Source organism: Coenobita brevimanus, chromosome 12 (genome assembly GCF_032717465.1).
Source record: "Coenobita brevimanus isolate Jiangsu-jjx chromosome 12, ASM3271746v2, whole genome shotgun sequence".
Taxonomy (NCBI): Eukaryota; Metazoa; Arthropoda; class Malacostraca; order Decapoda; family Coenobitidae; genus Coenobita; species Coenobita brevimanus.
Genome location: NC_136965.1, coordinates 8,079,852 through 8,151,940, shown reverse-complemented (window position 1 = coordinate 8,151,940; position 72,089 = coordinate 8,079,852). Strand labels below are relative to the sequence as shown.

Here is a 72,089-nt window from a genome sequence, read left to right as displayed (position 1 = left end):
TGACGTCTGAAGCATCCATTTGAAGTATTGAACCACCCATCTAAAGCAAATAAATGAACTCGTGCACCCCTGCTAGACTATTATTAACCCGCCCAGTCCCGGCCACTTTTTGACCACTGGTACCCCCCAATCCCGGGCAATTTTTGACCTTTTTTTTTTTTTGCTAAAACTTTCGCTTTTGGTGAGAAACATCGAAATTTCATAGAGAAATCGCTCACCTGAGGTTTAAAATACTCATTACAGGTAGGAGAGCCTCCTTACTTTACTGGGTTTTCTATCAGGCTGGTGCCAAAGAAAACGAGTTCTATGGGAGGATAACTATTTCACACCACTCATAAACGGTATTTATTTATTTACTGTTACGAATTTATATGTAGTACAAAAGTATATTGGTTTTCAAGCAGTAATATAGGCATTATAAGCATTGTTTCACTCGCTAATACCTGACCTTTTTTTGCCACATTACCTGATCATCATTTCTAACTGTTTCTTCCTCTAATGCTATGTAAAGTTTGTCCTCCACATTGGCATTGATTGGGGAATCACTCTGGCCCTGAATTTCGTACCGTGGCATGACATGGCTATACTGGCCAGGTCACTGATAACAGGTGAATTGCTGAGAAAAGGGCATGCAGGGGGGGGGAGGAGGTCATGCTGGGTAAGGCATTGTCTCTGCCTGGCATCTTGTTGAGGCAGGTGTCCCGTGTATACGTACCAAAAATGACTCGCGAAAATTGAAAATTGTGGAAATTATGAACCTTGCAATTGCAGGACGTTGAAGTACGTCCTCGGGATTAGCTGTGACAAAACGTGAGGACGTGGAAGTACGTCCTCGGGACGGCACGGGTTAAACACACAGACACACACAGTCGATGCCTATAGATTTAATACCATTCAAAATAATTTATTTGTTGTGTTCTATAGATAATAACGGTTGAACGCTAGTAAAATAATAAACCTGCCGAATTTCATTCCCCGGCGGGGCGCTTAGGGTAACGCAAACACGTCCTATATATTTCCCCGCCAGGTGGCTCATTCTTGCTCATTATTCCAACTTTTGTAATGGGGTTGTGATATGGCAACACTAGATAGGGGAGGGGCGAACAGCAAGGACCCGCCCACATAGCCCAGCTAACGTTCGTTTAGCATCGAGCAGTCCTGGGGGTAACGATACTTTTTCTTAAGACTGTACTTAGATATGTAGCTGAGTTCATATACAGTATACGTCGTTTCTTTTCTTTCTTTTTTTACATGGGTCAGTCTTCATGTTACTATGTATAATGACAATGATAATATGTGCAGTTCTTCATTATGAATGACTCTGTATTTGAGTAAATTAATTCGCAAAATTATGAGAGAGAGAGAGAGAAATCTGGGTAGGTCAATAGGCCCATGCATGATAATCCGCTTCCAACACCCTGATAATCCTTAAAGAACTTAATACCACGACACTCCCCAGTTATGCTTACAGTACGGTATATAATTCATTGTTATCCGCAAGTGTGTATATCAAGAACTATGATTTATGCAGGTAATATTATTTACTTTAATGCTATGTTTATTTAGCTGGAAACGACGATGTAAGTTTAGAACAGTAGATTCTGTCACCAACTTAGCAAGCTAGCTTCCTTGGGACTTTCCCGCTCCTACTTTCTGTATAAAAATGACAAGTGTATCCCTTCACTTTTCTCTCCCCTGAAGATGTGAAGAAACGAAAGAACTCTGGGTATATTGTGTTTCCTTTTCCTTGTGGATATCAGCATATCTATGAATTACATCTTATTGCATATATGTATATATATATATATATATATATATATATATATATATATACAGTATATCTATCTATCTATATATATATATATATATATATATATATAGATATATATGCATCAGCCGTTTGAGTATCCAGTGCAGTACCGGCCTATCCCGTCCGAAATCGGGACGATACAGCCAATGTATCTCTACCAAGTGGCTTAGGCTGTCTGGTAGAGATTGTATGTAGGGTGAAAAGTGTTAGTAAGTGTAATTGCAGTGTTGGAGTGGCTTTGGATGTGTGTGTAGTCTGTGAACCAAGTGTAATCGGCCCATGCAAGACGACTGGGTGCAAGCATACTTTATAGTATGCGACACTGGTTCAATCACAGCACCCTTCGTGTCCGCCAATGCAGTACGTGGCCGGGTGAACACTCCAGAAGTTTATTATCCAGGCGGAGCGCGAACCCTGGTTCATCCTTGTACGAAACGCACACTCTACCAATGTACCACAGACGTTCCATTATATATATATATATATATATATATATATATATATATATATATATATATATATATATAGATATATATACAGTATATCTATTGTTACATAGCCTATGATTTCATCATCCTTTGTGTAATTCTAACATACAGTATGCTGCATGTTTGATCACGAGCGTGTTCTACCTCACTCCCCCCTTCTACGCTTATAGTAGAATAAGTCGTTCTTTCTGTTGTTCAGAGCAGGAGTGTCAACTCTTTGTCCCCATGGCTTCATTTGCGCGTCCTTCTTACAAGTTGTATCAAGCTCTGCCGGCCCCTATATAATGAGCTCAGTCTCTGCATTATTGCCACTTAGATCTACTCCTCATTTTGCTCACATCTCTGTCCTCCCCTGTACAGTTGTTATTATTGTGAGTGCTCAGGAAGTCTCCAGCCATCTAACTGCTGTGTAATTTGAGTATGAGTGTTATTACATTTTGTTCTTGTACTGTATAGCATAAGGTGTTAATTTGTAGGCCTAGTGGGGTTTTTGTGATTAATGTAAAGTTTGGATGTCAGTCATTATTAATAATATTTTGTATCTGTAATAATATATCTTGCATTCACTGAGTATTATCTGGTATTTTCATTTTATCAGGGCTGACTTAGATAAATTTACTCTTGCTAATTTCGTGTTAATAGAGGCTATTGCAGTTAACCATATATTTAACCTGTTTTTTGCCATTACATTATCCTTATGAGTCCTGAATGTTTAGTTGTTAGTTTGAGCATTAAACTTTAACTTCTAATTTTATCTAACTCTTTTGTTTTGAACCTGGAACTTTACAGTAGTGATTTTTAGTATCCTCACTTAAAGTGTACATTATCTTTCTCTGTTCCGTAACATAAATTTGGCGACCTCTTATCAGGATATTCAGGATATTATCATAAGGATATTGCTTGATATTTTGTGACTGTGATTTATTCATGATGTCTACTATTACTACGCTTGATGAAGCCAAAGATTTTGTGTCAAATGTGCAAACAGTGTGTGATGTAGAAAACAGAACAAAGAATGAACTTAAGCTTGTTGCTCAACAATTGGGAATTGTTGTTCGCTCTCATCATTCTAAAGATCAAATTGTCGACATGATTAATGAAAGCTTGTTTAATGTAACTCCTCCAAATGAGCAAACGCAGACTGAATTAGCTAAGTTACAGCTAGCCCTGCAGGAGGCTCGTGTTAAGGAGGCTGAATTTCAGGCAAATGCTAAGGAGGCTGAGTTTCAGGCACGTGCTAAGGAGACTGAGTCTCAGGCTCGTATTCAGGAGGCACAAATTGAAATTGCTAGGATTCAGGCAGACCATGAGTATCGCATGAAACAAGGTGGAACTGGATCATCTAGCTCTGATGATTTTGATGTGGCTAAAAATGTTAAACTTGTCCCTCCTTTTAATTAATCTGATTTAACAAAGTATTTTCAGTTGTTTGAGAGGGTAGCTACAGGTTTTAGTTGGCCAAAAAAGTATTGGCCAGTACTCCTTCAAACTATTCTCACCGGTAAAGCTCAAGTAACTTATGCATCTTTGCCTCAGGATCAATCTGATAATTATGATGCAGTTAAGAGCTTGATTCTTAAGGCCTATGAGCTTGTTCCTGAAGCCTATAGAGTAAAATTTAGGACAACTTAAAAGCAAGATAAGCAATCCCATGTTGAGTATGCAAAAATCAAAGAAGATCTGTTAGAGCAGTGGTTAAATTCTAAGAATGTGGATTCTGATTTTGGTAAATTTAAGCAGATGATTTTGCTGGAGGACTTCAAAAGGTGTATTAGTAAAGATGTAAGCCTATATCTTGATGAGAGAAGAATAGATAATTTGTCTGATGCAGTTTTAGCTGATGAATATGTTCTCACTCACAAGAGATATTCTAGAGAAAAAGGGAAAGCTGAGAGTAAGTACGTTGCCTCTACTCAGAGTACAGGTAACAGGAATGAGAATAAAGATGATGTTTCTCAGGAAGTAAATACCAGCTTTACCTCTAGATTTCAGAAAAGTAAATGTACTTATTGTAGTAAGCTTGGTCATACTACGGAGAAATGTTTCAGGAGACAGCGTGATGTGAACAAAAAGGAGTCTTTAAATATTCAGTCAATTGGTCTAGTGTCCACCCTTGAGAGTTCCCAGAATTCTTTAACTGAGTTAACTGAACCTGCTTTGAGGGGTAAATTAAATCCTCATGATGGAGCTCCTCTTTTGAGCAGTAACGTGGGTGACACTCTCAAGAGTTCATGTGCTAATTTCCTGTCTGATGGTTTTGTCAGTCCTCTGGACAGTAATAACAGGAAATCAGTTAAAATATATCGTGATACAGGTGCTTGCCAATCCCTTATGTTGACCAGTGTTCTAGGCTCTAATGTTAATTCCTCTGATGAAACTGTAATCCTACAAGGTGTAGGGAATAATTACTTCTCTGTCCCTTTGTGCAGAGTGGTTTTGTTAATGGTTCCGTTATGGTTGGGTTGGTTGAAACACTCCCAATGTCAGGTGTAACTTTCTTACTTGGAAATGATATTGGTGGAAGTCAAGTGTATCCAGCTCCTCAGTTGTCTAGTGTGCCTGTGGCTGCGGCCCAGGATTGTGATGTCCCTGATGTGTTCCCTGCATGTGCTGTCACTAGGGCTAAGTCTAAAGTTACTGGTGACTTGGAGGATAATGATGATGATGATGTTATCCTAGCTGACACTTTTCTTGCTAATTTGGACCACTCACCAGATGAGGCAGTACCCCGTAGTGTTGATAATTTGTCTCGTCAAGAGTTGGTTGAGTTGCAGGTTGCTGACCCTGAGTTGAAAGGTCTAGCTAACTCTGCTTGCAGTGAGGAAGAGTCAGCCGGTGCTTCTACTTGTTATTATATAAAGTCAGGAGTACTTATGAGGAAGTGGAGACCCCCAACAGCATCAGCCGACTGTGAATGGAAGGTTGTACATCAAGTTGTCATCCCTTGTGTTTGTAGGCAGGATATCATTAGAGTGGCTCATGATTCCAGTTTGGCAGGACACCTTGGAGCGAGGAAGACTGTGGCACGCATTTTGAAACACTTCTACTGGCCAGGTATCTTCAGGGATGTTTCCTGGTATTGTAAGTCTTGTCACACCTGTCAAGTTGTGGGGAAGTGTAATCAGACCGAAAAGGTTGCACCTCTAGTTCCCATTCCTCCTTTTGAGGCGCCTTTCACCCGTGTGTTGGTGGATATTGTGGGCCCTCTTCCTAAGACTTCTTCAGGATTTTCTTATGTGTTGACCCTGATTGATATGGCTACTCGTTATCCTTAAGCCATTCCACTTAGAAATATCTCAGCAAAGAACGTGGTTAAGGAAATGCTAGGGTTCTTCACAAAGTTTGGTCTGCCCAAGGAGGTACAGTCAGACCGGGGAAGTTTTTTCATGTCAAATGTTTTCAAGCAGACTCTGAAAGAGTTGGGCATCACTCAGATCACGTCTTCAGCTTACCATCCCCAGACCCAAGGAGCGTTGGAGAGATATCATCAAACACTGAAATCGATGCTCAAGAAATACTGTTTGGAACATCAGAAAGACTGGGATAAAGGTATTCCATTCGTTGTATTTGCCACAAGGGAATCTCCAAATGAATCACTGGGCTTCTCACCTTTTGAACTACTGTTTGGCCATGAAGTAAGAGGACCCCTTAAGCTACTCAAGGAATGCTGGCTGTCGGAGGAAGATGACGTCAACCTGCTGCAGTATGTGATGAAGTTCAAAGAACGGCTGTCCACTGCTTTACAGCTGGCGAGAGAGAATTTAGGAGCTGCTCAGGAGAAGATGAAGACTTGGTATGATAAGAAGTCCAGGTTACGCCACTTTCAGCCAGGAGATCAGGTTTTGATTCTGCTACCGGTGCATGGGCAACCTCTTCAAGCCAAGTTTAGTGGTCCTTATTTCGTGGAGAAGAAACTCAGTGATGTCAACTATGTCATCGCCACACCAGATCGTAGAAAGAACAAGCAAATTTGTCACATCAACATGCTAAAGTTGTATCACAGGCGGGATGAAAATAACCTAGTCTGCACTGTAGCTGTTCCACCCGAGTCTGCAAGTGAAGTTCTCCCATGCAGCATGAGCCTGAGTGATAGTTTGTGGAAGAATCCTGATATCATGAATGATCTCCAGACTAAGTTTTCTCATCTACCTCCCGAGGAAAGGCAGGAGTTTTCGGCATTACTGCAGGAGTACCCGCAAGTGTTCCGTGCTACTCCAGGAAGAACCACTGTGTTGATGCATGATATCGATGTTGGAGACGCAAAGCCAATTAAACTGCCTCCTTACCGCGTGAACCCAGTGAAAGTTCCTCTCATCGAGAAGGAGCTTGGCTACCTGTTGGACCACAAGATGATTGAGCCCTGTCAGAGCGAGTGGAGTTCTCCTGTCACTCTAGTCCCTAAGCCAGGTGGGTCACAGCGGCTTTGCATCGACTACAGACGTGTTAATCAGATAACCAAAACAGACACTTACCCTCTCCCTCGCGTGGAAGATTGCATAGACAAGATCGGAAAGGCTAGGTACATAAGTAAGTTTGATTTGTTAAAGGGATACTGGCAAGTACCTATGACTGAACGTGCTAGGGAGATCTCATGTTTTGTAACACTAGGAAAGACTTTTGCATGTTCTGTAATGCCATATGGTATGAAGAATGCACCAGCCACTTTTCAGAAGCTTATGAATGTTGTAACAGAGGGTTTGGCAGGGTGTGTTGTTTATATTGATGTATTAATCTTCAGTGACAACTGGAAAGATCACCTATGCCATGTCAGTAAATTTCTTGAGCGTTTGGTTCAGGCTAATCTTGTAGCTAATTTATCAAAGTGTGAATTTGGTCAAGCCAAAGTTCAGTACCTTGAGTATGTAATTGGTGATGGACATGTTGCTCCACCAGGAGCTAAGGTTCAGGTTATAAGTGATCTTCCCAGACCTAAAAGTAGGAAAGAGCTACAAAGATTTTTGGGAATGGTAGGTTATTACAGGAGATTTGTTCTTAACTTTTCAATTCATGTATCACCACTTACACACCTACTGAAAAAGGGAGTTAAATTTGTCTGGACCGATAACTGTGAATCCTCTTTCTGCAAACTTAAAGCTATCCTATTAAGTCAGCCAGTGCTCGCTACTCCAAATTTTGCTAAGCCTTTTAAGATGGCTGTTGATGCAAGTGATACAGGAGCTGGGGCTGTTTTGCTGCAAGAGGATGATCAGGGTATTGAACACCCTGTATCTTATTACAGTAAGAAGTTCACTCCACCTCAAAAGAACTACTCAACTAATGAGAAAGAGCTTTTGGCCTTGATTTTGGGTTTACAGCATTTTTCATTTTATTTGTGTTCTGGTTTTGACCCCATAGTCATTTATACCGATCATAACCCACTGAAATTCCTTAGTAAGTTTAAAGATAAAAATCAGAGATTGACAAGATGGAGTCTACTTCTTCAGGAGTATTCATTAGACATACAACATGTCAAGGGGAAAGAAAATGTTATGGCAGATTGCTTATCTAGACTTTAGACAGATTGTTTTAGAGTAATAAGAAATTTCCTTTGTAAATTTTTTTCTTTGTGGGGAGGTGTTACATAGCCTATGATTTCATCATCCTTTGTGTAATTCTTACGTACAGTATGCTGCATGTTTGATCACGAGCGTGTTCTACCTCACCCCCCCCCCCTTCTACGCTTATAGTAGAGTAAGTCGTTCTTTCTGTTGTTCAGAGCAGGAGTGTCAACTCTTTGTCCCCATGGCTTCATTTGCGCGTCCTTCTTACAAGTTGTATCAAGCTCTGCCGGCCCCTATATAATGAGCTCAGTCTCTGCATTATTGCCGCTTAGATCTACTCATTTTGCTCACATCTCTGTCCTCCCCTGTACAGTTGTTATTATTGTGAGTGCTCAGGAAGTCTCCAGCCATCTAACTGCTGTGTAATTTGAGTATGAGTGTTATTACATTTTGTTCTTGTACTGTATAGCATAAGGTGTCAATTTGTAGGCTTAGTGGGGGTTTTGTGATTAATGTAAAGTTTGGATGTCAGTCATTATTAATATTATTTTGTATCTGTAATAATATATCTTGCATTCACTGAGTATTATCTGGTATTTTCATTTTATCAGGGCTGACTTAGATAAATTTACTCTTGCTAATTTCGTGTTAATAGAGGCTATTGCAGTTAACCATATATTTAACCTGTTTTTTGCTATTACATTATCCTTATGAGTCCTGAATGTTTTGTTGTTAGTTTGAGCATTAAACTTTAACTTCTAATTTTACCTAACTCTTTTGTTTTGAACCTGGAACTTTACGGGACAGTAGTGATTTTTAGTATTCTCACTTAAAGTGTACATTTTCTTTCTCTGTTCCGTAACACTATCTATATACATACAGTATCTATCTATATCTATCCATATATATACAGTATATCTATCTATCTATCTATCTATATACATACAGTATCTATCCATCTATCTATCTATACAGTATATCTATCTATATAGAAAGATAGATGTATACATACAGTATCTCTCTATATCTATATATATATATATATATATATATATATATATATATATATATATATATATATACTGTATAATTAATCACAGAACAGAGGAGAGAAAAACAAATATATACATGAATAATAATCCATACACCAGATTACTGGTGTCTTCTAATCATAAAAAATCTGTAACAGTTGGACTTGAACAGCTGTTGGTTGAAGTTTGGGGGGAAACTCCTTTGGGAAGCGAGTTCCAAAGAGATGCAGTTTGGGGAATAAAAGATTTCTGACAGGCGGAAGTTCTGCAATATGGAAGTGTGACATTCCAGTCATGAGTGCTACCAGATGCCCATGTAGAACAGGAGAATCTATGGTGAGGTGGCACAATGGATGCAGCTTCGTCTGAGCATTTGCCATAAGAGTATCTGTAAAATAATGCAAGGGAGGAAATATTTTTTCTTAACTGTACAGGAGGTTGTTAATTTGTTCCAGCTGGGTTGTTAATCTTTCGAACAGCTTTGTTCTGATTTTGTCTAGTTGTGTTAGTTCAACCTCCACACATCCATTCCACAAGGGTGAGCAGTATTAAGGTTGAGAACGCACATGACTCTTTTAAACTATAGCTAACTGCTTGTCAGTGAAGAAGCTATGAACTCTGCAATAATAGACGTTTCTTTGCAGGGGTTTTATCAGGTGTTCTGACATGAGAGAACAAGTACTTTTGGAGATAGGAATATTAGTAGCATTGAAGGTAATATAGGGATCTGGCAATATCTGTCTAATAGTACAATGAATACTTGGATTTACTAGCATTAAATGAGACAAGGTTATTTTGTCCCCATGTAGTGATTCTAGTCATTATTTATGGAGATAGCCGTACTAAGTTGTGAGTTAGAGATATTAAATTCGTAAAAAGGTGTTTAAGTGTGAATGAACTGTGAAGTGTTGAGTCATCTGCATATGAATGGATGGGATTATGGGTGACAGATAAGAGATCATTAATATGAGTTAGGAAAAGTGTTGGAGCCAGAACTGATTCTTGTGGCACGCCGGCATTAATCGAGTGCAAATTGGAATATACATCACCTACTTTTACTCTTATTTTTCTGTTGCTGAGATATAAAGAAAGGAGACGAACAAAAGACGTTAGTCCACAGCAAGGGAGTTTGGACAGCAGGGAACGGTGACATACTTTGTCAAAAGCTTTAGAAATATCAAGGGCTACTGCATGAGTTTCTCCATGTAGGTCAATTACTTGACGGATTATATGAGTCAGGACATTGAGTATATCAATGGTAGACCGTTCGTGGTGAAAACCATATTGTCTCACTAATTATGTTGTTGGACTCAAGATGTTTAACTATGTTCATATTAATTACAGTTTCAAATACTTTACCAAGAGATGACGTGACAGCTCTTAGTCTGTAATTAGAGGTATCAGAGGAACTTCCTTTCTTCGGATTTGGGTGGATATTGGCTTCTTTCCAGGAGTCAAGGAATGAAGAAATATGTATGCATAGAATGAATATTAGCTAGAACAGAAGCAAGTTCTGAGGAGCATTTTTTCAAAACAATTGGGGGAATTCCATCTGGGCTTAGTGTTTTGTTGGTTGGTAAATTGTCTAGGATGGTTGCGTATCTAGTTACAAGTGAGGGTGAAGCCCTCGTGGGTCTCTTGCCAAATTGTGGCATCTTCTAACATATGAACAGCCCAACTTAGTTGGGTGCTTTTCTAACTGCATGAGATTAAACGATTCTGCAAGCAGCTCCCATTCTAGACCAGTATCGTCAGTCCTGGCAGAATGCGATAACCATTCTACATTGTGAATGTTAAAATCACCTAAAACAGTAACTTCAGTGCTAAGGGTGATGTTATGGTTAGTCAACTGTATCAATATGGAGTCAAATACACTGGTTTCCAAATAAGCATTAGGGGAGCAATGGACTATACTGATATATTTTGTAATATTTAAGTAGTTAATACAGTGAAAAATCAAAATTAGTTTAAATGAAGCTCAAAACAGTGTCAACCGCAGATTCAGATCTGATATAACAACAGGTGCCACTCTTGTAATGGAAGTTTGTAAGATGGTAACCAGGAGAACATAATGGGGATACTTCAGTGGAGGATGAGATTTGGGATTTTGTGAGGAACAGGGCTAGAGAGGATACTGACTGAAGAAAAAAGTGAACTGACTTCAATCCAGTACTAAGACCACGGATACTGGTGAAGTATACGGCCGAACCTGTGCGTCTTCACTGATGAGTATGAAATGTTTGCAATAGTCACTGTTGGCACAGTCACTTGATAGTTACTGAGAGGACCTTGTGTCACCAGCCCTGCCCTGCCGGTGGTGGCAATGCGAGATACCATCATGTTTGCTGATATTAATGCAATGGCCATTGCTAAATGGGAATGGAAATAGATGTGATATCTAATGTACAGTCTCGTTCATGAGTCCCAATACACATTTGGGCGTGTTGTCTATCGTAGTGCTCATTGCTGTTGGAATATGGAAGTTTTGCGATTACTGTGTGATGTATTGACCATAATTTGACCAGGTAGGAAGTGAGAGTTCAACATCCTACCAACGGTGGACACAACAACAGACAAAACGACTGCATGTTGTTAACTAATATTGTCCTTACCTAACTGTATCTTTACAAAAATGAGTCAAGCTCGTACTGTCTCACGCATTAAACCATTTTTATCATACATATCTCTATATGTATGAATAGTTTTGGCACACTATTTCATTCAGTAGTGCATTCCACTGATCAATTGCCCCATTTGGGAAACTGAATTTCCTTACGTCTTTATCGCTACTCTTTTTATGTAGTTTTTGCAGTGTCCTCTTGCTGTTGCTTCCCCATAGGTTATATATTCATTTATGTCTATTTTCTCTTTCCCTGAGATGCATTTATATAGCATAATCATGTCTCCTCTTTTTCTTCTCTCCTGCAGCATTGACAGATTCAGTTTTTCTAGTCTTTCTTCGTAACTTAGATCCCTTAAGCTTGGTACCCAGTTTGTAGCTTTCTTTTGTACGTTTTCAATCTTATCTATGTATTTTTTTGAGATGAGGATTCCAGACTACTCATGCATACTCCATGATGGTCTGATGAATGATGTTATCTTTCTCTGCATGTCTTCATTTTTATATGTGAATGCTATTCTCATATTAGCAAGCAGTGTATACATGTTACGTACCTTCTCACTGATGTGGTCAGCCGGAGACAGTCCATTATTGATAATCACTCCTAGGTCCTTCTCCCTTTCTTATATGTGTAGGGTTGATCTTCCTAACATATAATCCCAGTCTAGCCTTTTCTCACTTTTACCAAACTTAATTGCATGACACTTGTCCACATTAAATTCCATTTGCCATTTATTTCTCCTTTCATGAAGCTTATTTAATTCTCCTTGTAGCTCTTTGCAAGAATCTGTGTTAGTAATTTTCCTTTGTATTTTTGCATCATTCGCAAATATATTTAGATAGCTTCCATTTCCAAAGTTACTGTCTATGTCATTAATATATATACTAAAAACATAACTGGTGCCAGCACTTAGCCCTGTGGAACTCTGCTAATCACTTTCCTCGATGATGAGTAATTTCCCTTTAGTACTGTTCTCATTTTCTTTTTTCTGAGAAAATCCTGCATCCAACAGTAGAGGTTGCCTTGGATACCTCCTAGATGGTACAGTTTCCATAAAAGTCTTTTGTGCGGTACTTTGTCAAATGCTTTCTTGAAATCTAAATAGATTAAGTCCACCCGTCCTTCTCTTTTCTGTAATGTTTCTGTAACTCTATCATAGTAGCTTAGTAGATTAGTAATACATGATTTTCCCTTCCTAAAACCGTACTGCCTTTCTGCTATCATACTGTGTTCTTCTAGATGGTTTACCCAAACTTTTCTTATCAGCTTCTCAGGTATCTTACAACACTGATCAGTGATACTGATCGGTAGTATCAGGTCTCATGAACGCGACTGTACATGAAGTGTGTTGTAGACAGTTGAAGGTAGACGAATTATGAGAGTATGCTGGCCTACTCTCTGTGTAGGTGAAAACACCAAAAATCTTCAGCAATGGAAGATTGTCCAGACCAGGTCCAGAGGGCTGGTGAAATGGGAGCTCCAGCTTTCCCTGTCACAAGCTTGCCATCCTTCTTGGGAGTATTGCCCTATTTGACTGATGCTACAGTCTACTTCTTTATGTGGATATATATACATACATACGTATATATATAGATAGACAGATAGATAGATAGATAGATACAAGAAAACCTTACTATAATGGACTAAGTGGCGACCAAGCCATTCCGAAAAATCGAAAGTCCGCAAAAACGAAATCTGGATTTCCCCCTACTCTCCTGGGCTTCTTTCGATACATCTGGCTTTAGTCCGGATCGCACCAAAGGTTTTTCACTACCATTGCATTACTGTACTGTATTATACATTCACAATAATAATCAATTAGTATAATGTATATGATAATACTGTAGTCTGCACTGATAAACATGTCTTTTCTTTATCTTATTGTGGTGAACAAAACTGAAGTGGTCAAGCAGTCTGGACCACTTCTGGTATTATTGGAATTTTCCAATATAAATATAAGAATTTAGTCCAGTCGGCTCCTCGATTCCAGATTAAGCAAAGTCGGGTATATTGTAGTTCATTATATCGAGGTTTGATACTGTATGTATATATATATATATATATATATATATATATATATATATATATATATATATATATATATATATATATATATATATATATATATATATATATATTGTTACATAGCCTATGATTTCATCATCCTTTGTGTAATTTTAACACACAGTATGCTGCATGTTTGATCACGAGCGTGTTCTGCCTCAGTCCCCCCCTTCTACCGTTATAGTAGAGTAAGTCGTCATTTCTGTTGTCCAGAGCGGGATTTTCATCTCTTTGTCCCCATGGCTTCATTTGCGCGTCCTTCTTACAAGTTGTATCAAGCTCTGCCGGCCCCTATATAATGAGCTCAGTCTCTGCATCATTGCCACTTAGATCTGCTCCTCATTTTGTTCACATCTCTGTCCTCCCCTGTACAGTTATTATTATTGTGAGTGCTCAAGAAGTCTCCAACCATCTAGCAGCTGTGTGTAATTTGAGTATAACTGTTGTTGCATTTTTTCTTGTACTGTGTAGCATAAGGTTAATTCTTAGGCCTAGTGAGGTTTTTGATTAATGTTGGGTTTTATGTCAGTCTTTTTTGATAATAGTCTGTATCTGTGATAATTTATCATGCATTAACTGAGCATTACCTGGTGTATTTTCATTTTATCAGGGCTGACTTAGATAAATTTACTCTTGCTAATTTCGTGTTAATAGAGGCTATTGCAGTTAACCATATATTTAACCTGTTTATTTGCCATTACATTATCCTTATGAGTCCTGAATGTTTTATTGTTAGTTTGAGCATTAAACTTTGACTTGTAATTTTACCTAACTCTTTGTTTTGAACCTGGAACTTTACGGGACAGTAGTGATTTTTAGTATTCTCACTTAAAGTGTACATTATCTTTCTCTGTTCCGTAACATAAATTTGGCGACCTCTTATCAGGATATTCAAGATATTATCATAACGATATTGCTTGATACTTTGTGACTGTTACTTATTCATGATGTCAACTGTTACTACACTTGATGAAGCCAAAGATTTTTTGTCAAATGTGCAAACAGTGTGTGATGTAGAAAACAGAACAAAGAATGAACTTAAGCTTGTTGCTCAACAATTGGGAACTGCTGTTCGCTCTCATCATTCTAAAGATCAAATTGTTGACATGATTAATGAAAGCTTGTTTAATGTAACTCCTCCAAATGAGCAAACGCAGATTGAATTAGCTAAGTTACAGCTAGCCCTGCAGGAGTCTCGTGTGAAGGAGGCTGAATTTCAGGCCCGTGCTAAAGAGGCTGAGGCACAAGTTGAAATTGCTAGGATTCAGGCAGACCATGAGTATCGCATGAAACAAGGTGGAACTGGATCATCTAGCTCTGATGATTTTGATGTGGCTAAAAATGTTAAACTTGTCCCTCCTTTTAATGAATCTGATTTAACAAAGTATTTTCAGTTGTTTGAGAGGGTAGCTACAGGATTTAATTGGCCTAAAAAGTATTGGCCAGTACTCCTTCAAACTGTTCTCACCGGTAAAGCTCAAGTAACTTATGCATCTTTGCCTCAGGATCAATCTGATAATTATGATGTAGTTAAGAGCTTGATTCTTAAGGCCTATGAGCTTGTTCCTGAAGCCTATAGAGTAAAATTTAGGACAACTTACAAGCAAGATAAGCAATCCCATGTTGAGTATGCAAAAATCAAAGAAGATCTGTTAGAGCAGTGGTTAAATTCTAAGAATGTGGATTCTGATTTTGACAAATTTAAGCAGATGATTTTGCTGGAGGACTTCCAAAGGTGTATTTATAAAGATGTAAGCCTATATCTTGATGAGAAAAGAATAGATAATTTGTCTGATGCTGCAGTTTTAGCTGATGAGTATGTTCTCACTCACAAGAGATATTCTAGAGAAAAAGGGAAAGCTGAGAGTAAGTACGTTGCCTCTACTCAGAGTACAGGTAACAGGAAAGAGAATAAAGATGATGTTTCTCAGGAAGTAAATACCAGCTTCACCTCTAGATTTCAGAAAAGTAAATGTACTTATTGTAGTAAGCTTGGTCATACTACGGAGAAATGTTTCAGGAGACAGCGTGATGTGAACAAAAGGAGTCTTTAAATATTCAGTCAATTGGTCTAGTGTCCACTCTTGAGAGTTCCCAGAATTCTTTAACTGAGTTAACTGAACCTGCTTTGAGGTGTAACTTAAATTCTCATGATGGAGCTCCTCTTTTGAGCAGTAACGTGGGTGACACTCTCAAGAGTTCATGTGCTAATTTCCTGTCTGATGGTTTTGTCAGTCCTCTGGACAGTAATGACAGGAAATCAGTTAAAATATATCGTGATACAGGTGCTTGCCAATCCCTTATGCTGACCAGTGTTCTAGGCTCTAATGTTAATTCCTCTGATGAAACTGTAATCTTACAAGGTGTAGGGAATAATTACTTCTCTGTCCCTCTGTGCAGAGTGAATTTAGAGTCTGGTTTTGTTAATGGTTCCGTTATGGTTGGGTTGGTTGAGACACTCCCAATGTCAGGTGTAACTTTCTTACTTGGAAATGATATTGGTGGAAGTCAAGTGTGTCCAGCTCCTCAGTTGTCTAGTGAGCCAGTGGCTGCGACCCAGGATTGTGATGTCCCTGATGTGTTCCCTGCATGTGCTGTCACTAGGGCTAAGTCTAAAGTTACTGGTGATTTAGAGGATAATGATGATGATGATGTTATCCTAGCTGACACTTTTCTTGCTAATTTGGACCACTCACCAGATGAGGCAGTACCCCGTAGTGTTAATAATTTGTCTCGTCAAGAGTTGGTTGAGTTGCAGGTTGCTGACCCTGAGTTGAAAGGTCTAGCTAACTCTGCTTACAGTGAAGAAGAGTCAGCCGGTGCTTCTACTTGTTATTATGTAAAGTCAGGAGTACTTATGAGGAAGTGGAGACCCCCAACAGCATCAGCCGACTGTGAATGGGAGGTTGTACATCAAGTTGTCATCCCTCGTGTTTGTAGGCAGGATATCATTAGAGTGGCTCATGATTCCAGTTTGGCAGGACACCTTGGAGTGAGGAAGACTGTGGCACGCATTTTGAAACACTTCTACTGGCCAGGTATCTTCAGGGATGTTTCCTGGTATTATAAGTCTTGTCACACCTGTCAAGTTGTGGGGAGGTGTAATCAGACCGAAAAGGTTGCGCCTCTAGTTCCCATTCCTCCTTTTGAGGCGCCTTTCACCCGTGTGTTGGTGGATATTGTGGGCCCTCTTCCTAAGACTTCTTCAGGATTTTCTTATGTGTTGACCATGATTGATATGGCTACTCGTTATCCTGAAGCCATGCCACTTAGAAATATCTCAGCAAAGAACGTGGTTAAGGAAATGCTAGGGTTCTTCACAAAGTTTGGTCTGCCCAAGGAGGTACAGTCAGACCGGGGAAGTAATTTCATGTCAAACGTTTTCAAGCAGTCTCTGAAAGAGTTGGGCATCACCCAGATCACGTCTTCAGCTTACCATCCCCAGACCCAAGGAGCGTTGGAGAGATATCATCAAACACTCAAATCGATGCTCAAGAAATACTGTTTGGAACATCAGAAAGACTGGGACAAAGGTCTTCCATTTGTTGTATTTGCCGCAAGAGAATCTCCAAATGAATCACTGGGCTTCTCACCTTTTGAACTACTGTTTGGCCATGAAGTAAGAGGACCCCTTAAGTTACTCAAGGAATGCTGGCTGTCGGAGGAAGATGATGTCAACCTGCTGGAGTATGTGATGAAGTTCAAAGAACGGCTGTCCACTGCTTTACAGCTGGCGAGAGAGAATTTAGGAGCTGCTCAGGAGAAGATGAAGACTTGGTATGATAAGAAGTCCAGGTTACGCCACTTTCAGCCAGGAGATCAGGTTTTGATTCTGCTACCAGTTCATGGGCAACCTCTTCAAGCCAAGTTTAGTGGTCCTTATTTCGTGGAGAAGAAACTCAGTGATGTCAACTATGTCATCGCCACACCAGATCGTAGAAAGAGCAAGCAACTATGTCACATCAACATGCTAAAGTTATATCACAGGCGGGACGAAAATAATCCAGTCTGCACTGTAGCTGTTCCACCCGAGTCTGCAAGTGAAGCTCTCCCATGCAGTATGAGCCTGAGTGATAGTTTGGGGAAGAATCCTGATATCATGAATGATCTCCAGACTAAGCTTTCTCATCTACCTCCCGAGGAAGGGCAGGAGTTTTCGGCATTACTGCAGGAGTACCCGCAAGTGTTCCGTGCCACTCCAGGAAGAACTACTGTGTTGATGCATGATGTTGATGTTGGAGACGCAAAGCCAATTAAACTGTCTCCTTACCGTGTGAACCCAGTGAAAGTTCCTCTCATCGAGAAGGAGCTTGGCTACCTGATGGACCACATGATGATTGAGCCCTGTCAGAGCGAGTGGGGTTCTCCTGTCACTCTAGTCCCTAAGCCAGGTGGGTCACAGAGGCTTTGCATCGACTACAGACGTGTTAATCAGATAACTAAAACAGACACTTACCCTCTCCCTCGTGTGGAAGATTGCCTAGACAAGATTGGAAAGGCTAGGTACATAAGTAAGTTTGATTTGTTAAAGGGATACTGGCAAGTACCTATGACTGAACGTGCTAGGGAGATCTCATGTTTTGTAACACTAGGAAAGACTTTTGCATGTTCTGTAATGCCATATACAGATTGTTTTAGAGTAATAAGAAATTTCCTTTGTAAATTTCTTTTTTCTTTGTGGGGAGGTGTTACATAGCCTATGATTTCATCATCCTTTGTGTAATTTTAACGCACAGTATGCTACATGTTTGATCACGAGCGTGTTCTGCCTCAGTTCCCCCCTTCTACCGTTATAGTAGAGTAAGTCGTCATTTCTGTTGTCCAGAGCGGGATTTTCATCTCTTTGTCCCCATGGCTTCATTTGCCCGTCCTTCTTACAAGTTGTATCAAGCTCTGCCGGCCCCTATATAATGAGCTCAGTCTCTGCATCATTGCCACTTAGATCTGCTCCTCATTTTGTTCACATCTCTGTCCTCCCCTGTACAGTTATTATTATTGTGAGTGCTCAAGAAGTCTCCAACCATCTAGCAGCTGTGTGTAATTTGAGTATAACTGTTGTTGCATTTTTTCTTGTACTGTGTAGCATAAGGTTAATTCTTAGGCCTAGTGAGGTTTTTGATTAATGTTGGGTTTTATGTCAGTCATTTTTGTTAATAGTCTGTATCTGTGATAATTTATCTTGCATAAACTGAGCATTACCTGGTGTATTTTCATTTTATCAGAGCTGACTTAGATAAATTTACTCTTGCTAATTTCGTGTTATTACATTAGAGGCTATTGCAGTTAACCATATATTTAACCTGTTTATTTGCCATTACATTATCCTTATGAGTCCTGAATGTTTTATTGTTAGTTTGAGCATTAAACTTTGACTTGTAATTTTACCTAACTCTTTGTTTTGAACCTGGAACTTTACGGGACAGTAGTGATTTTTAGTATTCTCACTTAAAGTGTACATTATCTTTCTCTGTTCCGTAACAATATATATATATATATATATATATATATATATATATATATATATATATATATGTGTGTGTGTGTGTGTGTAATAAGAGGCAACTTTAGTATTCAGTAGGCAATTTGGCTGCTAAACTAATAAGCAATGATGTCGCAGTATATTTCCTGATTCTTCAAGAACTATCCATATCCTTCACTTTTAGTTCTAGGTTAAGCTATTCCACATCTTTTTATTGAGAAGGTATTAAAATTCATGTTATTTGATATCTGCAGCTTAAATATTGTCAGAAGTTAAATTTCAAATCATCATCGTCACACTAGTCTTCCCTTCCACTTAGGATGGGGTGAGGCGGGGTCCATAACAACAAAGGAAATAAGAGTAAGAAATATCAACTGCATGGCCATTGAAATGGGCCGGAACCTTCATTCATACACCAGCCAAGACCAGCAATCCTGGCTCCACCCCATGGGCTTAACCTGTCACGTCCCGAGCTATTTCGCACCTCTGACACCCCCCAATCCTGAGGTATTTTTGATTTTTTTTTTTTTTTTGGCTAAAACCTCCGCTTTTGGTGAGAAATATCGAAATTTCATAGAGAAATCGCTCACCTGAGGTTTAAAATACCCGATCCAGGTAGCAGTACCTCCTTACCTGAATGGGTTTTCTAACAGGCTGGCACCAAAGAAAACGAGTTCTATGGGAGAGTAACTATTTCACACCACTCATAAACGGTATTTATTTATTTACTTGGTACGAATTTATATGTAGTACAAGAGTATATTGGTTTTCAAACAGTAATATAGGCATTATAAGCATTGTTTCACTCACTAACTCATCACCATACCTGACCTTCTTTTGCCACATTACCTGATCATCATTTCTGAGTGTTTCTTCCTCTAATGCTATGTAAACTTTGTCCTCCACATTGTCATCAATTGGGGAATCACTCTGGCCCTGAATGTCTTTATTAGCCAGGTCACTGGTAACAGGTGAATTGCCGAGACAATGGCATGCGGGAGGAGGGGGGGAGGTTATGTGGTGTAAGGCATTGTCCCTGCTTGGCATCTTAAGAGGAATAGAGGAAGGTGTCCCGTGTATACGTACGATAAATCACATGCGAAAATCGAAAATTGTGCAAATTAGGGACCTTGCAATTGCATGACGTACCAGTACCTCGTCGGGACTGGCAAATGCAAAATGTTGCAACGTACCCATACATCATCGGGACGTCTCGGGTTAACCACCTACACATACCTTTTACCTCCACCAATGAGGTTATGTTTTTGCCAGCGTTGGTTCATTTGTTTGTTTGTCTGTTTGTTTGTGTTTCTTTCTGTCTGTCTGTCTGGCTGTTAGCAGGATTAGTCAGTTATGAACAGATTTTGATGAAATTTTGTGGAAGAGTGGGCCACGGGCCAAGGAAGAAAATACCAAATTTTGGGGCGGATCCGGAGTATCCCGCACAATATCTCCAAAGGTTCTCAGTGAATTTCCATGAAACTTTGTGGAAAGGTGGGCCATGGACCAAGAAGGAATTGATTAAATTTTAGGGCGGATCAGGATCAGGATCCTTTTTAATGGAGTGGCATTGGCGGAGGTATGCACTCTCTGAATGTTTTCTAGTTTCTGTTTTGATGCACTTCACATAGAGTCAGTCTGTCAATTGGCAAGATTATAAAAAGGTGCTAAACACATGACATTCACTCCTCTGTACATCAATCATCTAACTCGGTCTCCTGTCAGTTCTCTGTCCTCATCAACTTCCGTATCTAATCTTGCACATTCATACACTATGAATATCCAGTTTCTTGGTCTCCCACGTCTTCTACCTTGCACATTCATACATTATGAACATCCACTTTCTTGGTTTCCCACATCTTCTCCTACCTTCAGATTCCTTTACATACATGATGTTCACCACCCTCGCTACATCAGCTAACTTCCTATGTCGATATCATCCAAGCAAATTTTCTTCTAAATATCGTATTATCAACGTAGAGGTGTATGGTATGTAGGAGGACTGCTGGGCCTTGATAGTAGGCTGTGAAGCCTATGCCCAGAGTCGGACACATAAAAAAAAAAAAAAGTACTTTCTTATTCGTATATTTTGCGAATAATATTATTACGTATCCTGTCCACTCTACGCATCCATTTACATCCTTCAGTACTCACATTTCCAAGGCTCTTACTCCTACCCTTACGCTCTTATGCCACGTCAGTTGCGCACTCACACGGTATTATGGGCACTAACACACCTTGACGACAGAAAATGATTAAAGTGTGAATGTCCTTGTTATCTGTGCAATAATAATAACAACAATAACAATAACAACTAAAAAGCTAACAAGTTTAACCTATACAGTAAACAATTGACGATCATATCATCATCGAAAGCATGTTAATTCGCTGTAGCTTGCTCGTCCTCAACGGTCATAATTCTTCCTGCATCTTACCACGACTCTTCCTGTTGACAGCCGCCTTTCTTCCTACCAGCCTTCCTCACATCCCTCCTTATACAGTCATTCCATCTTAGTTGTGGCATTTTCTCTGATCTTAGTTGTTTCACCTCGTACCTATTCGTTCCCATGCCAGACTTCCCTCCAGCCTCTTCACACGCATTGTCTAGTTGAGTGTTTTCTTACAGTCTTTGCTTCATACAGTGTATTTCCTTACTCCAACTTCCATTCGTACTTCCGACATCTTTTTCCCGTTATTACTCCTCACTCCTGCAGTTCTTCTGACCCAGGGATTCTCCATCACTTGCAGCTCAGAATAATGGTGACAGTTATTCCATGTTATAGCCCAGAGCACACACAACCTGCCCTTTTACTGTCTGAACATATCCCCGCTAGATAATCAATATGCTTTACAAGATTTAATCATAACGATGTAAGTTTATCTGGTTTTGTAGGATTCCATCTCAACTGCTTGTTTGCTAATATGCTGGTTGATTGTGTTTACTGGACTAAGTAGGATGATAAAAAATTCTTGACAGAAATGGTCTTATGCCTAACGTATTGCAGTTCACAGGACAAGATGAAATGTGCATCTGGTTGTTAAAAGTTAATTTTAATGGGTATTACAGTATGATTTCCATTGTCTGCACTTTTCGTGTGACGCATGTGTACATTTTATGTGATATCCATTTATACTAGAATTATTGCTCTCTCTCAAGTTTCATCACACTCAACTGAGTTGTTTTGCTCTGAATCAATTTTAAAGTTACTGTAACACATTCGTAATTAGCGTTTTAATTAACATCATAATTATTCATCGTCGACAATGTCTAAGGCATCCCTTATTTTCTGTGTTCTATTATTTATACGAATTCAGTGGTGAAAGTAGGGTTGCAGGGAATGGTGGACTAGTGATGATGGCGAACCCAAACGAGAACAGGGCGGAAGAGGTGATGGGCAAATTCAACAATGTTCTGGGCGCCATCAGGGCTGGTTACTGCCGTCTGTGTTGCATGGGGTTATTCGTCCCAAGTGTGATCCTTCCAACCCAGATCTATGCTGGTAACTGAAGAGGGCTGGATGATGTCCTCTTCTAAGCCTGGTTAAGTGAACTCTATCAGCTCTAATTAAGGATACCTTTGATGGTGAATGTCAGGAAAGGATCTTCTACCATTGCGATCCGATGGAGATTTTGTATTGCCCTGCACGTGAAATGAGTTTGTATTTCTTCACTGCTGCCGTTGAAGTGCCTGGAGGCGGGCGGTTGTCGAACAAGGTTTGGTAATGTTTGTGTGACGATTGTTTTATGTATGAACTTGCGTTGTGTGCCTTTGTCAGATACTGACAGGGGTGTAGTGTGTTGTCGCAGAATTGTATGCCTATCATATAAATTATTCTACTACAGGGGTAACTTTAGTTTCTAAGTGTATAACGTATGAGCTGCTGGAGTGATTCTGGTCAGCCAGTGATGATATGTAGGGCAATGCGCTGTATGGTGTGCATGGTGGTGAAGAGTAAACAAAGGATATTGTTATGTTATGTCCCCACCCCACACTGACACAGGCTCCAACAGCAGTAGTTCAGTACAGGAAGGACGTTGCCCAGTGAGTTGTTCTTCCTATGGCCAGCCTTCAGGTGTACAGTACACAATTGCAGATGAGACGTTGTAAATAAATACCGGATTCTTAAAGCTAACTGTATTTATTTTCCAATGGTTACACTTAATGCTTTCCAACTTCACTATTCTCACAAGCACTGGAGCTATACACACTTTTCTAACTGCAATTACACTTAATGCTTGACAACACCACAGTTTTTCACAATTACCTAAGATGTACAAACTTCGGTAACACGTCACTGTTTGCCTCTGTTTACACAAATATACAGTCTTCACTGACACTGCATAACACAAACTGAACAAAAACCGACAACTTGTTCTAGTCTCTTATCCATCCTCATATAAGTTTGCATTGTACTAGAATGATCTACTTCTTCAACATTCTAGGAGGTACTGGTCCTGCATCAGACCCTAGCAATAACAGTTACCAACTAGGAGACATCAAAACATGCCAGAGTCTCGTTACATTGCATAACACTCTAAATCATTTACCATACAAACTTAAATACACAACTAACAAGCAATCACATAACTAAAACATTATTGAGAAAAAGAGCACAAAAATTAATACATTACTTACGAAATAACCACGCTCACAAACAGCAGGCAAACTGGTAACTCTGACTCGTACCGAAACCTGCGGTAAACATCGAGAAACATCGAGATGCTCCTCGACTACCTAACTGGCAAATCTCGCTTCTTAACACTACCCCCTCCCTAGTTTTTTGTCGTCCCAACAAAACTACACAGTATATACAAACATAAATTTCAATTTTAATGGAACATCTAACTATATACAAGATAGTTTTTCAACTTATCAGGTCTTCTTCTATGCTGCTTCCGACGACGTCCTTGCTCCTCCACACAGTCCACTTCTCCGGGAAGGTCTTGGTCCTCTTCCTGATTCACTTCTTCCCTAGGGAAACTGTCACCATCCTCTCGCAATTCAGCTCCTTGGTCCTCCTTAGCATCCTCGGCTGCGGGAGAGCACAATTTCTCGGAGACTTCCCAGCTGTATTGTCCTGGCCCATGGTACTGCCACAGATGGTTCATGTGCACCACCTTTGGGCGAGACATCCTGCCTCCCCGAATTCGATATGTTACGTCTGACAGGCTGTCCAACACAGTGTAAGGCCAGTCCTATGGGCTCTGCAGCTTCAGTGACTGTCTCTTCTTTCACTGAGGATTGTATAACCAAACTTGGTCACCATCCTTGAAGCTCACCTCACTTGCCTTGGCATCATACTTGCACTTCATCACCTCTCCTGAAAACTTGAGGGCTCCTTGCACTTGATGATGTACACTGGATATCAAAAGTATCGGTGCATAGGGGATGCGATGCCTACCGAAAAGGTTCAAACAACTGCTGACATTACCAACGTCTCATTGTGTATCAACAGTGTCTGTCTATATAAACATTACATTTGCTATATGTTTGCAGGAGGATATTGCTAGTTAGCGATATATAACACCTCCCAACATCAGGGTTACCAACGTGTGGTAGATCAGATACTAATATTTCAGTGACCTTCGTTCTGTGGTCCCAAATGTTTCACGCTTGTTGTGCACTGATACTTTTGTGACCCAGTGCACCTCAGCCAGCCTTTCCTGAAGGTGCTTTGCATAACCGGTGTGTCTGTAGGCAGCTCTTCACCAGGTGGTCTTCCGATTAACAAGACAACATGTAAGCGTAACTCATGGCCCAAAATCTGTTTTGCAAGGATGTAGCCGGTAGACTCACGGGATGCAGACCAATAAGCCATCAGCAACGCAGGTAACTTCTGCTCCCATTCTGTTTGTCCCTCTATGCAGTACTTGGCCAGTTCTTGTTCCAGGGTCCAGTTGAATTTCTCCACCATCCCATCTAACTGTGGCCTTAGTGGGGTCATCCTGGTCTTCTTGATCCCCAGTAACTTGCAGCACTCACTGAATACAGCAGACTCGAAGTTTCTACCCTGGTCTGAATGTAGCTCTTGTGGCACTCCAAAACGACAGAAAAACTGATCAACCAACACCTGAGCAACCGTCGCAGCCTCTTTGTCAGGGATAGCATAGGCATCTGGCCACTTTGTGAAGTAGTCCATGGCGACACATATATACTGGTTTCCTCTTTCAGTGAGTGGCAGAGGTCCAGCATTGTCCAAAACAACTCTTTCCATCAATGCACCCACTTGGTACAACTGAAGAGGGATGCAACCATGTTTCTTGGGTCCCTTCTTGGCACAACACACATTACAGGCCCGACACCACTCTTCAACATCCTGACGCATGCCAATCCAGTAGAACCTCTGTTGCAGCCAGCTTAGAGTTTTCCTTACACCCAGGTGCCCACTACTGATCTGGTTATAGGACTCATCCAAGATCTTGGACCTCATCTTCTTTGGAACCACCAGTTGCCAATACTTGCTAAGGCCATTGGGTGTCTCCCACTGACGCTCTGGTAGTCCATTGTTCAAATGAAGAAGGTCCCACTGACTTCAGTAGCTCTTGGTCACAGGGCTTAACCTGGAAATTTCTTCCCAAGATGGTCGCACTGTACTCTGCTGCAGCCACCCTAGCACTGGCTGTAAAACTGCATCCTCCATCTGCATCCTCTCCTCTACTGACATCTGGCCCGTAATATCCACTGAAGCACCCTTGTGGCTAGTAGCAAGCTGCACTCCCCTCTCATACTTCTGCGCTCTAATGTGGCATCTACTTCCTCCTTAAGCTGTTGCTGTTCTTCCTTCATTTCCCCCATGAAAGCATCTACTTCTCCTTGCATCCTAGGTTGTAATTCTCTCTGTTGCTCCTCTGATGCCTCTTGAAGTTGCTCATATCGTTCTTTTTGTTCATCATGTTGTGCCTCTGGTTGTTCCCTATTTGCCTTCAACAGTACACCTCAAGCCTATACTAGTTCTTTGAGTTCCTTCTGTCCTTCATTCAGTGCCTGTAGTTGTTCCATATCTGCCTTCAGTAGTACACCTTGTGCCTGTACTAGTTCTTCGAGTTCTTTCTGTCCTTCATTCAGTGCCTGTAATTGTTCTTTGAGTTCTTTGTGTCCTTCATTCTGTGCCTGTATTTGTGCTTGTAACAGCTGCATAGCTTCATAATTGCCGCCAATATCACCTCATCTTCCTCCCCAGCTCAGGATCTTGTCTGCACACCCCCTTGTTCCATGTCAAAGATTAGATTCACTGCAGCCCTGAAATTATCCACACTCCTGACACCAGTGTTATGTCCCCACCCCACACTGACACAGGCTCCAACAGCAGTAGTTCAGTACAGGAAGGACGTTGCCCAGTGAGTTGTTCTTCCTATGGTCAGCCTTCAGGTGTACAGTACACAAGTTCAGCTGAGGCGTTGTAAATAAATACTGGATTCTTAAAGTTCATTGTCTTTATTTTCCAAATGGTTACACTTAATGCTTTCCAACTTCACTGTTCTCACAAGCACTGGAGCTATACAAACTTTACTAATTGCATTTACACTTAATGCTTGACAACACTTCACAGTTTTTCACAAGTACCGATGGTGTACAAACTTCAGTAACACGTCACTGTTTGCCACTGTTTTCACAAATACACAGTCTTCACTGACACTGCACAACACTCACACTGAACCAAAACCGACAGAACTTGTTCTAGTCTGTTATCCATCCTTATATAAGCTTGCATTGTACTGGAATGATCTACTTCTTCAACATTCTAGGAGGTACTGGTCCTGCATCAGCCCCTAGCAATAACAGTTACCAAGTAGGGGACATCAAAACATGCCAGAGTCTTGTTACATTATACAACACTCTGAATCATTTACCATATGAACTTTAATTACATAATAAACAAGCAGTCATATAAATAAATCATTATTGAGAAAAAGATCACAAAAATTAATGCATTACATACGAAATAACTATGCTTACAAACAGCAGGCAAACTGGCAACTCTGACTCGTACCGAAACCTACGGTAAACGTCGAGAAACATCGAGATGCTTCTCGACTACCTAACCGGCAAATCTCGCTTCTTAGCAATATATTTACCTTCATGAGTTCCAAGAATCTCTATCAGATAGTCATAATCGATTGCAAGACAATATCAAAAGCAACAATGACATCCTGTGGCAGAGGAGGTTAACTGCATTCCCGGGGATATATTTATAAAGAATCCTAATCACCTTTCACGATTAACAGGTCTCCACAACAGTCGTTCCTATCAGACTCACTGCCTCACCCATGTACACTGGTCAGTCTACAGTATTAATAACATAAACACTTCCATTCCTTCTTAATTTGCTCTATGTTGCCACTTCCATCCATTCTCTTTTCATTCACCTCAAGGCTGAATCGTCACTGTCTTGCTGCCCATAAAGTGATGAATGGTATATACATTTAATGGAACCGAATGGCGGACCGCGGTCCAAGTCCGGACCTTGACGAGCACTGGTGTGGACCTCAGTGACTTCCTTCTTTGAATATAGAGAATCTAGTTCATATCCAAGAAACTAAGCATTTCGGATTTATGATTTGTTTTATATCACCTGAATAATTAGCATTTCATATAGTTATCTATTTGTAGTATGTTAAACTCTTCCAGTAATGTCTTAGAACTTGGGTAGTACTGTATACATTGTTTCCTTTATAAAATACATGACAGAAAATTAAACTTCGTGGTTAAAAGACAGATGAGTGAGATCACTGTGTAACAGAGACTGTTAATTTTCCAACTACTCCTGGTGATCACATTCCTTGAAATAAACTGAGTTTCATCAAACTAAATACCATGTCATCTCTGTGATAATTTTTTTCCGTGTGAATACTATGTAGCAAGTTGCAGCAAGTACCCAGTGATTGTTGCCATTATCTTGTTCAAACGATGGGTTGATAGAGGGGTACCGAACCTCTGGACTGGGTATGGGTGGACAGTACAAAAGTGATGCGGTGATATATTTCCGAATACTTCGAGTCATTATATTTTAAAAGAGCAACTATACATTTTCCTGCAATCAAATAGATCACTTGCCTACGTTTTATGACGTTAACAGTATAATACAGTATATACCAGCACTTAATGAACTAATTTTAGAGCCTTGGTCAGCTTTGTGTAAAAAAAATAAAATAAAGTCAGTATCCAAATGGGTCCAAGACTCAACCATTTCGGAGCTACATTTGTTGTTGACCTTGTAGACAAAATGGTCTCCCTCATAATTTACTCACAAAGCTATCAGTAAGTATAGCTCCTTATCAGTTAACAATTGGTACCATGCTGATTTTTCCCCCTTAAAGTTAGGCCAAGAATCACCCCCTAAAGTTAGCGCATCAGATCTTGAGACACCCTTTGTATACTGTATAGTTAAAGTTTTTTTTTTTTTTCTGGACCTCAACTATACAGGACGAGAATGTAACTGGACCTTTAGAAAAAGTAACGGAAGAACCCTGCATTACACTGTTAATTGAACGACAGATTCCAGGTTGAAGAAACCATAAACATGTGTATTATCCTTTAAAACAAGGAGTTAGAATTTGCGGTCGAGTGTGTTACGCCTGCATGTTAAAATGTCTCGTACGGTACCTCATTTGGTATTAGTAAAATAGTGAAGTAATTTCCAACTAACTGAATGTTCCTATAACATAAAAATTGCAAAAGCATGGGTATGTACAGTACAAATGTAAGATGTGTAAGTCAGACAACATGAGTGAAGTGGTGGTCATGTGATCAGGTAAGCGATATACTGTTTGAAAGGATTTCGATTGTGGCTGGGAAAGGTAAGAAGCAGTACGATAATTTCGATTTCATTACCATAGTTTATTATTCTTCCACCATACCCATCGAAATTTTATATAGAAAACCCCATTAATACATTATACCAGTCCTGAATGAACAGCTCCAGCTGTTTGTTGTTCTTGTTGCTTAATCCCGTTCTGTCTGGCCAAGCAGACCAGTCACCACTAGTATGTATCAAATAGGGATAGTGGTATTCGTGCCGAACTGATGATATATGAACGCGTGAGCAATATAGGATTATTGCTGGCCCTTAGGGAACTGGCTGTCAAGTCTATGCTTGAAGTTGAACACACATGTAAAAGTCTACCTTTGCAACACATCGTCAGGCAGACTTCAAGTCAAAGTGAACCTTTCTGCTTGCGAGCAGGGAGGTGACGAATGCAGCCAGCACACTTCCAACAGTTCACACACACTCATGACAGTTCACACGACATCACCAGAGTAGACTTCAGCTCAAGTTAAAACTCCACAAACTCTGAAATGGCACGGCAAATTCCTTAAGCGCATATATACACCACTTGGGTCACACTGACACACAGAGAAACTGCTAATGGACATGTATATAGTGCTGTGTGCACTCAGAAAAAAAGGATATGCAAAAAGCTGGATACAACTGATTTCTGAATGAGCATAATGGTTAGTGACATCTCAGCATGATTGATATTCTCAGTCTGTGACCTGAATCTGTAAATAATTTTGTACCACCACTCCTTATGGTACTTATGGCTCAAAATGCCACCATTTCATATGTTTGCATTTTCAGTTTTCACCTGTTTTATTCATCATGTCATACCCTTTTTTTTTCTGAAGGGTGTTCAGAGTACAGTTTACGCTGACCCCTAAGGTGCTATGGATGATGATCGACGTTGGCACTGTTTGGTGCGTGGAGTGCTATGAACGTCGATTGTGGAAGCTCTGTAAAAAAAACTGGCAGTCAAACTCGCCGCCACAAGGTTGCTCGGGATGGGACGTATGGAGCCTAAACTCGAGTATAAAGTCCCATTTGGCAACTCTGGCTCAGCCACAAACCCCCACAGAGTGACCCACCCACCCCTCCTCCTCCACCTCTCAATACCCCACCGCGACTCGTTCCTTGTGTCATGTGCGCTACTCATCCCCTACCTGTCCTCTCTCTCTCTCTCTCTCTCTCTCTCTCTCTCTCTCTCTCTCTCTCATTTATTTCTTTATTTCTTATGTGCATCCCTTCTACCAAATAAATCTGTTTTATGCCTTTATCATTGTTCCTTGTGTCACGTGAGCTGCTCAACCCCTCCCTGTCCTTTATTTCTACCCTCTCTCTCTCTCTCTCTCTCTCTCTCTCTCTCTCTCTCTCTCTCTCTCTCTCTCTCTCCACTTTTTTTTTTATTTGTGCATTCCTTCTTCCAAATAAACGTGTTTTATGGCTTTATCATATTGCATTCAGTAATTTCTGTAAGACATTTGCGAAAATTACGTTTTTTCGTAAATTTCTCTAGTTATTCTCCATTCTCTCTCACACGCGAGCACTTGTGCGGTATTTGACGCATGATAATGAAATAAACATTTCCTGGTGTGTAAACTCAAGTTCTCCAAATGTCAAAGACCAAAATTAGTCTTGGTGAAAATTATTGCGACAGGGGGGCAAGACAAGGCGAGGGAATTATTCAGTTTTATTGCTCTCTCTCTCTCTCTCTCTCTCTCTCTCTTAGACTTCAATATTTTGTATTTTTATTTATACGTGTTTTTGCTTACAAGATTATATATATATATATATATATATATATATTCTTGATGCAGATTAATTTTCCATTTTTGTTTATTTTCTCCATTTTTATTTATTTATTATGCGCATTCCTTCTACCAAAGAAAGATGTTTCTTGATGCAGATTAAGTTTCCATTTTTGTTTATTTTCATTTATTTATTTATTTCTTATGCGCATTCCTTCTCCCAAATAAAGATGTTTTATGAATTTATATTATATTGCATTCAATACTTTCTGAAATGTTTCCGAAAATTACGTTTTGGGAAAATATCTCTGGTCGTTCTCCATTTTCTTCCATATGCGAGCTCTATTTTCAGCGTAGATGCGGCACTGTGTGGTTAGTATTTGACATTTGGAAATGAAGTATACATTTTCTGGTGTGTAAAATCAATCTCTTCAAATAAAGCAAAAAATTTAGCTACGTGGCGGTTGAAAAATCGCCCCCTAATTGCGTTCCGGGTGGAGGAATTGCGTACCTTAAGAGTTAAGTTGTATCCAAGTTGGAGTGTAAATGGTCATTCTCTAGGACGGGGTAGAAAGAATAAGTTGCCAGATCATAATACCGGTAATTGCTGCACACGCCTGTGTGTCGTCATGTGGTATCCTCCTATGGACTCACCGTCCCCAGTCATCTCATCAACTCCAAGTGTTGGAACCTGTGGTGGTCAGGTCGGTGGTGTGTATTTCTTCAAATCTTCTCGATGCGATTTCGATGCCACGAAGAGGCGGACATTTAAGAGGATGCGCTTGTATATCCTTAGATGTTTTCATATGAATGCATTGTAACATGTCTCCTTTAATGTCACATATAGCCTCTGTGTCACAGTCTCATTACTCCAACAAAAAATTCCACATGCAGTTCTCAGTTTAGACTTTAAGATCCTTCCTAGCTATCAACATGATCATCTTCATAATAATAATCATCAGTAACCTGGATTAATGTTCAACATGACGAAGGCCTCTCTCATCTTTCTTCCCTTCAGTCTATTGGCACTCAGCCTGTTCCACCCAGTCCCTATAATTCTCCGGATCTCATCTCAATATGTCTATCTTTTCCCCTCACTCCATCTCTGTGTAGTTATGCAGTTACCCTGGTTGTTAATTACTTACTTGTTCTACGGACATGACCTGCCTAAATCCATCTTTTATCTTTTATTGTGGTGAGTCTATCCACTACTTTCGCCTGTGCCTTTATCCAGGAAGCTCTATTCTCGTATCTCCATGTGTCACCTAACATATTCATTTTTATTCTTGTTTGAGCACTACTAAAGATTATGATAGACTTCAGGCCCCGATCAGTAACTTACAACATGGAGAACACACCGATTACATAACCGTTTCTTTTAACAGAAAGGCAGTTGCTTATCTTTTGTGTACTCGTAATTAATTAGCTTACTAAAAGACTTTAGCCCATTCCGATTTTTCATCAGATTTCATTGTCATCAAGTTTTATCTGAATTGCCTGCCCTGTGTGTATGTATCCTTCAGCACAAGGTACTTATCTTTTATCTTTATAAGATGGGACAGGACATGCCTGTTGAGAATAAGTTTTGTCGTCATATACATTTCCAAGCATTCTTTCTGACTCTTCCTGTCCGGATCAACTGTTATTTATTGCAGTTCCTTCTTTCATTAACTGAGAAGAACTATTTCGTCAGAAAAAATGAATATCTGAAACGTTGCTTAGGTATGCATTTATCTTCGTTGGGAAAACTGATTTTCCTTGTTGAACACCTCTATACTAATTTTTTCTGGCTCATATCAGTGTTATCTGTACTCAGGTAATGGTATTCACAATTGAAAGTATGGAACGTGTTCTAGTGAGCATGCTCGCTAATGTATGTAGCTTTCATGGCTTCTTTGACCTTTAATAATTTCCGAAATAACTCAGTTTTGGTGCTCAATTTGGCTTTGTGTGTGTGGCGCAATTTTCATTAATATGGGAACTATTTTTGAGGAAATCCACTTAGCACTTACTTTTTCCATAAGCTTTCTACTGATGTTTGTAGGTCTCCCTTATCTTTAAAACTTTCCGAGATAACCCAGTTTTGTTGCTCTTTATGGCATTATGGGGTAATATCAGCAAAATGGTGGCAGATTTTGAGATAGGTTAATTAGGTAACACATATTACTTTTCCATAAGCTTTCGATATGTGTACAGTCACCTCAAAAAGTATCGCGCAGGTAGAGTACGATGATATCAGAAATGACCATTATAGCTTATGAATTTTCGGTAAGATTTATTTGTAGCCACTTTGCTATATATAAAATAACAATACTGACTAGAAAATATCATAAACAAGCCATATATTGCATCCTTGAGAGAGCAAGTTTATCAGCATGGGAAAAAAAATTGTTATTCTGTTTCCAGTAACCATCGTCCGGTGTCTCAAATTGCTTCGCGTGAAGGTGTGAGTGTACGTCTGCTCCAACCTTAATTTCCGAAAATTCGCTTTTCTGTTCACTTAGGTGCATTGTTCAGAAATATATGATGATATTTTAAGACACTTTCTAAATAATTAATAATTCTCATTAGCTTTCTAGCTAGGGATGTGTCATGTCTCCATGGTTGTTCAATCTGTACATGGATGGGGTAATAAAAGAGGTACAAGGTAGGGTAGTGGATGTTGGAGTGGCCCTGGTGAGAGAGGATAGTGTTTGGAAACTCCCTGTACTGTTGTTTGCAGATGATACCGTGTTGTTGAGTGAAGACGAAGGAGAGCTGCAAGGCTTGGTGGATGAGTTTGAGAGAGTGTGTAGGAAACGGAATCTAAAGGTGAATGTAGGGAAGAGTAAAGTGATGGTCTTTGAGAGAGGTGAAGTCAGTGAATGTACAGCGAGGTTGGATGGTGAGGAATTGGAAAATGTGAGTACGTTTAAGTACTTGGGTAGTGTGATGAGTAAGGATGGAGGTTTGGAGGGTGAAGTGCTTGAAAGGGTACAGCAGGGAAGAAAGGTTGCTGGTTCTTTGAAAGCAGTGATAAGAAACAGGGAAGTGAGCATGGAAGTGAAAAAGTTACTACATGACAGTATTGTGATACCAACTCTAACGTACGGAAGTGAAGCGTGGACGTTGTTGGAAGGACACAAGTCAAGAGTGAGAGCCGTTGGAAATGAGTTATTTAAGAGGAGCCTGTGGAGTCACATGGAGAGACAGGCTGACGAATGAGGATATAAAGGAGCATTGTGGTGTTGATGTGGATGTGATAGGAAGCGTTATGAGGAACACACTGAGGTGGTTTGGCCATGTGGAGAGGATGGAGGGTGAAAGACTGACGAAGAGAGTGTATGTGAGTGAGGTGGAGGGGGAAAGAGGGAGGGGGAGGCCGAGGATGAGATGGAGAGATGGGGTGGAGAGGTATATGAGAGAGGGGGGTGTGAGTTGGGAGCAGGGCAGTGAAATGGCGGGGGACAGGGCGACTTGGAGGCGATTTGTTTGTGGCCACCCCAAACGGGATTGAGGCGTCTGGCAATAGATAGATAGATAGATAGCTTTCTAGCAAAGTGCATAGAAATGCTGTAGCTGTAATTATCTCCGGATTAACCCAGTTTTGCAAAGTGCTATGCTCTGTTACTCTATAAAGGATATCTTCATTATAGGTACATTGCTAGAACCAGGTTAACTGGCAATCTCATCACTTCATTATTATTTTTGGCTTTTTTCAGCAATACGGTGAAGTTTGAGAAAAACCACCCAAGCTCCATCCAGTACTTTTTCATTAGCTTTTCAACGATGTTTGTAGATCTGCTATGGCTCTAACAGTTTCCGAAATTATCCAGTTTTGGTAGTGTGCTCTACTACCTGCTACACTGAACGTACCACCATTACAAGCAAACCGTCAGAACCCAGTTACAGACCAATGCTTGTAGTATATTGGTCTCAGTCACCCCCTCAAACAACAGTAACCACTATGAAATTCGACCTGTTCTCCTAACTGGTTTGCATCCAGTACAGGACTAACTAGCAACGTCACAACAGTAGCTGCTGTGCTTGATTTCGTACCAGTATATAAACGTATTTATGATTGCATGCATGTATGTATGTGTGTATGTATTAAGATGTGTATATATGCTAATAAAATATGAATCCCTAATCCCACCTGGGTCCAAAACTGGCACACATATAATGTGTGGGTCTGAGATCATGTGGTTGAATTTTGATGCAGGGCGATCTAAGGTTAAGGTTGTGTTAGTACTATCTTCTTGTATGTACAGTACATACAGCATATATATACAGCCGTGTCTATGTACACCAGAGGAAAGTTCCGCGTTACACACCCGCTGACCACTTCGACATAGTAAATGTGAGTCAAGTAGTAACGAAACAATAGCTAACACTTATCTATCTGGTAACCTTGTGAGAAGGATGGGGATGGGAGAGGGAGGGGTAGGAACAATCAGCTCCCCCAGCCTTCCTCCTCCCTTAACCTCTCCCTTACCACACAGTGGTACCAGACATTTGAGTGTCTGGCTACTGCTTCACTAGTCGTTGTCTCAAGCATAAAGGTCCGAACTGGCAGACAGGTGTATCAGGCGGAACTTTCCTCGCGAGTACGTGCAGTGTGAAGGATTGTGTAGCTCCTGACTCCGAGATGCCGTTAACTGTGTGCTGAGTTGATGATAGATGGGCGACAGGGTTGCTGACTTACCCTCCTCAGGCAACCTTAAAATTTTACCCTACTTCAGGTAACTTGGACTCTGTCAGACCCCAGTCTTTAAAAAATTTACCAAAAATGCTTAAAATAACTTCATTGAAACAACTACTTGTACACAAGTTCTGTATCTTCAATTTGTTACAAAATTTATGAAAATATAAGTCATGAAATATTGTAAGGAAATTTAAAAAGAGAATCTATCTATCTATCTATCTATAGCCCGACGCCCTAATCCCGCAAAGGGTGGCCGCAGACAAAACGCCTCCAAGTCACTCTGTCACCCACCATTTGACTCCCCTCCCCCCAACTCACCCCCCCCTCCCTCATATACCTCTCAACTCCATCCCTCCACCTCATCCTCGGTCTACCTCTCCCTCTCCCTCCCTCCACCTCACCTACATACACCCTCTTAGTCAGTCTTTCATTCTCCATTCTCTCCACATGTCCAAACCACCTCAGTGTATTTCTCCTAATCTTTTCAACCACATCCACATCTACCCCACAACGTTCCTTCACTTCTTCATTCGTCAACCTGTCCCTCCACGTCACTCCACATGCTCCTCTCAAGTAACTCATTTCCAACACTGAAAATTTTTATACCAACTGAAATTAGTGGCTGCCGCACCAGAACTGAAATGTTCCACCAGTTTGCAATCACTGCATAATGTAGACCAATTATCTAAGGATGTAGATTGTTGTAGATTACCGTTGTTCACCACTGCTGCCAATATCGATGAGCATCTCCGCAGATAGACATAGAGAGATACGGAGGTTGGTCGTAGATCGTTAAAGCACCGCCAGTATAACGTCGTGAGGAGTCACATGGCTCGAACTTGCCACTGCTTAGTAAAATGGTGCGTCGTCGACCACAGTGAATAGGTAGGTCTCTCACTTTTTCACCTCCTCCTTTGCTTATCGTGTGAGGTGAGTTACAGAGCACTCTTAGATTATGGAGTTTATTGTACACAGTTATTTCGAAGTGTAATTTACAGAGTAATGTAGCGCGACGGCAAATCCTCCCAGCTGACCCTGTTTCCTGCCTTCCACCCTCGACCGTATTCTCGAGCCCTGTCTAACCCCTTCTGGCTGTCTGGTTCTCCAACCTTCCTATATGTAATATCGGACTTATATCCCCCTCTAGCTTCCGGCTAAAGTGTGTGTGTGTGTGTGTGTGTGTGTGTGTGTGTGTGTGTGTGTGTGTGTGTGTGTGTGTGTGTGTCAGTCATGTTTCCCGCACATGATCAGAGGTGTTTGGCATTCTTGATTAGTCTAGGATAGAGTACTCTATGTGTAGTAGTCTCATCCTGGAGAACTTGGGGCATAACATATTGTTACCTATAGCTATATAGTTACATACCGTAGTTACACATAGTATTGTGTCATAACATACAGTATGCCTACACAATGGCCAAAGTATCTTTTTAAAAAAGAGAAAAGCACATACCATTATAAATTATTTTAGGCATATATTTATATGGCCAAAAAATACTCAGGTTAAGTGACCTTGTGTCCACTGGACCCCAAAGGCCCTTTTGTGAGATAATAGAGCCAGATCCTGAACTGGCCCTATCACCTCCCTAAGCTAGAGGGAAAACCAGAAAAGACCTTATAGTAATAAGTGAAAAACACGAAGAACAGTAGCCTTGGGGGACCCCAGGTAACCTGAGGAAGGTTAATTAAGCTGACATATGACTTTCTGGAGATCAGTGTCATGAGTCCACCTCTACCTCACAGCCAGTCCCAGGCCAAATCTCACAGCGATAGGACATTGGTAAATCCATCCTTTAAGGTATTTAAAGCCACAGTTGGCTCCTCGTCCCGAACAAGAGGCTCATTTTTTTTTTTTTTTTTTTGCTTTAATAACGTATGTACAGCATATATAGTCCCTTCCATAAGGTGATAGATCCATTTAATTTTTAACTATACTGTATGTCACTCCGAAACTCCGATACTCTGCTGACACTTTACTTGGGGTTAATACAATGTTTCACTCTTGAATAGAATTGTTGCCTGGTGATGGAGAATTTGCTATTGATGGTAGGTTTGTTAAAACCATGAAGTCCCCATATCCCCTTCAGACGTCAGTAAATGAAATTACAGAAGCTTCATCATCTTCATCAAATGTAACCAACACTAGCACACTGTCACCTGTACCTGACCCTCAAAAATCCTTCGCTCATACAAGCAACACGGCTGTGTCTTAACCTAATCCTGAAATTGCTTATAAGAAGTCACCTAAATGGAGTCCTGTAACTAACAATAACACCACCCACACAGAGATGCCAGCCTGTAGTGGTGACAAGGGAACTGACTCGTCTTCTTTTCCCTCATTTAACTCTGTTCTGGTAGCGGATGTATTGCGACAGGCAAATATAAGAAGGGCGGTGAGAAAACAGTGCAAGGTTTAGTTGCCACACGAAATCACTGTAGTCTCTGCCAAGGTCACAGGGGAGCAAGAGGGGGTGAATTAAATAACACTGTCTGAAACATGTCGTGTGAATCGTTTAACCTAATGGTCTGCCTTAAGCTCAGTGCTGAAGGAGGGTCTGTCGTTGCTAAACCTGATTATACTAATGTACCAGCTTTCCTTTGAAGCTTCAGAGCAGGACAAAGATAAGGGATTTCCTGGCGTATCTAGCGACCAAAGTGATGTGCCAGGATTTGCCTGTCTCTGTGTTTGAAATCTGCTCAGTGATTCAGAGACTGCCTCAGCGAATGCTTCTACAGACAGTGAACTTGATTTGAAACAAAGACATTATCCGGAACATAGGAACCAATTGCTTGATTTGCTCTCAGAACTGTGACACGATGAAGTCTGGCCTGGTGAACAAATGGGTAAACTAATCTTGTTAAACATCATTAAGTTGGAACCCGGCTTTCAACCGGTGTATGTGCATGCGTACAGATTGTCTTATCGCCAAGGAGCTGTAACTGACAAATTAATAAAAGAGATGCTACTGTAGATAATGGGGTAACTGAGAAATCGGGTGACCCATGGAACACCTGTTTGTTTCTCATTCCAGGAAAAAAAAAAAAAAGCTGTGAACTGCGTTCAGTTGCAGATTAATGTTGAGTAAATGTGGTGACCCTGCAGGATGATTTTCCTTTCTCGATTTTAACGGAATTATTAGTCTTTGTGGGAAGACAACTGCGTCTTCTCTTGACCTTGTTAATGGTTATTATCAAGCGGAGATGCAAAAGACCTCCCGTCCAATCATGGCATTTAGTATTCAGTAAGGATATTAGTATTTTAAGAAACTGCCCTTCGGGTTAAGAAATACACCGTATATCTTTATGAGGTTAATTCACAGTTTTCCGTGGTATGAACGGATATTCCGTTTTTGCCTATCTTGATATCATCGTAACCCATAGTGTACCGGAACACATGGAAAAATTTTGACAGATTTTCGAAAAGCTGCTTTCTGCAGGCCTAAAGATGAGGATAACTATATTCGGTTTTCTTAAGAAACAACTTAAATCCCTGTCATGTGGTGGATACTCATGGACTCCTTACCCCGGATGATAAGACCATAGGTGAATAAAAACTTTCCAACTACCACTGATGTCGATGGCGTCTGTGGCCTTTTAATCCTCTCCTGGTATTACCGTGGGTTCATTAAAGATTATGGCCACACTACATCACACTAACAATATTATTAAAGAACGATGAGCCTTTTATATGGTCCTAAGAGCAAACTGTAGCTTTTAATACCTTGAAGGATCCACTTATTAATGTGCCTGTTTTTGGCTTTCCCGTACTATAGTAACCCTTCTTTATACTGATGCTTCTGGTAAAGGTGTGGGAGCAGTGTTAATGCAAGTTGGTGATGACAAACGGAAGTATGTAATAGCTTATGCCAGTCGTGTCCTAAACTCTGCAGACAGAAACTTCAGTGTCACTCATTTGGAAGCCCTAGCGGTAGTTTGGGCTCTTAAATACTGTAGAGATATTGAATAATATGGTTACCTATTTCATATCCAGATTAACCACTCTCCTCTGTGTAAAATCATCAAGGGGCGTAATTTGTCAGGCCATGAATCCCGCTGGTCTGTTATAGTTCAGGACTAAAATCCTACACACTGCACATATGGTTGCATATTTACAGTAACATCATGAATATAGGTAAAAGTGCAGAGCATGGCGTTATCTCATGTGTACTTTATCGGATTTCGATAAAAATTTGGGACTAACATTGCGTGTGACGATGAGAGGAAATGAATCGACTTTGATGCAGAGCCATCAAAATGATCTCACTGGTTAAACTTTGTGTGCGTCGTCGCCGTGCTCTCTTGACACTTTTCATGTAGTTCACTTTAAGATTTTTGTGAAATTTTTTGCACACAACACAGAGAAGACTTAATGGACCGTAGTTATTTGGGTCTCTTTTGTTACCTTGTAGTGAAGCGAATTAACAGACGCATTTTCATTTTATGGATAATATTATTCTTTAATCTTCAAAATATTTGTAAAAACTTTTACTGTTTCGTTTAATGCAAAGTCAAGCGTGTCCTTAATATGATTACTTGTGAGACTTCCTGCCCTACACCTCTTCATTCCCCTTAAGGGTTCCATTACTTCTAGTACAGGGTTGTACAACCTGAGATGCACAGATCTTCAGAAGTTGGTAAACAATCAATCTCTAGGGTTTTATTATTTTTTTACTTTTGAATACGTAGTGTACTTATCTTCCTATTTCTAGGCTACTCTAATTTGTTTGGCTTTACAAATATAAAATCTATAAAATAACCTATGAATTCAAAATATTATGGGTGTTGATTCCATTTTTCTTATCAAAAATCTGAGATGATGATGCGTAGATTGCAATACATTTGATTTGGAGGTCCACAAACTAATGGCCAGAAATCCTACTCTAGTGTACCGCTGGTAATTAATGTACTGTGTCCATCATTTCACTGTCCAAAACACACTCCTCTATTTTAATTACAAGCGAGTGAGCGACGTTTACTCTCGGTATGTGGGCAGAAAATTACAGTGAGCGGCCCGGCCCGGCCCGACCCGACTGTCACGCTTTTCAGAGGTTAATAACTTTTTACCTAATTTAGCAGGGGGAGTAATTTCTTCCGTAGATGCTATGCTGATCATTCCAGTTGTGTATTTCATGATTCACAAAACCATTATCGCACCATAACAGTGCAATTTGCAAAAATTTAAAATATATATACTTCAGAGACTGTTTCAGTTGCGTTTAACACTGCACTCAGACGCTTAACGCAGGTGGACGGGCCCAGAAACCATTTCCAGAACTCGAGTGTTTTTCATCAAGTAAATGTGGTCATACCGTTATGAAATCTATGCCATGAGACGTGGCAACGGCTGAATTATCACGTGGATATCTCAGAAATGCGATAGAACGATATATGATAAATTGAAGCCATATCCATTACTCTAAGTCAAAACCTCGGAGATGCATTAACTTCCCCTCTTCCTATACCACCGCTAATTGATATGTGTGCATAAACATAGTACAGATAGAATGAAAAATTGCCTCTGAGCACGATGCAACGAACAGAAATGAGATCAGTCCAGTAGTTTAAGGAAAAAGTAACAAGTTCGCGAAATGTTAATACAAACTCTACTCCCAGCTCGCTTTCACCTTCACATTTTTTTTTTTTTTTTTCAGAAACATAAAGTAAAATTCTCTACGAAAAGCATAAAGCAAACTAGAAGTTTTTATCATAATTAGAACCGGAGAAATTGAATTTTGAAAACATGTGGCTGAGAACCACTTCTCTAGCTCCCTCGTTTAAGTGTTTTCGAGCTTCATATTGCTGTTACTAATACTCCCAAGTTTTGTATAAACTTCTACTGTTTTCATCACTTTATGTTTGTTGTAGCATATCAGAGCAAACGTCTGGTTAAATCATAGGATTATTTTTTTCTCCTTACTGATTTTCATTATTTCAGTGTGATCTGTCCTCGTCCCTTCCATAAAATTCCTCCTCTTCTTTAGAAGTCCCTGTTTATCCTCTGAGACTTCAATGTCGATGTTTCAGCAGTTTTTATCTCTTACTTCTAGAACTGCTTTATTTACTATCTCTACGAAGATTTTACTCGTATCTTCTATGCTAATACGTTCTTCCTTAGTCATTATTCTGAATTATCAAACAAACCTCCACTGCCTTCTCTCTCTCACAGCTTCAGAGCTTGGCCGTTCCTGTGGACTAGTTTGTTCCTCTTTCTTCTGAGATCAAGTACAACATAATTTTAACCATTCTGTGATTATTTTTCTTCATGTACCCTGTTCAGTTCCACAGCATTCTTTACTATACCAGAATGTGTTTTGTCAGTGAAGTTCAAATCGACTTCATTCCTTGTTTCACTATCTGGTTCCTTCTAAGTCCACTTCATACTTTTTTAGTACTTCTCTTCTGTAGTTTACACTGCTATACACTCTTAATACCCACTCCAAAAATTACAGCAACAGATTCACTTACCTCTCACTTGCTTCTTTTAACACTGAAGTCTCTCAGCACAAACGTACACTGGTTTTTGTACCTCATCATTGCTTTCTTTACAACGTTACATCTGTTTGTTGGAGAAAGGCCCCTGGTGGTATATTGGCTAAAATGCTCCAATGTGTGCGACAGCCTTGTAATCTTCTACCCCCAAGAGTTGACCAGGGAGTGATCATGCAAGGCCAATAAGGGATGTAGGTTGATCTTTTACATTTAAATGTACTGGACCAGGGTAACCTTGCCTCAGACCTCTGCGCTTCGAAGTAGGACACAGAAGATTAACTCTTATCTTTTTATCTTTTCACTTCATAAGACTTTCTTACACCCCTACAAAAACCATTGGGTGAGGGCGGCTCATTTCTCCATTGACAAAACTTGGTGCTGGTCGGCCCTGTGAGTCAGTTACCTTCCAGGACCTACAAAATACAGTTGTCCACCCGTCAGACGTGCGCATACTGGCCACTGCAATGCACACTTTCAGTTATTATCAAAATTTTGCCTAACATTTCGCCTATACTGCCTCCGCTCTTTCGAGATAGTTAACACTCATCAATTGAAGGAAGCTAGATATTGCTCTCCCCCATAGATGATTCTACATGATATGATGAGTTAGAGAGGAAGGTGAGGGGCACACCTTAAATGTGAAGGTGAGAAGCAGACGCAGTAGATTATTAGGCCAACTTTAGTCCCTGACATCTCCATAAACCAGCGTATCATCTGTGGTGTTCATTGAACACCACACACACACACACACACACACACACACACACACACACACACACACACACACACACACACACACACAAGCCGATGAAATCATAACATCCATTCTCACTTCACGAGTAAGGGTGTAGTAAAACAGATTTGATCTGATTTGGATCGAACTTGGTGGATGGCTTGAGGATTCTTCAAGGGATTGATGTTATTTTTAAAAACAATAGGCAAGGTCAATTTGTACAGTTTTATCCGATTTAGACTAAACGCTGTGGAAGGATTCGGGATAGGGGAAAAATAAAAGTATTCGATTAGCGCACAAAGGTCAAGGTCACTGGGAAAAGTCAACTCAATTTTGTTTTTATTTTACTGAACCATTCTTGGTGAAAATGTTGAGGGCCAGACAAGAATGAAGGAATCAATTTTTAGAACAAGTAGTCAAATGTCGATGACAAAGGGCAAGGTCAAATTTTGACCCGTGTGTTTGTGTGTGAACAATATAACTAAAGCAGTTTTCATCTGATCTGGATCAAACTTGGTGGATTGTTGAGGATTACACAAAGGATAGACCTATGGTTTTTCTAGGGCAATAAGTAGAAGGTCAGTGTTACATGGCAAAGTCAGTTTAAGAAGTTTTTATCTGAATTAAACTAAACATTGTGGCAGGGTTCACCAGGATAGATATTCGATTTGGGGAACAATTAAAGGTCAGTGTCACAGGGGAAACTCTAAGGTCACGGTTACAGAGCAAAGTAAACTCAGACAATTTAGATCTAATCTGAATCAGACTTGTTGGAATGGTTATGGGTTAAGCAAGAAAAAAGCATTTCGATTTTGAGACCAATCTGTCGAAGTTCAAGGTCACGGGGCAGTGTTAATTACTGGGCCCTTAGAACAGTTGGTGGGCACGGGTGTTGCACTGTCTGAATGCTCCTATTGTTTACTAGTACGTATCTTTCTTGGAACTGTCAGGTAAAGCTAAAACTTTCACCGTCATCTGAGACAAGGGAACAGGGATAACAGTAGGGAAAGGACTAAAAGGGATGGAATAGGGCAGGGAGAACCCTTTCCTTGTCGTTCCTGATCTCTACACCAACTCTATCCGCATGTCGCATTTTTTCCCACACCCCATCTCCCACTCCACATGCACATCAACCCCAACCACGTGACCCCACAGTACCAAGACTTACAAACCTATAGTGCACTAATAACTTTAATGTAGTCAACTAGAATTAGCTTTACTTGTTATAGTTTCAGTCCTAATTTAGACACCACTGAAATGTCCGGTTCTTTGTCTCCCAACCGAGTATTTTGTTAACCCCTAAGCGCCAGGCATGGGTTTACCTATCCACGTCCCAGAACCAGGTTATTTTCAGGATAATCGATTTTCCCCCCAATATTTTTTCTTCTTCATTACAAGTCAATCACAAATGACAAAAAAAACATAAAAAGCGCGTATTTATTCCCTGTTGGCAATTTGGAGGTGGTGGTGTGGTGTAAGGGAGCCGGTGTGTGGCAGCTGGGTTGAGCATGTTCAAGGTCGCGGTGGTGTGTTGGCGGTATTAGTGGAGGGAAGAGGGATGATTACCTCAAGCCAGAATAAGTGTTCAGTGTGTATTTGTTTCTCTCACTAATTCACAATGCCGTATGAACACAATATTACAACTAAAATAGCAAAAAAACACAAAGAGTGTAACTAATAGAGACTGGCTTATTTTATGTTTTCTATGATATTTATTTTCTAACAAATTTATGTCTATTTATTACACACTATTTATACATTATTTCACTTTTTAGTAACTCTTGACATTATGATACTCCCTAAAGTCTGGCTGTGGTCAGTACAAGTGTACTCAAGCACCCATACACTCTCCCCAACACCCTTCAGGGCCCCCTAGTAGCCCTCCCCACCACCCCACTCCACCCCACCCCTCCTGACCCCTACCCCAGCCCTGAACCAGTATCAGCTGGTTCCAAGGCCACACTCTCCCTGCGCCGGCCTCCCACCACCCTCCACCACCCTCCACCACAGCCCTCCTCACTGCTGGGCTGCCCTCCCACCCCTCCGCCCCCTCCCATGGCCATCCAGCACTACCCTACGCACCAGCCATGCCAGGACAGTACTCTGAGTCTATATGGTGTGCTACTAAGTTAAAAAAGGCCTGCAAAAAATTAAAACATCATATGACGTAGACCGTAGGCCTCTACCAACACGTCATATGACATGGACCGGCGCCTAGGGGTTAAACGAGGTAATCCTTGCTCTCGGTATCTCGCAACAACTCAAAGATTTTACGACTACATTACGGACCCTGATGTGGAATTACTGGCCAAATTGAACTCATGTCCCTCACATTCTCAAGGAAAGTTTACCATATAAGTATTAATCCCATTACATTGTGTCACTCACCACAATATTAACAGTACCTTCCTCCTCCAGTCAACCCTAACCCACCACACCCTCCACCTCATCCTCAACCTCCCCCCCCCATTTACCAGTAACCCAGATCCTTCCCACTTTCCCATCCCATTTTGATTTGCTAGTGAATAGGAGCAGGAGACATGGGAGAGGGAGGAGGTTAAGAGGTTTTATGAACATTGTCAACTGGGAGAAGTGTAAGGAGGTGACGTGCGTATTGCCTACAGTAATTGGCAGAACAGGATGAAAATTAAACAAGATCTCAATCTATACTTCATTACTTCATATAACAAACGTAATACTAAGGTCTAGGGTACTTCACTCATGCACTGAATAATCATTAGCCTCTTTCATATTGGAAGAGACACACATATGAAATGAATATGGCATATGAACAGACATCTAAAACAATGGAAAATAATTATTCCAGTCCTAGAAAAGAAATATAAAGATACTTCGTAAGTGAGGGATGCCATATTACCGCGAGAGGAAGAAGAATTTTTTCATGGCATCAATAAAGGACTAATATGTTTGCCTTACCTTATATTAGCCCTTTTACTATGATGTCGCCATATTTTATTCAATTCTGGCTAACTCCTGTTGATTTTGTTTAGTGTATGTATAACCTCACAAATTAATTCAGTAAAACAATGGCTATTAACCCCTTCACAATAACAGACCTTCCCTAAGCCTAATGAAATGGAGTGGAGGTAGCAAACAATATAGTCTGAAAGACTATCATACTGAAAGGGTTAAGTGGTGTGAGAAACTGTTAACCTCTTCACTACGAGAACGTCTTTCATAATCCATTCTTTCTGTCTCTGGACGTCTTTCTTTAACCTTTAAAAAAATTATTCGTACTGAAGACGTTAAGGAAAGCTATCTTTAACTCATCCAGCACGAAAAATATCTCATAGGCTTAAAATCCTCTATAATTGCAGGAACACAATACAAATATATTCCCTGAATGAAGAAGCCCATATGGGACTCTAAAGATTTATAATGTTTTATAATTTATTCAGGATGTCAGAAAAGTTCATGTTGTCCGTGAATGCACTGCAGAATTACTTTCTATCATGACCAGAGGCTCTTTACTATTGCATCAATGAACTTCATGAAAGGATAACACCGCCACCTCTCCATATCGTGTGGAAAGCAATGACACGGCAATGAAAGTCTCGATAGGGTTAGGTCACAATTGTATCGTTTCACGAGTGATTGAGCAGTGATGACATAATCGGAGATTTGCGAACTTAACATAATGGTCACGAATCTCCAGTACGATGAAAAATAATCCGTTCTTCATTCAGATTATCTCTTTCTATTAATTCTTGATATCTCCAGCCGATCCCATTCAGCTTATTTATTGGATATCTACCGAACTTGAGGGGTTAAAAATTTCATTCATTGGTTCTCCACCATCAGATATCTTTCCTAAATAAAAAAAAAATCATTCTTAGAGACGGCAGCAATATTCATCTCAATCATGCTGCCTCCTACCCCATAATTATATGGGAGTGACCAGATGTGTCCACTCTTAGCACTGCTCGACAAAGTAGTCAGTCTCCAGGAATATGAGCTGTTCTCCCGATTGGCACAGGGTGGTGTCAGTGATGACGCTAATGTAGTCATTAGCCTCGTCCAGCATGATCCAGGCGATGTCGCACCCGCACAGCAGAGGGTTTCCTGAGGGATTACAAAAGGCTTTGTCACACTGAGGTAGGGGTCAGGTTTAGTGGCGTATTTCAGAGCATGTGGAGAGTTTGTAACACCTCTTCCTTAATGAATTATTGTTCACACTGCAACTCATTTGCAAACATATCGATATTAAAACGATATGAATAATGTGAAATAAAATATTAATGTGTTTATACAGGCTAAACTGCCATGGAGATGCTACGAACTCACCTCTGCCACCCAGAATATGGGATATTCTGACTTATTTTGTCAGATCGTGTACTTCTAGAAGAATATTTGTATTGGAACATCCCAAGTCACTGGGTCACATTCTTTTAACAATAATGTTCACTGTTACCTGCATCATGTTTAGCATTGAGAAAAGGAATAACAAAACATGACCCAGTGGAATTGAGTGTTTCTGATTCCAGCATTTATCCAGACCTACATAACCAGAGAATTTATTCAAAAGTCGTATATGAAGGAATGAAAATACTCAGTTACTCTTATTGGTGACACTATTAAAGTGATCACCTCCATTTTTCTGATAAAATATTGATAATATCCAGAAAAAACAATTCTACAGAATATCAGATTATTATACGAATATGAATAAAAAGAGCTACAGATAATTAAATACTCCAGATACGCACTGTTTTACATTTTTACTTATACATTTTGAAACTACACCGTCACCATAAGAGATTAAAAAAAAAAAAAAAGTTTGTTTCCTTGAAAAGAATAATACTGGAGTGGTAACTTGTCGGTGAGGTTTTTAGTTAAGTAATAAAGTTTTTACAACTCCGTACTCTGTACGAGACTTAGCAACCCAAAATGTGGAACAAATAAACACTGTTGTTAAAATTTTCACAAGGAACGAAGTGACACGAACATAAATAGCAAAGAATACAGTTCTGAGAAATTGCACGTCATATTCTGGATGCCTATGAAAGACCTGAGTGGTGTAGTTTATGTGATAGATGGATTTGGCTGTTGTAATTTGCTGGGACTTTCGCAGAAACATTACAGAAGTAATGCGGATTCAAGAATCCCAGCATGGGACATTATAGAAACTGTGTTTTATTATGTGGGGGATGTGTATTGGTGGTGGACCACTTCCCAAACCATAGTAATGTTTCTTGGCAAGCAAAGCACAGGTAAAATTACACTGAGAATTCCCCGGCCTCACGTAAAACGCACATTACACTTTGACAACTATTCAAACTCTGAACACTCCCCTAACCCACAACACGCGTTACACCAAAGTATTGCCAGACATGTACAGTTGCCTCATTAAGTTCCTTTACCCATGTTGCACCTCCCCGTTAAGATGTGGCACCATTGCAGCAGTAATTGCTGGCATTGTCGCAGTAGTGGCGTAAGGCGTATTTATGAATGAACCACTGACGTCAGTGATGAGTGTATATGCCAGACATCATAATACCTAATAATATGGGAGCATTTAACACATCACCAGAGACAATAGTAACATTACTATGCATATTCTAAAAGAAAATTTATATTTTGATACGACATACCAACAGGAATATAAATACAAGCAAAAAAAAAAAATATCATGAAGGTTGTTGCAGGTAGAGTCATCATACATCAGCCACTCACACCACACCTTGCTGTGGAATCTGAGGTGTTGAGTGCGTCTCATGGATCATGCTATGGGACAGTTCAAAAAACATTATAAACCTTAAAACATATGGAAACCTGTGATCATAGGCATATAGTAATAATATATAAACCAAAGCAATATAACATGGAAGGGGAATAAATAACATTATATAAATAGGACTATAGGTAATTATTCAACACAAGACTTCTAGGGAGGTATCGTTTCAGAGTAATGCAGTATGTATGCAGCTCGAATCACTGTCTGAAATTTCAAATATGACAAATGGTACATACTCATGAGACATCAGAAAGCACGCGACAGTAGTGTTAGGTCCCGTCCTCACGAGCGGACAGTGCCCGACGGGCAAACATTGTTACCAAATCATGTTCCAGTTCACACGTTTAGATACGTATGCATATGATTTATGATTCATAAAGTGTTTCGAACTGTCCCACAGCAAGCTCCATAAGATAGCCCTAACACCCCAGATTACACATACACTGTGGTGAGGGTGGCTGATGCATGATGACTATACATGCGACACCCTTCATGATATTTCTATTTTTTTTTTTCCCTCCATTTATATTCTTATTGGTATTTCGTATTAATACATAAACACTATCAGTAATGTTGTCCCTGGTGATGTATTACCTGCTTCCCTATTTATTTACTATTATGATTTCTGGCATACACACCCACCGGCCACGTGTGCAGATTACAGTGTTCATTCGTTGCTGCATATTTACGTTACTAATGCAACTCTGCCACATTTGACGTGAGCTATTTTTAGGGGGTAAAGGGACATTTTGAGGCAACTGTACATGGAACAGTAAAAGCATAACTATCCAAATAATTAGTTGGGGGAGGGGAAGTACGCCTCGTGTCGTGGAACATTTAAATGCACACACACAGTCATGATTTCTCAAAAATAAAACTTAAAGGGGGGGGGGATGTTAATGATAAAAATCGATATACAGTGCTGAAACTATAGAACGTACCCTGATGTTGGCTATTCAGATTTCGCAGCACCTCTTAGCGATTTCTTCCGCGTATTGCACCTCAATACCCTCATGGATAATATCGATCCAAAGGGTGTCGTTATTAAAACAATATATGCAGCCTAGTTGAAAATACTGCAGTAAGGTGTATTATACAAACAGATTTCTAATAGAGTGGTGTTACAGAGCCCCATGTATGACTATAGAATATGGTCATTTGGCCACACATGAACCTGGTACGGTGTTTGGGTGAGGCAGAGTCTATTGTAGCTACAGTTTCCGAAGTTCACAGTTACTTGGTCATTTCAGCAAATATTCAACTTCTCCCTTCATTCATGGTAGTGTTCCCAACAAACATGTGATTATGTCAAGGTCGTTGAGTGCACCAAATGTTAAACCCCTGCTTTACAATGATGCTTTCCAGGTTCATATATTGCCAACTGTACAAGTACAATTCCAGCATCAGTATAACAATGTCCATAGTCTGTTGGCTGCCATTACAGGGACACATGGGCAAATCCAGGATGAACCCCTGAAACTCCATGACGAATTTCCCATTTTAATAAAGCTGCCACCAAACAATTGTATTCAACTTAGGAAGGACCACTACCAGTGAAGGAGCACACGAGCTCTGTATGTAACCTTTCCAGTCTGCCCTAAATCGAATAAGTATAGAAAACAAGAAACATGTAGAAAATCAATGTCATTGGTTTGAGGGAATAACACTTTCAACCTGGTGGTATCATTTTCAGTTTTTTTCTTGCTGGTTCCAGGAGATTTTGTCCAACACTAGAGGGACTATTCTAACTGGGGAGATCACATACAATCTTCATTCACCCCTCCACTGTAAGAGGCGTACCCAAAGCTGAGTAAAATCCTTTGGAGATAACAAGAATTAAGAAAAATAAATTATCAGACATATCAGGTTTAAAGAGACGTGAGGGGGACTCTATTACGCCCAGTATATTGACTAGAAGGGTAGGGCAGGGTACAAAAATACATAAAGAGGGAAGAAAAGGAAAAAGAAGAAACATTATCATTCAGCAGAAGCCCATTTGAGTATGAATGATCGAAAAGTATCCGACTTTTAGTTGGTGAATAGAAAAAGAAAAAAAAAAATCACTGAGTTCAGGCTTTGGTACCCTTCAAAGTATGCCCCATGGGACTCACTTAACCCAACGCCCTTTCATTACTGAAAACATTTTGCAAAATCAGTTTTCATGATAGTCAACAAGAACTTTGTTGCATGTTTCTTTATTTATCTCGAACCCTTCAGCGGCATTTTCAGTTTAGGAAATAGTCAATAGTCACAGGGAGTCATGTCAGGCGAGCAAGGAGCCTGCCGAACCTGTGTGATCCTGTGTTTGGTCAAAAAACTCTTGGATGAGACAGGATGAGTGGGCAGGAGCATTATCATGGTGAAGTTGCCAGTCCTCCGCCTCCCACAACTCTCGTCTCTTGTGACGCACTGCATTCCGTAGGCAATGGAGAACTCCCAGGTAGTACCCTTTATTGATTGTTTGGCCTTCTGAAGTGTACTCACAGTGAACAACACCTTGGTAGTCAGAGAAAAAAAACTGTCAGCCACGAGCTTCATCTTGTTCCCCTTGCTTCATCACCAAAAACCCGACAAATCTTCCTGACAGTTTCAGATTGCATATGACCAAGTTTTTGACAATGATGCATTAGTGTCGCTTTGTTTCCTCAGTCATCTCGGCACAGAGTGAAAATGTGACAAGTAAGAACTTGTCGTCAAACTTACATTGCTCGGCATCGACTGGCTTGGGCTGCAGCACTGAACATATTGGATCATGCGCACAACGATTCAAGATCACATCGCACTGGGTCACATCCATTTGCTCCAACTTGTTTACAAGAAAAAAACGTGGTCGGATGCCTTTCAATCAGCCCTCGTAATGTGCCAATAATTGAAGTGATCCATCAGACAGGATCGCTTATATTACCAGTTGCATATCCATTCAGAAAAGAGGGAAGGGAGATGTCCAGGCAACCAAAAAAAAGAAAAAAGAGGGGGTTTTATATCAATGAAATTTAGAGTTCAGATGTATACTCATTGAATGATTTAAGATAAAAACTGATAACAAAAACTTTGAATTCATTTTTTTTAAACACTACTCATAGTATCCAGGTTTTATAAGTATCAGATCTCTGCGACAGACATCACACAACTCTAACCCCACTAATTTATACCACAGCCTCCTGAGTGCAATTAGGCACGGGGAGTGCTGTAGATAATGCAATGATGGGTGTGGTGGAGGTGGTGATCATGGTGGGTGCTTGATAGCTTATGCTGTAGGTAGATGGAGTGGTGTGGGTATGGAACTGAGATGGGGCAAAATAGAGGCCTGACAGTGAAAGTGCCTAGGAGGTTGAGGGTTGGTTTCATGCAAATGACCTTCAACCTGCTTATCAACCCCCAATGAAGCACCACTCCAGACTCATATCGCAGGTTATTTCTGTTCAGACAGCAGATGGACAGTAGGAGCGTTCGTGCGACTGGAGAAATGCCAGATATCACCGGTATTTTAATTTTTTGGACGGAAAAAAAAATCACGTCGGGCAATGATTGAATGGCCTTTTTCATGCATCTTATATATTGTAAAAATATGTAAATATTCTATTTCTTCTCTATAAAACAGTGCTTTGTCAATGTAGCATGAAAAAATATAGTAATATAACAAATATTTGACAGTGGATGCAGCCTGGTTTATGCATGCATAGAAATATATATGTATATCTTTAACCAACAATAATAATTGATTATAATTCATACTAACACATTCAACTCCCTGTGAGTAAGAATAAAACTTAATTCACTTCAAAAAAACATGTCGATATTTAGTTGCTCCCTCCGGTACAACAAGTTTTCCAAGCAAAACAAAACAGCTGTGTCTTTCCTCGCTCTGTGACCTACTCCATAAGCTGGCTTGCTTCGTACGTCTGGCAGCGCCAGGCTTTGATACTCCGTAACATTTTAGAATCTAATAAATATTAAACTATGGATATACCATATTTGCCATTTTTTGTACAAGTCAGATTATATACGAATGTCATTATTCAAACGCCTTTTTGCTTCTTACAGTCCAAAAACAGTCTTATTGACAGATACTGTCCTAACCTTCCTAGGGAAGAATATATAAATATATGAATTTTTAGGCGATATTTTGGGTGAAATAGCACAAGTAAGAGTAATTTACATTTTTTAAAGGTATTTGCTTAACCAATATCGTAAATATCGATCAGAAAAAGAACACTGAAGTTTAACTAAGACCCCCTTAGCCCGTCAAAACGAAAATGAGACATAATTTCTGGTGGTATCTGGCAGATTTTCCACTCAGCGCGAACGCTCCTATTCGTGTCAGAGGCGGGGCTAGCAAAGAGCTTGTCGAGCAGAGTACCTGGAGCAGTTGTTTACGGCACAGTCCCCCAGTGGAGAGTTTTGTTACATGAAAGGGTATTGTCCTACCAATCTGCTGTACTATGTTGTGCTTTTTTTAGCTGTAATCAGTACACCAATGACTTAGCAAAAAATAATAATACTGGGGCTGGTGTTTGTGGCTTGCCCATAGACTTGATAACAGTTTGTGGTAAAGCCATGATCCGGGCATTACATACAGTCATGGGAGCTATTTGATGGGCTGTATCATTCTGTCTGTTTGGACAAGGGATCTGGTCATCCCAGTCGAGATAGGGAAAGACAGTCAATGCAAGTTCAAAATTAATGTGTCACCAAAGTGATCAGTGTGCTCAGCAAAATTCATGTTCACGTGCTTTCCATGTGAATCAAGAGCCAGCTAAAGTTTCGGAGGGCTGAATAATCCGTTCATGTTCAGATGGTCTGCTGTTGAATATACTGTATACTAGTATTTCGGATAGTTCTCGAGGAGCGCTGATGTGAACATCAGAGGGAGTAATGCTGGCATCCAATGTCAATCTCAACGTGTCATATTCAATAAACCGGCCTGCACAGTGAAAACTACTGAGACTTTGAGGGTTTCCACACATGAATTGTCTAGAATAGCTGGTCTGTATACAGACGCTGAAACTGATGTCCAATTTTTGCCATTATTTTTATGGACTAGCTGGAGGCTCTTCTAAGTTCTATTCAGCTATTTCACAAGAAGGCTAAGCCACTAGGACTACAGATTTCTTGGACCAGTATCAAGGTCCACGTGTCTGGTGATTTAGCATGTGGTTAGGTCATAGAGGTCTTGGAGATTTTGTGCTTATCTTGGCAGTGTAGTTCTTTACAAGGGTAGGACAGATGACGAGTTACTCTTGTCCTATCAGTGTAAACTACAGAATGGTGTTAGAGACTCGCTCAGTTCGATTATGTGGCGCTGTCTGTATTTTTGCCGAAAGGTGAGGACACGGGTGTGCCCTGTGTTACCGTATGACTATGAGAAGGGGACACTAAATAACACTTGTTGTGAAGTGAATTAATTCCTTTGGTACAAATGCCTTTGGACAATCATGGAATACTGCAGGTAACAGCATAATGAGCAACTGCAGTACTTCATGAGAACAAGTGAAGGCCTATTACCTGCATAATACATGAATTACATCTCTTGCTATATGGACACGCACATCTCCCTGAGGATATTTCTGCTTGTACAGTGGCGTCTATCCAAGAAACACCCTGGAGAAGAGGAATCATAGCAATTTGACCGTTCCTGTCAGGAGTAACTTGGAATAGAAAGTTGCTGCCTGGAAGCTAGCGCAGAGGCACACTTGTGCACGTGATGGAGTCAGATGATGAGTTAGACTGTGGCCCGCCACAGCTTTCAGTATTCTAAGTTAGTAGTGGACTGGTATAAGTACTGGGAGTGGTGTGAATAGCTTGGATGATGGGGGTGTTGAGTAGTCGTGGGTGACAGGTGTAAGAAGTGTGTGGTGTTGGTGATGGTAAGTGTCATCATCATCATTATCATCATCATCATCATCATAATCAGCCATTACAAGTCCACTGCTGAACAAAGGCCTCCCCCAACCTTCTCCACGAATTCCTTGACTGAGCCAATCTTTGCCACGTTTTCCCTGCAAATTTCTCTGTGTCATCCCTCCACTTCCAGTCTGGCATTTTTTTGCTATGGTTATCACCTCTTGGTGTCCAGTCAGTCAACCTCTTGCTCCATCGATTATCCCTTATTCTTGCTACATGGCCTGCCCACCTCCATTTCTGTTCTTTTATAACTTCTATAATATCTTTGACTTTAGTCTGCTCTCTCACCCAAGTTGATCTTTACCTGTCTCTTAAAGAGATGCACAACACTGACCTTTCCATTGGTTTCTGAGAACGAATTAATTTATTTTCCATCGATTGTGTAACTTTCCAAGTTTCACAACCGTACGTCATAGATGGAATTATACATTTGTTACAGACTTTTCGTTTCATACAAACTGGCAAGCTACTTTTCATAATGTCTCTGTGTTTACCAAAAGCTTTCCATCCAGTTGTAATGCATCCTTTTATATCACTATCATTATCTTTCATTAATTTTAATATTTCTCCCAGGTAAGTGTATTCCTCGACTTCTTCAAGAATTTCTCCACTTATTCTGATGACGCTCTTTGGTGTTTGAGGATTAACCTGCCCCGTCCCAACCACTTTTCCACCACTGACTCCCCCCAGTCCCAACCAATTTTGGAAAAAAAAAAAATTTGGCTCAAACCTCCGCTTCTGGTGAGAAACATCGAAAATTCATAGAGAAATCACTCACCTGAGGTATAAAATACTCAATACAGGTAGCGGTACTCCTTACCTTACTTGGTTTTCTATCAGGCTGGCTCTAAAGAAAACGAGTTCTATGGGAGAGTAACTATTCCACACCACTCATAAATGGTATTTATTTATTTTTTTGGTACGAATTTATATGTAGTACAAGAGTATATTGGTTTTCACACAGTAATATTGGCAATATAAGGTATTGTTTCACTCACCAAACACATCAACATACCTGACATTTTTTGGCGACATTACCTGATCATCATTTCTGACTGTTTCTTCCTCTAATGCTACGTAAACTTTGTCCTCCACATTGTCATCGATTGGGGATTCACTCTGGCCCTGAATTTCATACTATGGCACGACATGTCTTTATTCTGGTAACAAGTGAATTGCCGTGACATTGGCGTGTGAGGGGGGGGGAGGTCATGCGGGATAAGGCATTGTCCCTGCCTGGCATCTTGTAGAGGAAGGTGTCCCGTGTATACGTACCAAAAGTCACGCACAAAAATTAATAATTGTGCAAATTAGGGACCTTGCAATTGATTCGCGTTTATATACGTCAACAGGAGTGGCAGTGACAAAACGTATGGACGTATATACACGTCAGCGGGATGCGGCGGGTTAAACATTACTTTAGTTTTACTCCGGTTCATCTTTAGCCCTACTTTCAGACTTTCTCTGTTCAAGTCATTTAACATTTCTTGCATGTCTCTGCTGTTTCTGAGATTAGGACAATGTCATCCGCAAATCTTAAATGGTTTAGCTTTTCTTCATCTATTGTCACTCCTTTGTTTTCCCAGTCTACCTTTCTGAAAATACTTTCTAGGCTTGCTGTAAATAACTCTGGTGAAATTGTATCTCCCTGATGCACGCTCTTCTCAATCTTAATTATCTCTGAGTCCTTACGTAATTTAACTGTAGCAGTTCCCTCTTTATACATGTTTTCGAGCAGTTTTACAATGTTCTCATTTACTCCTTGTTCTCACAATGAATTTATAATTGCTATATGCTCCACTGAGTCGAAAGCTTTTTCGTAATCACCAAAACCTAAGCACAGTGGTTTATTATATTCTGTAGGTTTCTCAGTTACCTGATTAATTGTGTGTAGATGACCAGTAGTCGAGTACCCGCTTCGGAATCCTGCCTGTTCACGAGGTTGGTTTTCCTCCATATTTGTAGTTATTCTGTTTGTAAGGACTTTAATGAAAAGTTTGTAAATGACTGATAGCAAGCTAATGGATCGATAGTTACTAAGGTCTTTTGAGTCATCTTTTTTGTAAAGTAAAATAACTGTTGCATTACACCATGTTTTGGAAATTTTCTTCCTTTTTATACATTGAGTAAATAAGTGAGCAAGCCTAGTTTGTACTTCTGCTCCTGCATCCAACAGTATTTCTGCTACTATTCCATCTTCTCCCGGAGCTTTCCCTCTTTTCCTATTTTTAAGAGAATTATTTACATCGTCTGGTGTTTCCTCAGGTATTTCACTTGTGTCAGCTGTTGGTACTACTGTCTTTGATGCGTACAGTTCTTTGTAAAATTCTTCAACTCTCTTCACCATCTTATCTCTGCATTTAATGGCTTCACCGTTTTTGTCTTTTAGTAATGTAATTTGTTGCTTTCCAAGTGCCATTTTACTTCGGACCTGTTTCAGACTTTTTCCTTTTTTGATGGTAGGTGTGACTTACAGTAAGTTCCCGGTCTAGCATGGGTGGTGATGTTGGTGTGAAGCATGGAGTGGATGTGCTGTAGGAGGTGGTCATACCCTCCCTTCCGCCGAACACCCTCATACCCTCCCTTCCGCCAAGCACCCTCATACCCTCCCTTCCGCCAAGCACCCTCATACCCTCCCTTCCGCCAAGCACCCTCATACCCTCCCTTCCGCCAAGCACCCTCATACCCTCCCTTCCGCCAAGCACCCTCATACCCTCCCTTCCGCCAAGCACCCTCATACCCTCCCTTCCGCCAAGCACCCTCATACCCTCCCTTCTGCCGAGCACCCTCATACCCTCCCTTCCGCCGAGAACCCTCATACCCTCCCTTCCGCCGAGCACCCTCATACCCTCCCTTCTGCCGAGCACCCTCATACCCTCCCTTCCGCCGAGCACCCTCATACCCTCCCTTCCACCACCCACCCTCATACCCTCCCTTCCACCATTCACCCTCATACCCTCCCTTCCACCACCCACCCTCATACCCTCCCTTCCGCATACCATCCTCATGCCCTCCCTTCCTCCACCCACCTTCATACCCTCCCTTCCTCCACCCACTTTCATACCCTCCCTTCCACCATCCACCCTCATACCCTCCCTTCCGCATACCATCCTCATACCCTCCCTTCCTCCACCCACTTTCATACCCTCCCTTCCACCATCCACCCTCATACCCTTCCTTCCTCCACCCACCCTCGTACCCTCCCTTCCACTGCCCACCCTCATACTCTCCCTCCCGCATCCCACCCTCTCTGCCACAAACAGATATATACCAGACAAGTAACTGTGGCAGCTGTGTTGACGTCGCAAGTCTCACCCTTCCTGCTTCAAATCCGTAGTCATTTATTTAAAGCAGATATATCCGCTGGTGTATGTAGACGCCTTTGTATATGAACGTATTGCCCAAAGAATTAAATAGTTAAAGAAAATGTGTTACCAGTTCTCCTAAACCAACCAAAATACTTGCCATATCTTTAGAAAACAAGGCTGTGGAAACCGACTCAGGTTTCTGTATAATAGCAAAACTTGTTCTGGATTCTAAAATACAGTCAGTTCCCCCTCATAAGGTACGATTTTTTCACCCTAGTACGAAAGATATTACATTCTCCTTCCCCTGCCTCTCCTGGTATGATAATGAACCTCCCACAGTGGTTTGCCATCGTAACTAATATTTGTTCATGCAGGAACGGCACATAACATGGGAAGATACTGCATTGGCCTCCTTCCCAATAAAACAAACCAGAGTTACAAAGCGTGTATGAGAGTCTCAGTGTTGGTCTATGCAAAGTTCACATTGGAAAACAGAGAAACACTGAACTGGGAGTAGCCTGTTTTAACTGAATGAATGTCAAATAATTAAGGGTGCATCACCGGATCGGACGTATTCTGACTCAAATAGTGCCGAAGAGTGACGTCATGTAACTATGAAACCGCGTGTTGGTTCTAATCTAATACAACAGACAATGCCGTGTCTCCCGTAACACTAAATCAGAAGGGATAAAGGCGCAATAAGAATGATAATGGCATGGTTCCAGATTGTGGTCACCAGCCTGAAGCCTGCAAGCAGTGATTCTCAAAAGGTGGCGTGCCCCTCCTTAGGGAGGAGTCGTGAGCAATTCCCAAAGGGGGCGCGATGACTGGGAGGAATAATAACACCCTCAACAAAAGTGTGTGTGTGTGTGTGTGTGTGTGTGTGTGTGTGTGTGTGTGTGTGTGTGTGTGTCACGATGAACCATTGATTTATATTCAGTACTGTATCCATATTTTGTCTGCTCCAGATTTTTAAGCACGTTTTCTATGTATCTGTAAAATATTTTTTTTTTTCTGTCTTTCTCCTGATCATCCTCTCTCTCTCTCTCTCTCTCTCTCTCTCTCTCTCTCTCTCTCTCTCTCTCTCTCTCTCTCTCTCTCTCTCTCTCTCTCTCTCTCTCTCTCTCTCGCAACAGATCGCTTCGAGAAAAAATCAAAGATACCAAGAAGTCTTACACTGCAAGATGGACCACACCCCGGTTAAAATATAAACGTCCCTCAACTACCCCCATCTCCCATAAAGGGGTACAGTACAATACACAAGAAAAAAATTAGCCTGTATTCACGCGGCTTAACGTCCACCTGAACCTGCGGCAACAATAATAAGAATAATTCGGGAGGCCAAGGATGAGACGGAGAGGTATATGAGAGAAGGTGTGAGATGGGAGCAGGGCAGTGAAATGGCGGGGGACGGGGTGACATGGAGGCTATTTGTTTGTGGCTACCCCTTACTGATTAAGGCGTCTGGTAATAGAAAGATAGATAGATTGAAGTTGTTAGAGACATATTATGGCAGGTAGCGGAGGGGGAGGGGAGGGGGGCATGGTTATGTGGACAAAGGCTAAGGGGCGGGACCTGAAAAAGGTTGAAAATCGCTGCTTTAGAGTAGCGCTTCTATTGCTTTCTAACGAACAAAAACGTAAGTGATAGTGGACAAAAGTACTAAGTAGAGCCTAAAAAATTCCTGGATATCACTACGATGCAGCTGTCATTTTAGAGGTGGCAAGAAAGTAAACTGATCTGGTTGATTAAAGTAAGAAAACAAAAAGATATAAGAGAGCGTATACAGGATGCAGGAACAAATGCATGAAATAGGAAAGCTTATACAGGATGCAGGAACAAATGCATGACCAAGTGAGTTTGAAGTAGGTCCTAGTAATGTTTAATCTGTCAGTCAGAAAATATTATCCTCCGGACGGAATTAACGAAAATGCTGAGAGGAAACTTGGGTGTTACAAAAATGATATGATGTATCATAGATAACATTATTCAGCCAAGAATCCATGATGATACACAGTATTATGGAAACAACTTCTATTTGTAGTTCAGTTTTGAGATATATACAGATATTTCTGGTACAGTAAACTACTTTGAAGGCTGGAAGTTGAATCGGTCGCTCTAGAGGACCAAATTTTAATAAGATTTGCGAAAGTCCGCCAGACTTACGCTACTCTTCCTTTGGTTAAACAGTTTCATTGTAGTATAGCAGCTGTGAGAATTTCCCTTGTGTTAATGCATGTCTTCACCATCTGCTATTTGAAGACAACATATGAATAATTTCTACAAGAAAAGAGGTCTAAATACCTCTTGTCCGTTTTTTTATACTATACAGTTTTAATTGTTCCAGATTACACATACACGTAAATGTTATTGCACCCATGATGTCTGATCAGAGGCTAACGTTACATGCATATCGGGGAGGGATATGAACTCATTCAACGTTCTGATCTGCACCATTTTTTTTTTTTTTTTCAATTATGCTAATTCAAAATGACCAGGAATAGTCTGTTGTATTTCATTTTCGCATTTATTATAATAATATTCAACATAGGGCCTAAAAGTGTCTCTAAAACTGTTGTTAGTTCCACGGTAAAGGATAGTTTAGTGTCAATTAAATAAAAATGACAAAAAAATGTCTAGGACGCAGAAAACATACAAAAATAGTAAGATACCGAAATACAGGAAATACCAGCATGTCTTAGGTGCTAAGCAGAATTCTTGGTAAAACTGTATGAGAGAGTTTTATACCTTCTAAAGAAAAATACAGGCTGTACTAATGATAGTCTTGACTGAAGCAGTCATTGATCATAATATAGCCTACCACTGAACCTAACCTACCCAAACCAAAGCAACCTAGCTGACTAATCTAGACTATCGCTGGACATATCCTAACCAAATCAAAATTTGACCTGACCAACACAGACTACTGCTAGACTTGACTATACCAGATTTTGACCTGATGTTACTTGCTGTAGCTTTGCCTGCGAACAAAACCCAGTGGAACCTATACATCATCATCATCATCATCCGGACCTCCTTTCCCACCCTAGAGCAGGGTGAACAATTGCAATGTCCAGAGAGCCCAAATTTGCCCAATCCAATGGGCCACGCTTCCATCCACTCATCTTACAAGCCTCCGGAATCCTGGCTCTATCGGATCCGCTCAAAATAAATTCACCACGTTCTGTAGCTTCATATAAACGTATCCGACTGAGTCAGTCCGGAAGCTACCACGTTAAAAAAGGGTGCCAAATCCCTCATCATGCACTTCTTTTCACAACATTCATCCAGCCAGCTCGATCTCTTTCAGTTACCTAGCCTTACCGACTTCCAAACCTCTCTTCCTCACACACTCATCCACCATATCTCTCCAACTTCTCCTTGGCCTACCTCGCCTCCTCCCTCCTTCAAATTTGCTCAGATATACCTTTTTCACCATTCTATTATTATTCATTTTCTCCACATGACCATGCCATTTCAGTACACTCTCTTCAGTTCTGGTGTCCACCGACTTCCTCACTCCACATCTTTCTCGAATCACATTATTTCATATCCTATCCACCCTCTGTACCGTACTCCATATACATTCCTCAGCAGTCCCATCTCCACTGCCGTTACTCTTGACTTTTCATTTTCATGCCACACCATAGTCTCACATCCCTATGTTAAAGTTGGCACTAACACTCCTTCATGTAAGCCTTGTGCTGCTGCAACACTCAAGCCTCTGTTTCTTATCAAGGCCTTCATTGCACCACCTACTTTTCTTCCTTGTGTCACTCTACTGTCAACTTCTTTTGCACATTTTCCTCTCTTTTCTATCACTGTGCCCAAGTATTTGAACTCTCTCACCAATTCCAGACTCTCCCCATTCACCGTAACATCAGACTGGGAGTCACCTTCTCTCTCAGTAACAATCACTTTACCCTTTTCTACATTTACTCTCAAGGCATGACGCTCACAGACATCGGCAAAACTCTGCACTAGCCTACCATGTTCCTGTCCGGTACTTGCAAGCAGCACTGCATCATCAGCATACAACAAAATTGAGAAGTTCCTTCCATCACCATTCATTACCAACGCCATCCTTCTCTCCATTACTCGTGTTTTCACTTCTCTCATCACCCCATCCATATATATCTATATCTATCTATCTATCTATATCTATCTATCTATCTATCTATCTATCTATCTATCTATCTATATATATATATATATATATATATATATATATATACTAAACAACCATGGGGACATCACACAACCTTGTCACACGCCCACACCGATTGCGAACCATTCAGTTAGATGCCCATTAACTCTTACACATGCTTCACTACCATCATAAAAACTCTTAACGGCAGCTAGCAGCATACCATCTACTCCGTACATGCGCAAAACTTTGTCTTAAACTTTTTGCAGATCCTTGAATGCCATAATCACCTTATGGTCCTTCTCACAAGCTTTTCTGCTATCTGTCTGACTGCAAATATCTGATCCACATATCCTCTGCCACTCCTAAAGTCACCCTGCTCATCACTCACTAGGACTTCTAACATCTCTCTTACTTTCTCTATAATAGTTCTTCCATATACCTCCCTACCACACTCAAACTTATGCCACGATAATTCTTGCACTTACGTCGCTCACCTTTATTTTTGTACAGGGGTACGATCACAGCCTTTTTCCACCCTACAGGCACAGTTTCACTCATCCATGCCTTCTTACATATCTCCAACAAGCACTTCATTTCACTCTTTTCACTACATTTAAGCATCTCTGCATACACCTCATCAACCCCAGCTGCTTTCCTATTTTTCAGCCGCTTCTCAGCACTCTTCACCTGTGCGAGTGTCACGTCTCATGGCACTGCATTCCTTCTCTTCACACCCCCAACAACCAGTCATTTTCACAGCCGCTCTGCTCTCTCTATTCCCATTCATCAGGCTTTCAAAATATTCTTTCCATCTGGTCCTTACTTCATCCCCATGGGTTAATAATCTGCCACCTACATCCTTCACACCATCACATTTCTTTCTGCTTTCACTTCTACATTTCCGCATCTCTTTCCAGAATAACTTCCTATTTTTAGAGTAGTTCGCATTCATTTTTCTTCCTAGATCATCATTTACCTCCTTCTTTTTCCTCTTCACTGGTCCTTTTACGTGCTTCTTTCTCTCATTATATTCAGTTCTTATTTCAATGGAACCCCTGTCCTGTAACCACTTTAGCCACTTCTTCCTCTTTTCCTCCACCACTTTCTTAATCTCCTCATCCTATCATGCCGTACCTTTCTTTTTTGTTGTTACTCTTGCCACACCACATACCGCTTTAGCATTCCTAACTAAGCAATCCCTATATGCATTCCACAGGCTGTCCGGATCCATTTCATTCCAGCTCAATGATTCTAACTCCTCCTTTACTTTGGTCCTATAATCATCTGCCATTTCTTTGATCCTCAGCTTCTCAACTTTCAGTCTTTCTCCCTCACTCCTCTCAGCTTAATTTAGCATACCACAATCATATGATTTGACAGACCTCCACATCATCCTCTCACAGCCATCGTATCAGCAACCATTCCCATCATCAACCTCTCTACGAGCACTTAATCAATCAGGCTTCTTTCAACACAATCCCCATTCCCTCTATACCATGTATATTTATGTGCATCTTTTGCGTTTGAAATACGAGTTACAAATTCACAACCTCCTCTCCTGATACATATCCTTTAGTCCCTTCCCATTATCATTTTCTCCTGGTACTCCATAACAACCCATTATGTCATCCTCAGGACCAGTGCCTACTCTTCCATTCATATCCCCCATCACGATCACTTTATAGCTCCTGGGCATTTCTCCCACTACTTCACCCAGCTCATCCCAAAATCTGTCTTTGTCTTTCTCACTTCTGTTCTCACACGGTGCACATGTTACAATCACTGCCACTTTCACATTCTCAGATTTAAACTTGACATACATACACCTCGAGCTGACACATTTGTAGTCTCTCATTCCACTCTGTCACACCTCATTCATCAACAAAGCAACTCCTTCCTTGCATCTTCATCTCCCATTCATTCCTGATCTTACACATTTCACACCCTCCCACTCCTCCACTTCGCACCCTTTCATCTTCGTTTCACACAATGCCATCACAGCATATCTCGCACTCTTGGACACATTCACCACTTCCACCCTCTTGCTGTCCTCATTCACACCTCTCACATTGCCCATGGCCACACGAGTCTGCCCATTTGGTTGGGGCCCTGGGCAGGTATTGGGCCCTCCGAGGCACTCTGAAACTACTGCCATGATGAAGTGATTTTGGATAGGGGAATCTGGGGGACACTTAACCCTGCCAGAAACCGTGGTTATATGGTTACTACCCAGCGTAGTAAATGGTTTCCTGAGTACAAGAAACCATTTGGCTTGTCACTCAGTGTAGAGATCATATGGCATCTCTACAATGAGTGAGTGGATGATGGGCGCCCACATCCACCACCTATACAACCTCAAGTAATTGTACATGAATCTTAAGTTGGCTGCTAACCACACATGCTGCTGTATATACAGCAGTGTGACTCAAGTAACATACTGTACTGTGGTAAAAAATAAAATCAGACCATGCAGCTGAAAAGATAATTACTACAACAGTATCTGCCAGAATGATAGAGTTATTAATTAAACTTTTGTTTTTCTTTCAAATTTAACTTTTAAAGAATTCTAGTTTGCTGTCTATGTGGCACAGAACCAACGCACAGTACCTCTCATCTGATAAGGTACAGTTTATTTACCGACTTAAGTTTTGCAAGTCAGGAAAAAAGAAGATGGCTGCATAAAGAAACTTTAGTTCTTTCAGCATGATAGGTTAAATAAGGAAAATGTGTAAGAAAATGTTTTCAGCCAAACCTGACACATTCGAGACAAGCTAGTTCTGTAGAGAAAGAAACACCGATGTGGGACTAACGCCCGTAGTCTTGAAACTGAGGGCAGGGGTTACCCTTCCCGCACCCCGCTCGAGGTGGAAGCTCACACCTTCACCGGAAGTGGTAATTTTGAAAGCGGGAGAGCGCACCCCTTCATGTGGGTAGGCGCGGCAAAGAGTTGGTAACACTGACTCATTTTAAAATTCAAAATCTTAAAATAAAAAAATACATATGACTGTTTCTAAGATTCACACACAGTATAATCTATTAATGACTGCAATTCTTACCTCTTCTGTTATTAAACAGTGGCATTTGTTCTTAAATACTCTGTATAAGAGAATGCATACAGAATTTGGAGAACCTGTACCGCAGGAAAAATTCGGTGTCAGACATACTGTAGCTTCAAGGGGGTTCATGTGGTCAGTAATAACCCTACGAATACGCCTTGGCTGATCATACCGATTTTGTCTATTTCTGCTCCAAATGCTTGTTTTTGCCATTTTTCCCACCCAGAACCCCGAAATCCCACCCCCCAAGAGAAGGGGGGCGGGTTAATTTGAAAACCAATCACGAACACAGAAAATAAAAGCCAAATTCGTTCAAATCACACCAAAATACACTAGAGAAATATATTGCCACGCCAAAACAAAGCAGTGCGGACTTGTAAAAGCTCACCGAACGCAAACATGAGACTTCGTAATTCAAACTAACTGGCTGTGCACCAGTCGTCTGTTTAGGTAGGCTACCACCCGGCTTAATGTAGAAATTATTTCACGTACTAATCAAACTAATTATGAAAGTATCATACACCACATCTGATAAACAACTTGGTAGAAATATTGAGAAATAAGATGGAAGTGGATACAATATCTCTGTTTTCGTCTCGTCGTAAATTAACCATCTCCAGAGAAGCGGTGAAGTCTTTTAAAACGATAAAAATGTTAAACGCTTATTTTTTTCTTCACACGATGTTTTTATCATTAAATTAAAATTCCCATCACACACACCATAGGGACCTTCAAATTCTACAAAGTTTTCTTTGCATTAGGCTGCTATAATATTTCGAAGGGGCATGCGAAGGAGTGCCCCCCGGATTCCAGTATTACGAGTACGCTGGGGTAATCCTCTCCCCTTCACCGGGGAACACTCTCCCCTTCGTGCGTTAAGACTACCAAAAGATACGGATAGGGCAAGGTGAACTCTTTCCCACAGTTTAAGACTACGGCCGTAAGTCCCACATCTGTGTTTCTTTCTCCAACTTGTCAACTAAAAGTGAATCTAGTTCTGTAGACTTCTTTGATGTTAGCTTCAACTTTACCTAATATTACACCACTAGGGTAAGAGAAGGTTGATGTATGAACATATTTACAATGGTTTTTGCTTTTATATATTGATTTCCTCTCTCTGAGAAAAAAGAAATAGGAGACGATATTGTAAAAACCGTAATGTCGGATGCTTGTCTAGAATCAGCAGACCATTGTATTTGTAACGTGACGTCATCACTTTGGTTTTCTGTTCAATCATATAGCAAGAAACTGGAAGAATATCCCATTTCTTTAAGACTGGTTCTGGACAATCCATATATCCCTGTTAGACATTAAGCAAGTAAACGTGAGATAATATGAATCAGTGCAACAAGTTGTTCTAGCTTTCACGCCGAGGTGAAGGACAGGACAATTTGCGTCAAAAGTCGATTCCATCCACAGTGGCAATGCTCCTTGAAACATTTACATGATAGAGATATACAATGAAAGGAAGAAGCATAATGTTTTTGAAAAGTGAAGTTTACGAAGAGGAGTAAACAAAAAATAATAATTTATGCTAAGGTACACATTTGTAGTGACCTAATTTAAAAACAGACTTGAATAATATGATCATCGCTTGAAATAAACACACACACACACACACACACACACACACACACACACACACACACACACACACACACACACACACACACACACAAGCACGCGCGCGCATTGAGTAAGTGAGTGAGCGAGGGAACGGTTACAGTTACATATTGTTGCAGATCACACGGACCTTTAGGTATGGCCATTTGGGGGTAGCCCAGTCTTAAAATTGATAGAAAGACGAACTATTCAATTACAAAAGCTGAAGAGTTACAGGAGTTAAAATACAGGAGCATAAAGACAGACAAATAGAGAGAACTACTGCTACCCTCACCTGATAGATCGAGGATACCACCGTCTTTCAGCTGTTCAAAGATGTGGGTCCAATACTGTTCTTCCAGGGTCGACAATTGGTTATTTTGCAGCACCAGTACGGCGTCACTCTTCAGGCCTGTCCACGCAAGTGCCACGTTAGTAACTTTCTCTGCTGGATCTAGAGGTGCTCACTTTCTCTTAGCGACTATTTTCAACGTCTAGCCAGAAGAAAACTAACAGTATTCTTGGAACTTTTACAAAGGTTTAGGAATAATCTTCAGATATTTATGTATGTTTAGCAATATTCGTGAGAGTTTTATAAAGGCTTAGTGATATTCTTAAGATTGTTACAAAGATTTCGTAACATTCTTAACATTTATTTACAAAGGTTTGCCATCTTGAGGTTTTAGCCTTTTGTTCTAAATATACGAGTATATAGGATAATTTTGCTATTAAAATTCTAGGTACTTCTACAAACAACTTTGATGATATTGTTGGATTCTGATTCGGCAGCACATAAGCTCTCCAAAGCCCAGAGTTGCCGCAGGTGTGATTTTGCGGGGAAGGTACTTAGTGTGATGCTCTTAGCCCTCAAAGTTGCAAGGCTCAGAGGTCAAAAACAAACCGATCATCTATCAAGTAGGTTACTCAGACACTGGGCCCTAGAGGATGAGGGAGACAGACTGACGGATGATGCGTGACAGGACAGCAACACATAACTGATGACGGACGATTGGTGGCAGGTGACAGTGGAAAGAGTACAGGTGACAGGTGACAGAGGATAGGTGATGACAAAAGGAAAATGACAGATAGCAGGCAACAATGGTGACATATGATGGGTGACATGACAGGTGAATGATGATAGTTTCTGGCGGTTAACAGACGTTGAAAGATGATTTTTTTTGTTTTTGTTTATGTGTCCGACTCTGGGCATAGGTAACAGATGATAGTGTGACGGGAAGGCGACATATTATGGTAGGTATCAGGTATCAGCCGATAAATGATAAAAAATGAAATGTGACAGGAGACTGGTGAATGAGGGTGACAGACAACAGATGAGAGGAAAGGCCTATAGTTCACACTAATCCCTTCAATACCATGGCTTCATAAGGTACATTATTCTTGATGTCACTAAATGTTCTTAATTAGTTCAGGTGAGCCCCTTACAGTACCCTTTATAGAGAGGTCAAGAAGGTTATACAGAACTTAACCCCCCTCCCCCGTTCAAAAAGTCTACCCTGGGTAAAACCATCGGGAGATGCCAAGACCAATAAACATGTCTTCGGAATGAAGTGTTTACTTGTTGACCCACTAAGCAAGGAGACTTCTTTATTTTATTGCAACCATCTTCTAACGATTTTATTTATCTTTGGACAAACTTTCTCAACTGGAATATAGCCTTTATGAATCCTTTCAGACCCAGAGGCCCTTCCTAGGCTGAACACAATCATCCGGTTGCAACATAAATACACTAAAAAGAACGCCACCCAGACTTACCAAGAACCTTCCATTACCTGATGGTCTTGAATTACGTTATATATTTTATGTTACAGATTGCTATAATCATTGTAAACACCTCCACCCCAGGACATTTTTCCCTCCGCTACCAGTCTAAGGAATGGCGTTATCGTACTGAAGTGAGTGATAATAAAATCACAGATGAACCGAAAATTCTATAACCCTAATATAGACCGCTTTGTTGACTTTTACCCATTGAAATGCAGAAAAATATAATATAGCTTAGGGTGAGACCTCTTGTAGCTGAGCGGTCAATCAAGGCTGTATCTGTCATTCCATTTTGACAAGCTGTGAATGAATGAAAGTGCTGAAAATAGGACGAACAAAACGTGAGATGCGTCGGTGATGAAATAGATAAATTAGAGTGGAAACTATTACTTGCCTGATATAGAATCATGATCGACAAAATTTATATAATTGTCGCTGAGGTCGACACGGGAAAGGGTTGGGCCAAAAGTTGCGATGTCCAACAGGTTAACCTCCGTCAGATCGTTACGTGACAGGTCCAGGATCTCCAGTTTTGTTAGGTTAAACATAGTTGGGGTCAGATCTCCTAGAGCGATGCCAGAAAGGTGGATCTCACGAAGGTTTGGAGCTAATGAGAACTGCGTTCTGCTGTTGACTACCATGTTGCTATTATCATTGGCGCTGAACACTTCAATTGAATCGGAATCCAGGTCAGGTAGCTCTATAAGTTGATTACCGTCAAGTATGAAAGTGTAGAGGTATGTATACTCCCTGAGTGGTTCGAATGGATAAGCGGAGAGCTGGTTGCTGGAGAGATCCAGGAATCGTAAATATTCGTGTGACCCGGAGAAGGCCTCGTCCTCCACCATGCTAAGTTGTGTTCCACTGATTGTTATACGTTCAAATGTTACATCTTGAAAGGTGTGTGCGTTGATGCTGTCAAGCTGGTTTGAGAGATCGGCAGGGTCATGTTCAATTTTCATTTCAAGATAGTGGAAAAATGGGAACTGCTCCATGAAGATACTTTCTAGTTCACTGGTGGACTGGACTTCGGAGCATTCCATGGTGAGGTTATAGTCCTCCCTGGCAGTGCACACGCAGGGCAGAATGTTGTTAGCTATGGGGCATGGCCACTCTTGCGGCAGCGGCTCCACGTAAATATCGGGTGGGGCCATGGTCATGGTCAGGTGGGCCGTGGCCACCACCATCACCACCAACATTCTAAACGCCATTGTATTTCTCTCGCCAACAACTGACAAACACCAATCCTACATCACGCTCCAACCCTTATACCACCACTCTTCCTATCTTATCACGTCCCCCCCCACACACACACATACACACACACACACACACACACACACACACACACACACACACACACAAATCCACACAAATACTGGCACCTCCACTCGCCTATTTGCACACAGTCTGACGTCCACACTCCCCTCACAGACGAGACATAACTGAGGGCCATCATGTCTATGAAGGCCACGATACGTCAGCACCCACCATGGCCAAACCGACCCGCATTTTCCCTGATACAGGACGCTTCGTAGCACTTCTTCTTTGCCGATTTTTTTTTTTTCACACCTTCTCATAGGCGAGTCAGTTCTAGTAATCTGTGCCGAGCAACGTCGAACGATTTTATTAAAGTGAATGCTAATATTGTAACAGTTAACCCTGACATGACACGGACAACACTAGAATTTTATTGCAGCTTAGGACAGGCGATTTTATTTGGTTGAGAGTAAATTATAGGTGCCTCAGAGAGTTAACACTGTTTCTTATATTTATGGTTAGTGAGGGAGCCCACTATCCACTTAATAACTGAACTTCAAATTAAAACAACTGAAGTTTAATTTAAAACAACTGATGTATAATTTAAAACATCTGAAGTATAATTTAAAACATCTGAAGTTTGATTTAAAATACCTGAAGTTTAATTCAAAATAAGTGAAGTTTAATTTAAAACATCTGAAATGTAATTTAAAAGAACTGAAGTTTATTTTAAAACAATCAGACTTTATATATAACTAGTTCTGTGTGTGTCATACCATCTGGGGAAGTGTTCATCATGGATGTAGAAGTAGCTGCCAGATCGCGTTTCACAGTGGGTTTCATGACGCTCCAACACTCTTCAATGGGGTTTAGTGGGGCACTATATGGGCTCGCCCGTAATATCTCTACACCGCAAAATTCCTCTTCCTCAACAACACCCTCAAGGCCAGCATGAACGGGTGCATTATCACAGACAATAGCAATGCTGTCAAAAGGCTCAGTAATTGTGAGGAGCATTCGTCGCAGCCAATCTCGACAGTCTTTCTTCTTGTAGCTACCCCTCCTGCATTCCCAGTAGACGATGCCATGCTGTGAAATTCCACCGAGTATATGTTTTTTTTTTTTTTTCCTTTTGATGTAGGACTTTTCACCATGCAAAGAACTCCCTTACGTGCACGCCTCGGAGATCGGCGCAGGAAAAGATTCACATTTGTTTCATCAATGTAAACTACAGTTTTCCCACGTCCAATCCTATTCATGAATTTTTCCACATAGTCCCTCCGTTTGTGTTTGTTTGCCTCGGAGGTCGCTGAGACAGGTTCTGGATGTACCGTTTTCACTGAGTACATTTGACCGTCCAGATACTTGTGAACCGTGTTAGTGCTCACATGGATGCCAGTTTCATTAGCAAGCCTGTCAGCAATCTCCTTCAGTGTGATAACTGGGTTTTCCTCCACATATTGTATCATCATGTTGATGTGCTCTTGGCGAAGTTTTGCCTGACGAAAACCACCGCGTATTTTTGCACAGCTGGAGGACTCGTTTTGTATTGGCTTACAGAATTAATTAACAAGTAATTACCTTGGCACAGAGCCTATGATATGCTGCTGTATTTATTTTTATCTACAATCAGTTCATTAAAAATTAGTTTTCTTTAAACAGTTATTTTTTATTGCATTCCAGATGTTATAAATTAAACCACTTATTTTAAGCTTCAGGTATTTTAAATTAAGCTTCAGGTATTTTAAATTAAGCTTCAGGTATTTTAAATTAAACTTCAGGTATTTTAAATTAAACTTCAGGTATTTTAAATTAAACTTCAGATGTTTTAAATTAAACTTCAGTTGTTTTAATCTGATGTTCAGTTATTTTAATTTGAGGGTGAAAAGGTATTGATGCAGTGCCGTCAACTGATGACTACACTGAGTGACAGACAAATGTTTACATGTAACTCAAGAAACCATATCCTCCTCTGGGTGGTAACCATAGCCAAATGATACATGATGGTCTAGTAAGTTAAGGTGATCAACTGGATGGAATCTGTAAAGATGAGATGGCTGGAGTCTATTTTTCACATAATGCTTCTCACAGCAGCGTGAGGCTTGTAGCCCTCGCCCTAAATGTCGGGATCGGGTTGCTCGGCTCAGCTACCGATTTCTGCAAATCTTTCTTAGCGTCGATTATATATTGCCCATAATGTACTTGCCCAATATATCTGCATCCTTAACTGACTTTTCAGTCATGATATTTCTTCTGTACACTACAGGTGTACGTAAAATTTAGCTATTCGGATGATCTCTGGTCTTTTGTTGATTTACTTTCTGTGTCTACAAAAGCAAGTGACTCGTATTATTACTCTCAGACTTCTTCCATTCCTTAGGGTTTATTCAGTCGTATTTATGACAGATTTTCAGAAACCTGGTTCTGCTACTGGTTGATGATGATTCTGGCATTTTCACGTGATCTATCGTTGCCCTGTCGGCTGCGTTTACTATAGTCGCGGCGCGCGACTCTGAGGTTGTTATTATCGTGCCCTGGCAACTACCATTCAAAAGTACTTCTGATTTCGTGTATTATATGAGACGCATGGGATTCGTGTATAATATGTTCGTGTATAATAATATTCGTGAATAATATATTCGTGCTTAATATTTTGATTCGTGCATAAAAAATACCCCCGCTAATACCAATACACCAGTCCTGTATGAGACAGCCCTAGCATGTATTCAATATGGACGGGGGGTGTTAGCGCCGAAGTGGTGACATGTAGAGGTGTACGATATGTAGGAGGACTACTGGGCCTTGATAGCAGGCTGAGAAGCCTATGCCCAGAGTCGAGCACATAAAAAAA

General features: G+C 40.6%; 1 protein-coding gene across 1 annotated transcript; it reads right to left on the bottom strand.

Moving 5' to 3' along the window:
* Positions 1-46,355: 46,355 nt before the first annotated feature.
* Positions 46,356-69,189, bottom strand: LOC145413943 (oplophorus-luciferin 2-monooxygenase non-catalytic subunit-like). The gene is made up of 3 exons (XM_080283542.1): positions 68,373-69,189; positions 66,492-66,608; positions 46,356-46,504 (listed from the first exon to the last, which is right to left on the bottom strand). The coding sequence occupies exons 1-3, from the start codon at positions 69,187-69,189 to the stop codon at positions 46,356-46,358; spliced, it is 1,083 nt and encodes a 360-aa protein (XP_080139668.1).
* Positions 69,190-72,089: the final 2,900 nt, after the last annotated feature.

Excerpts from the sequence above, each read along its gene's own strand:
- LOC145413943 (XM_080283542.1), bottom strand. The coding sequence starts at position 69,189 with ATGGCGTTTAGAATGTTGGTGGTGATGGTGGTGGCCACGGCCCACCTG. Across the intron at positions 66,609-68,372 it reads CGATCATGATTCTATATCAG|GCCTGAAGAGTGACGCCGTA; the intron begins GCAAGTAATAGT and ends TTGCGTGGACAG. Across the intron at positions 46,505-66,491 it reads TGGTATCCTCGATCTATCAG|GAAACCCTCTGCTGTGCGGG; the intron begins GTGAGGGTAGCA and ends GTAATCCCTCAG.